This window comes from Magallana gigas, chromosome 1 (genome assembly GCF_963853765.1).
Source record: "Magallana gigas chromosome 1, xbMagGiga1.1, whole genome shotgun sequence".
NCBI classification, from domain to species: Eukaryota; Metazoa; Mollusca; class Bivalvia; order Ostreida; family Ostreidae; genus Magallana; species Magallana gigas.
Window position 1 is genome coordinate 57,093,173 of NC_088853.1, and position 53,532 is coordinate 57,146,704.

General features: G+C 34.0%; 1 long non-coding RNA gene across 4 annotated transcripts; it reads left to right on the plus strand.

Annotated features, from left to right (window-relative positions):
• The first annotated feature begins 21,529 nt into the window (after positions 1-21,529).
• LOC136272729 (uncharacterized) lies at positions 21,530-36,451 on the plus strand. 4 transcript variants are annotated; one of them, XR_010710774.1, is made up of 4 exons: positions 21,530-21,994; positions 23,574-23,736; positions 25,877-25,972; positions 33,320-36,451. It is a non-coding gene; the product is annotated as an uncharacterized lncRNA (long non-coding RNA). The 4 variants fall into 4 exon arrangements; XR_010710777.1 differs by lacking the exon at positions 23,574-23,736 and having other exon boundaries at positions 21,575-21,994; XR_010710770.1 differs by lacking the exons at positions 21,530-21,994; positions 23,574-23,736 and adding an exon at positions 24,881-24,900.
• Positions 36,452-53,532: the final 17,081 nt, after the last annotated feature.

Below are 53,532 nucleotides of genomic sequence, written 5' to 3' on the forward strand. Positions count from 1 at the left end.
TTTTCAAGATAGGATGTTGTTCTTTTGCAGATCAATTGTACATATATCAGAGGTGTGCATATTGCAAGGATTTTGATTTCTGATAATTTATCGAAAAAATACCAGGTTTTGAACTTAGTCATTTTTTGGCAAAATATTGCATATAGGGTACCCTCATTGTACGGATGACTCCTCCTACAGTTCTCAAGATAGGAAGCTGTTCTTTTGCAGATTAATTGTACATATATCAGATGTGTGCATATTGCAAGGATTTTGATTTCTGATAATTTATCGAAAAAATACCAGGTTTTGAACTTGGTCATTTTTTTGCAAAATTTTGCATATAGGGTACCCTCATTGTACGGATAACTCCTCCTACAGTTTTTAAGATAGGAAATTGTTCTTTTGCTGATCAATTGTACATATATCAGAGGTGTGCATATTGCTAGGATTTTGATTTCTGATAATTTATGAAAAATATACCAGCTATTGAACTTGGTCATTTTTTTGGCAAATTATTGCATATAGGGTACCCTCATTGTACGGATAACTCCTCCTACAGTTCTCAAGATAGAAAGTTGTTCTTTTGCAGATCAATTGTACATATATCAGAGGTGTGCATATTGCTAGGATTTTGATTTTTGATTATTTATGAAAAAATACCAGCTTTTGAACTTGGTCATTTTTTTGCAAAATGTTGTATATAGGGTACTCCATTTCACTGGATACGTGTTGACATGGATTATGGATACAATTCACATAAAAAAAACCCGGTTTGCTGTCACATTGACAGCTTTTCTCTTGTTAATGCTTACAAAGGTACATAATACAATACATACTTTTTATATTTTTTTTTAAATAAAAGTTTAGTTCTTTAATCAGATTACATAAATATCAGTAGCTAAATTATTGCTAACTGTTTCAAGTATTGCTTGTACTTCTAATTTTAATTCATGAAATAACCTTGCAGATCGGAGACGTTGCCAAGATAACTAAATCTTGCAGTGAGATTCAGATTTCCTCAGAAAACCGGACCGCGAACCTAACACTCTGGGGAACGATCGCAGAAGACTCATGTATCGAAGCAGAATCAACTTATAACATCATTGCCATTAAAGGTCATATGAAACAATATCCTGACCATATTGAGTTATATACGGGAATGAGTTCATAAGTGCCTATTTAATAAGACTGACATTGTTTTTTGGATATTTTATGCAAAATGTGAGCGCCACAGTCGATCAAAACTACTTAATCGGGATAAGGAACATTGACTTACGCGGCTTACCTCCCTTGCTTATGACGTCAGTAACACCCAATCGCCTTATAAAGCTATGCTGTGAATACAAATATCCATGTCATTTTGCAGCATTTTAAAAGAAAAAAAATACTATTTTATATAAAAACTTGTATAATTATACAATAATCAACCACGTCAGTATTTTTTCTCTCCAGAAATGAAATCGTGTGCGTTTTCATTTACATGTAATAGTACATAATGTACATGTACATAATGATATTCAGTTTCTAGACTGCAGGGAGAATAAATGATTTTCTTCATAGATCCACATGCAAGTATAATATAATTTTAATATAAGCATATTTATATGTTTTATTTCGATCTTTTTAATGAAATTGACAAATTCAAAAATAAGTCTGCTCGTTTTTTCCCATTTGCACGTCCATGCAAATTCATTAATTTTTTTTTTCTAAACAACTTGTAGGCCTCATTGTGCCTCATTCGCTTCACGATTATATTGTTTGTTACACTTTCAAATTCACAAATATGTTACCATTTAATTATTTTTAGTCTAAGAGAAATTTCGTCAAATGTTTTGTTTTTGAAACGTGTACTTGAATGTGCGGTGTTTTGATTTTAAAACGTGTATGTGCGGTGTTTACTCACAGATTCCTTTTATCTCACTTTCTTCCGCAATGTTTTCTATCGTTTTTTTTATCATTATTGATGCTTGTTCTTAATAAAATCTGTTGATTATCTTCACATTCGTTCACAACTATTTTTATCTAACAACCGATTTATTTTACCTATACATTTCTAAATCCTGAAATGCCATATTTCCGCGATCTAATTTAATAAAACGTTAATACACGTGTACACAAAGTATTTTCTAAAGATATTGCTACATGTATATATCAATAAGTCAGAAATTTATATTATTTCGAAATAAAATTTAAGAATAATTTTGCGGCATTTTATAGCAGCTCTTAAATACAAACTATGTACACAATGCCTCAAACATTTTCATTGGCCTGCCTTATATACTTTTTCATGTGACAAAATAAATCAAATCAATTTAAATGCTTTAATTCCCTTTAAATGTAGCTCAATCATTATACGTACCGAAGAAGAAAATGATGTTTCTATTTCAAAAGGATAAGGATAATTCATTAATCAGCTGTAAATGTTGGAGCATTTCTTTCGTTAAATTTCCACTCCAGTACGGGATCTTCATCATGATTTTACTTTTGTGAGAAGCTGATATTAGATTTATTCATTAACGACCAATTAAAACTAAGTCATCTGTAGGCTACTACGAAATCAAATGATCTCATTTGAAAAGAAAGACACGTTCATATATGCAAAAATTACTAAAATTTAATCAATAAACTACTGTAAAATTACACTAGTTTTAATGCATTGTTTACATCGGTGGGTCTTTGTGACGTCATAAATCCACAAAATCAAGAACGATAAGCGGGTAAGAATTTTTTCAGGTGCTCAGTTTTCTCGGTTATTTCTCAGTAATGCAAAGGCAAAGAAATCTTACATCATGTATTTTAACATTTGTTTATACCAAGCTTTATATTCATGAAAGAAAACCATAGTGTTAAAAATCGTTTCATATGACCTTTAAGGCAGAAAATGAATTCCGAGGTCAACTGGCCTTCAACTCCACCCCTTCTACTTTATTTGAAGTAATTGTTCTTCTAACATTATATATATATATATATATATATATATATATATATATATATATATATATATATATGAATACTTTATGGAGGCTTTGAATACTTAAAAGTAGTCATAACTACTTAACTAATATTTCTTTTGATAAATCTAAAATACGTCAAAGAATATAGTAAAGATATTTCATTAAAAAAAAACCTTAGTGTTATAGCATTGCTTCTTTTTCTTTATCTTTTTTAGAATCTTCCGTTTTTAACGGAAGGCTCTTATTTTTTTTTTATTATTATTATTACTATTATCATAATTATTATTTTCATAAGTACTTTTCTGCGGTTTCTTTTTATTCATATTCTTATTATTCTTTTTTTATTTTTTTCCAACTCAAATATTTCAAATACGCTTGCATCGATTGCTTTGAAATTTACAGGTTTTATGTGTATCTAAAAGATCTCTATGAATTGAAAACATTATTTGATGCCATCATCAAATTCGTCAGATATTGACGTTTTTCACGTTTTAAAAAGTGATTTTGTCCGGAGCTATTCTCATTTTTGACTTGAGATAAAGCTATGAAATTAATAGAAAAGGTAGAACTATCATTTAACTTATGACATAAGACTGGAAACTAAATTCGGACACTTCCGGTCGAAACCGGAAGCAAAATCATTTTTTTAAATTTTCATGTTTTTTAATTTTAAAAATTAAACAAACGTATCTTACGGTAATTTTCATGCTGATTACGAAACTGAAAACCGTTTTTAAATCGGACAATGCACTACAGCGATATTAGACTTTAAAAATTGATTTTCCGGAAATTTTAATTCCGCGTTTTTGGTTAAGAAAGTAGTGTTAAGTTGTTGGTTAACTCGTAAATTAAGTCGTACCTTAAATTTTAAAATATGTTTATCTTGTTGATAAATAATCTTTATCTTAATTGCCGATCTCGTTTTTCTTTATAATCTTATCAATCAAATATAAAAAATTAAATTTATCGTTATATAGTACCCCCTGACTCATATATTTAAATTTGTACTATTGTAGAAAATAGAAAACGCCCCCGAAAAAGAGGAGGAATTTCGAGGAGGTGTGGAATCCGTCTCTTTCGAAAGGTATATGTTATGCATAATTAATATTAATATATGATTTAAAATTTATTTCCACTTATACCCATTCTTATTGTTGTTAGGTTTACATTTTTGTTTACCAACTGGTATTTATAGATACAATTGAAAGGTTATTGAAATTGTTTTCGTATAATTTAAGATTTATATATCACCATAATCATAAAGCATCAAAATCTAACGCAGTAATGTATTTGCTTAATAAGAAAGTAAATGAAATAAAATTTAAGTTGTAAATAATTCACTAAAACAAAATAGCATTCAAGTTTTGAAAGGAATTTCTTCTTTTTTTCAATTTAATATCAGAAATCATTTCATGTAATTTCAAATTCTTATTTTAGCAATCTCATCGAAGTTAATGGCACAATCTTAAATGTGTCAACATCGCAACTTAAACAAATATTCCCCACCAATACTTTTGAAAAGGTACAGAGAGAGGGGAAGAGAAAACAAAACAATGTGTCAGAAATGTGAGTAACTTTTAAAAAATATACAAAAATAATATTGCACCCACTGCTCAAACATAAATTGTACTAATGCACCTTGTTTCTGATAAATGACATTATAAAAATGTTTAATTACTCTTTCTTTTTATTGCAGACAACTGATCAACAAACCAAAATCAGAATAAATAAATAAATAAAGGTCACATAAAAAGAGACCTCAGAGAGAGACACACACAGAGAGAGAGAGACACACACACAGAGAGAGAAAGCATGGTCACCAATAACTGTCACAATTCTGCATGTTTGTTTTTTAGGTATTGTTATTTGAGATTGAATTGTAACAGTGTGTTTTGTTATTGTCAGTTTTCTTACCATTTGAGCATAATCCAATACAGGAAATCACCTTTACTTTGATGCCTTTGGGGTTGTTACTAGCGGTATAAATCTCCAGATTAAAGACTGCATAGTAAGTGTATTTATATATATTTTAAATATTTCCCTCTATAATGTCGAATGGAAATCTCCGGAAAGGAGATCAACCGCGTGATCAAAGGGCCAATTAGAAAAAATAAAGTAACTATTAACTTCTACAGGGAAGATATTTATATACACCGAATTAGATGGATAACGCCTATGCATCATTCAAACAGAACATATGCGATTTTTGCTCCAATATATTTGATTTCACCGTGAGAAAATGTGAATAAGATTAAGTCACGTGACTTTTAACGTCATAAGATTGGCCAATCGGGTCAATTATACTTTTTTTCTACTATGAAATGTGAAGTAGAGTTACATGTAGGAGTTATAACTCTTACTGGCATTGTATAATAAAAAGTCTCAAGCTGCTGCGAGAAACATGTTGGGTTTTTTGAAGGAAAACCCCGCAGTGTTATCTAATTAATGACAAAACTGTCGAGTCTAAGGGTATATATGACATTTAAAAAAGTAAATTATTTCTTGAATATAATGTATATATTATTCACTATCTTTATCATTAAATATTCATAAAAAAATTAATAAAATAAAATAATTATAAACCTTTTAGGAATTCAAAAATCTTGATATATCATTATTGTTTTATTTTTTAGAGGTAACTTACAGTACCATGGAAACAACAAAAGAAACCACCAGTGCTACCAATCCTCCTCTGAGACATCAGATTAACACTAGAGATACCAAAGCCCATTTAACAGTAAACACGACATCCCCATATACTACTTTGTCCAAGAAAATTGGTAAGTTTTTAAATGTTAATTAAATGTACATAAGGATGTAAAGAAATAATTCTTAAAATTGATTGAACATTTGGAAAGCACAACAAAATTTATTTTGGGCTGCATAAACGTTTTATTCGTCCTAACAACACATCTAAAACAGATTTTGACCTTGAAATTCTTAACCGCAAAATAACATCAACTCTCACCTTGATTCATTTAACTTGTCTAAATAAACATTTTTCTTGTTTATAACTGATGTATATTTATAGCATACTTTATGGTTTTGGTGATGATTTTGTTTCAGGTCTCTGATGTCTTCAAATCGAAAACCTCCACGCACAGAGTAATTAGTCTGTCGCTGAACCAGGCTCCTAGCGCTGCACATCTTCAGTTGGATCATGGTCCACGGCCTCGTCCTCATCGATCATTTTTGCTTCCAACGACCGCCTCTCCATATTAATACTGGAATCCTCCGAGACTTTTCCATTTACTTTCTCCTCTTCACCACAAATCCCCTCAAATAGGGTGTCATTCCAGGTTCCATCCAGGATATCAAAATCCAATGTTTCCTGCTCATCTTCTGTAACATCAACTTGGAGAATGTCTTCCATTCTTCCTTCTTTTTCTGATACTAGCGGACATTGATATTCTCCATGTCCATCATTCTTTTCTTTTGGTATGCCCTAACTTTAGCATTGTTGTTCCAACTTCCTCTGAGTTTTGTAATCGAAGTTTTGGCCAATTTCTTTGCATCGTCGTGTTTCTTCTCGTGAAATCTTTTGAGATGTGACATTAGATATTCTAATCTAAATGTATATATTCCACAGTTTTCCAAATGGCACTTTCTGACTTTCACGATGTTCTTGTGTCTTTGATTCTCATGTCGTTTCAGGTTATTCACGCTCGCCAAGATTTTTGCGCAATGTCTACATATTACTGACTCCTGATCGTCCATCCTTAAGTTCTCTATGTAATTTTTCAGTTTTTCTGGTTTTGATTGATCCTTCCAAATCTCTTTCAATAATGATTGCAGATTTTGTACCCGATCTCAATTCGGCATCCTTACCCGATCGTAATTCGGCGTCCTTACGCGATCGTAATTCGGCGCCCGACTCCGATTCTGTGTCTGACGTAGATCCTGGTTCAGTATCTTCACGTTCTTCTCTATCTTGATTGTCAGTATTTGTTTTAAAAAAATCTAAATTTGGTAGTTCTGTAAGCAATTTGTGTCCTAAAATCCTCCATTAAACCAATTATTTTTCTTTTCCCTTTTAATAATCAAATTATCTCCGTGGACAACAACTCCAGGTAAGCTATTATGCTCGATTTTGTAGAGTACCTCACTAATCTTCTTGTTATTACCCAAGGGCCATTCCAATTCCTACATATTTTCTGTTTTCTCCCTGGCGTATCATCTTCGCTAGCCAAGGGTTTTCGGTCCACTTTGCTCCCCATAAACCCTTGGCGGATTTCATTACAAAAACTCGGTGACAAGATCTGTTTTATGATTGGCTGCAGCTGCGAGTAGCTGATCCAATCGCAGTGCTTGTAAATATAAACTTTGAAAGAAAACACATGTGTGATCTTTGGCAAAACATTCGGTGCTTTTAACAAATTGAGACACAAGTTCTCGAGTACAGTGCCTCCCCAACGATGATCTAACCAGATCGTTTTAAAAACCTATATATTTTACTTGGATTGACCATAGTTCTACAAACTTGTCAAGGCTCGCGTGATAGCATGGGAAGTAAACATGGCGAATGTAGAAGTTGCCTATTCCGTTAGTTTATACGTCCCTGCTTATGGTTATTACTTTTAACAGTTTAAAGGTTCAGTGAGCTCTGTTTTATTATATTTCTTTGGTCCGCAATATTCACGACAACCATACCTGATTTTATGGCATGAAAGCTTTCATATAAATCGGCGACTTTTTCACTCCTGGTACAGGTCCTTACAAAACACTATGAATAAAACATTCCGTGCTTTCCCTAGGTTATAACTTAATTCGTATTTAATAGCATCGTTAATTATGTTCCGATATTCGGTAGTCAACATGTTTTCAAGTTGTATTAATGCCGTAGTGTGTATATTACCTGTTGTTTAATTCGATTATAATGTAAATATGCAAGGGGCGCAACTCAAAGTGCTCGCTAGATAGCGCCACCACATCACCGAGTTTTCGTAATGAAATCCGCCAAGGGTTTATAGGGAGCAAAGTGGACCGAAAACCCTTGGCTAGCGAAGATGTGGCGTATCTATTTTCTGGTTTCTCCAAACTAATTGACCTATTTCATTGTTGATTAATTGTAATATGTCGAATTATGTTGTGTACCTGTTACCATACTTGTATCAGTTTCATGTGTAGTGTGCATGTGTAGTTCTAGATAAATCTTTGTTACGCAGTTAACGCCGTGTCCTGTTGTGTATGCTATATAACTAATTCTGGCACGTATCAACATGGTGTCAGCGGTGAAAACTCATCTATAGACTCTCGAACACTGGTATATATATATGATTTCTAATGCACAAGTTTGTATTTTTTCTAAAATTCTGCTAAAATAAACACTCCACGTGCGACTATCGTGAAAGTATGGCGCCCCCTGAGGAGAATGCTGAAGCGCCAGTGATTGTGCTTTGATAAATCAAAAGTTACGTTCACCGTCTGAATTAAACATTCTCTCTGTTAATGTATCGGAAAACTATAAGACATGGAAGCGTCTGAATTAAACATTCTCTCTGTTAATGTATCGGAAAACTATAAGACATGGAAGCGTCAGATTGAAATATACTTCATAGCATGCGACACAGCGAAATTTCCCGAGGAAATTCAAACTGCAACAATTATCAACTGGTGGTGAGCGACTTCTGAAAATTTATGATCTCTTTGAATGGGCACATGGCAAAGATAAGAACCACCCTCAAGATGTTTTCAGAAAGATTGAACATTATTGTAATCCTCGTAAAAACGAAGTGGCTGAATCACATAAATTTTGGAGCACCAAATACTTCGAACCATTTGACCAATTCCTCACCGAATTACGTATAAAGGTATATCCATGCAACTTCAAAGAAGAGGACCGAATGATTAGAGATAAAATAGTGTTTGCTTGGTTTAGTCCTTTAATTGGACAGAAGACCCACTCCTTGCCCGCAACGAGATCGCATCGTGTTAGTGTCTATCATTTATTTCAATTCTAAATGTGTTAAAAATTCAAAATTATGGTAAAAAATAGTCTCTCTTCCCAAAGCAAAAAACAATTTATGTTGGACTAATTTCAAAATAAAGTATATATTCCTTTTTTAGGTTTGCAGAGTACATTCAATGCTTTTCCAGCCATACGCGATCCACAGGTACAACTCTTGGTTGTATATGAGAATCACGGGGGTCTGTCAATAAACAAGCCATTCAAAGGGAAAGATACTGATACAGTAAAGATATGTCAAATAGAGGGGAAGGGGTTAAAGCTAATACACATCACACTTTGTTACATGTTTGGTTGAAGATCCGCATATGGAATCTTCTAGTTCGACAAACTGTTATCACTAGTGTTTAGTATGACAAGTTTTATTTAGTTTGCACAATAAATACCACATAATATATATTGTTTTTTATTTTCACTTCAATACACATTGATAAGCAATGCCTATTAAGAATGAAAAGTTTAATTATTACTAAAACACTAATAAACAGCTTAAAATTGAATGTTGGGGAGCTGCCAAAGATATTATACCTGCGTGAAGAGTAGAATGATTTGCAAAACATGTACATTTTTCGATGAAAAATTACACTTTTTTGAAAATTTAATTTAGTAAACATGAACAAAAGCTCCAGGCTGATTCGAACTCATGATCTGCGGATCAGAGGCCCAATACTTTAACCACTGAGATACAACGATATACAACCAAATCGAACGATATAAATAGTTTAACACAACGTTTAAATTGCCTTCTTGTGATGTAGTGTCTTGAAAAGTATAAGTCTGGTTGAAGTGAGGTACTTTAAAAGATTTACTCTATAAATTCCTCGCATTGTGACCCCATTCTATCCAAGATGTCATGATTTTAACAACTTTGAATATACGTTTCAAGAGGATGCTTAAATCCAAATTTAAGCTTTCCTGGCTGATTAGTTTCTAAGAAGGTTTTTAAAAGATTTACTCTAAATATTGAATAATTCCTATGTAAAAATTCGACTTCCCATTGTGGTCTCATCCTACCCAAGGGGGTCATGATTTGCACAAAATTGAATCTACACTACCCTTTCCTAAGGTTGCCTTGTGCCAAGTGTGGTAGAAATTGGTCCAGTATTGCTGGAGAAGATGTGGAAAATGTGAAAAGTTTACAGACAGACGGACGACAGACAAATTGTTATCAGAAAAGCTCATTTGAGCTTTCAGCTCAGGTAAGCCAAAACCTTAATGTTTTAACACATCCATAAACATGAGAAAGTTCCTAGCTTTAACGTTGCATTGTGTGCACTACATACAGTTATTTCATGCATATCTTTTACAATTCTATGTTATGCAATGGTATGCGATTTAAATGATATGTAATGAAATTTTAATGCGATGCTATGAGATTTGTATGCTATGATATGATAAAAAAAAAATGAATGGTTTATTGATAAAAAAAATGAATAGTTTATTTATATGGTATGGAATGGTATGGTATGCTAAGAAATTTAAACAAAAGCGTCTCCGTTTACAAAAGAATTCCAAACATTTCACAGTTGAATGATATGTAAAAGTATAGTACTCATTTGCAATGTAAATATTCAATTTTTAAAATAAACACATTAAAATCATGTATGATATGCTAGAAGTAATGTTAGAAGAGAAGTCTTGATGAAAATGAGAGAACTCAGCAGTAACATTTTCTTTTGTTTAAAGTCCATTGCAGAACAAAGAGGTTTCTTTTGAAGACATGTATGAAAGAAATCATCTTTCAACTATATAGGAAACTTTCTCACCTTTATGCACAGGAAAAAAGGCGAGAATTCTGGTCTTTGAACAGCATTTTTCATGGACACATAACGATTATTGTGGGACATTATTTAGACACAAAGTTAGATATTAAGTTAAGGAATTGTAAAGGTTCGGAAAAGCATACAATTTCAACCCTTCTGATATTATTAGTAAAGCCAGATATCACACAGAGAAGAACTCTTTAAAGCTACTTTGTCCGATTTATATCAGATTTTGTGTACGATGTACTTAAGTAAAATAAATTAAACCAGCTATTTTTGTGACAAGAATTCCAAGATCATTAGATAAAATCACCCATTGAGGAATTTTTTGTTGTACTGGGGTATACCTGATCTTGATGGAATTTTGACAGATGCATATTTTGTTCATTTTTGTTTACTGGCAAGCTCTATATGTATTCTTTAAAAAGAGGGCATAACTCTTAAAGAATTACAAATTGCTGATCAAGCTCTTTTGCTATCTGTTAAAGAATTTCAAAAACTGTATGGATATCAATGGCTTACTTTAAATCAGCATCAGTTAGTTCATCTTGTTGATTGTGTTCGTAATACTGGACCTTTGTTTGTCAAAGATTGTTTTATTTTTGAAGATTTGAATCGTTTCATAGTTCAACACATTCATGGCACACAAGAGGTAGATGCACAACTAATTAATATTATTTGTTGAAAGTTCCACCAATCATGTACAGTAATTTTTTAAAAGATAGTACAGACACTGATCTTTTATTACTTTATAATGAACTCGCTGACAGTGTCACGGGGAGACACAGATATGAAACAATGATATTGAGGATGAAATTAGATCAATAGGAAAGGTCATTACTAGAATTTTTACACAAGATGTACAAAATTTGTACAAAAGTTTGGTGTTACAGAAAATAAAGTTATATATTTTAATAGAGTGAATATGTATAGAAAAGGGTTTTATATATATTGTAAAGAATATGAAAAACGCAAGAAAAGACAACAATGTGTTGTAACTTGTTCGATGTGAAAAATGTTACATTTCTGCATGGTGTTAACATTTTATCAATGTTCTGGAAGAAATCATGGCCTTGGTGAAATATTTTGACAAAGTGCAGTTTATTGGTTGTGTATGGAAAGTGTCTTGTCCTGCAAAGTTAGATTTAATTCCCATAAGCTGCATCATGAATTTAAATAATGTTGTTGAAATCAATGGAAAAACATTTATTTTTCCACCATCAAAAAGATATGTCAGAGATTACTGTATATGAGAGATGGACAAAATGTATGATGCATTCTTAATTGTCCAGCAATAAATATATTGCTTCAAAAAATGATTATTATATTATATAAAAAAAATACATGTATGCAAGAACAATAAATCATGGTAAAATTTTATTATTTATGAATATATAATTTGTTTTATTGTTGTATGTTTCTAAAATTTCGTTTAACGTGTAAAATTAAGGAACCTTAATAACGATATTTCTATCATGATGACTTCAGTCTTAAAAAGCTATTACTATTAGACTGCAACATATTAGGAATTTCAGTCGATAAAAATGGAAGAAAAATGGTGAAATTTGTGAAGGCAAACCAGTTTCAATACCATTTTATAAATTAAAATTCTCTCTTAACCCACGCATGCCGAAACCACTGACCTATGATAATATTTAACCAAACCGATTGATACAAATACTTTAAACATTTTAAATTTCTATTTTTTGACGTTTTGTCTTTAAAAAATACAACACTTGGAGAAGAGTGCAGAAACGATTACAAAGTCAAATTATTTCCGGTTTTATTCGAGCTTACTATTTTCGATTTGAATGTATCAGTTATGTGTTTAAAAGATGAAACACCAGATATTGAAATTGATATTCATGAAGATTGATAATTATTTTTCAAGTAATTCAGTTTCATTCCGTTAATATCGTTAATTTAAATTTTCAGAGAATAGCGAAAATGTCGTTTAAACTGAAGCCGTACTCTTGTGTAACCTGTCGTAAGCGCATCAAAAAAAGTGAGCGGAGACTTGTTTCTGGCAATGCGAACAAATCCCTGCGAAAATTTTTGTCAAAGACATTTGTTACCGATTTGTGTGATTCTGATGTTGTGTGCAATAAATGCAGACAGTTATATTACACATCAATAACATCAAAAACTGATGTCAGTGGTGAATTCGAAAGTAGTGAAATAAGAAAGGAAAATGCCGATGCACCTCGAGATCCATATGCATGTATCCCACTGCCAATTCCTTCCATCGGATATAGACATGATGCCTGTGCTATCAATAACATCAAAAACTGATGTCAGTGGTGAATTCGAAAGTTGTGAAATAAGAAAGGAAAATGCCGATGCACCTCGAGATCCATATGCATGTATCCCACTGCCAATTCCTTCCACCGGATATAGACATGATGCCTGTGCTATCTGTAATAAGAAACCTCGAAAACTTGTTGTAGTGCAACGTGCAAAGGGGTCACTGCCTGTGATCCCCGCGGGCCCGACCCGAGATAGAATCGGATAGCCCTGATTGCTGCCAATATTTACAAGTGCAGACTTAAATCACCTCTCCTGCACATATATAGGGACTCAACGTTACGCAGGCAGGGATGACCGCACACCTACGCAACTGAACAGGTACCAACGTTAACGCAAGCAGGGATGACCGCACACTTGCGCCAACAACGCAACCTAACGCAAGCAGGGAGTGCCGAACACTTGCGCTAGAAAGGCCAGAACACCAGCAGGGATGACCACACACTAGTGCTCCGCCGCAACCACCACCAATACAAGCAGGGTTGACCGCACACTTGTATTAATGCGATACAGAGCAGGAATGACCGCACACTCTGTATCGTAGGTAATATCACACGAAGATTAGAAAGAGCAGGGAAGTCCACACACAAAGAAATGCCGCCATCTCAATGACTGTATGCACACAACATTTAGCAATGCACCAACGTTATTCTACATGGCTTTAAAAGGAGGACTGATTAGTATTTGTTCACATACATAGATACACGCTTGCATGTATGCATGCGTTTATTGACATACGTTGCTGATATACTGATTCCATAAACACTACAAAAAACTAGATGAATTATTAACAGAGTTATGAAGTTTTTGGCATTCGAGTATCAATTGTCGTGTTTGACATGTACTATAAAAACAATTCTAACTCCCAAGCCCTTCACTCAATCCTAATGAAAATTCGTGAAAATGAACCTCGGACCCCATTCGTATTGTCTGTGAAATATGCAGCGGATTGGACAATTAAGACGAAATTCCTGAGATTAAACGGCGCTTATTGCCTATATACGTGGAAATTAAATTTACACAGTACACCCACCGACCCCCCCCCCCCCCCCCTTCCTATTCACAAAATCATTTAGTTTTACTCGATCTTTCATCTTGAACCTTTATTTTCAACCTAGTTCAAGTCTACATTACTGTACTAATGACCAGACCTATTCGTTCATTTTTAAGAGAGATATGAATTTTTGGGCATTCGAGTTCCTATTGGCGTGCTTGACATGTACTGTAGAAAAAAATTTTAACTCCCGAGCCCATTACTCAATCCTAACGAATTTTTTTGTAAATGTACCTCGGACCCAATTCTTATTGTCTGCCAAATATGCAGCGGATTGAACAATTAAGAAGAAATTCCTGAGATCAAACGGCGAGTATAGCCTGTACGGGGACTTAAAATTTACACAGTACAAGGGATGTAAGCAGCCGCGTAATATTTCCGTTGCATGTATATTTCTTGTTTTCCATTTTGTCTGTATCAACGATAGCGTGGGAACTACTTATGAATTTTAGAACTGAGATTGAACGGCCGCAGTGCCCTTCGCACATCCGAACGTCCGCCGTCACTTCCGGTCGTCACCGGAAGGATATGAAAAACCTTAATTTTTCAATTTTTTGGATTTGAATTTTTTCATTAGATAGAGACGCTCTAAAAACTTCTGAATATTAAATTCGTTTTAAAATGGATCCACGCATTCTTGTGATTTTGGACTCCAAAATTCTGAAGCGAGAATCCGCGTAGCTCAGTCGTTAGAGTGGTGGACTTGTGCCCAGGCGACCCGGATTCAGTCCCAGAGTGCCGAATCTTTTTTCTCTCTTATTTGTGTTTTGATTAATGGTTTTATCTTTAAAATGCTGGATTTGAATGTGTTCCGTTATATTTTTGTCATAAATAAAAAAAAAACAAGAATAGAATCCCTGGGTCCCCCGCGGTTCAAGCAGTATACTAGTATACTGTACTGTGGAATCATTAAATTTCGTGGGGGCCAATTTTCGTGGATTGCTTAAATTTTACAGGTTCGTGGGGACGTAATTTCGTGTATTCTCTAAAACCTACTAAGGAAATATGATTTCATTACCCTTACTTATTAATTCGTGTAGGATGTTAAATCGTGGATGAGAGGTACCCACGAAGTCCACGAAAATTGAACCACCACGAAATCAAATGATTTCACAGTATATGAAATTGCAATATTTTCAAACATTCAGGGCTGTTCCAGAATTAAATGTGTGGGGAGGTTGGGAGGAACATTTTTTTACCCCGACCTCCCATTTTTTCCCCTATTTTTCCTGTCGCAAATATATCCAAATACTACAATCTAAAATCAAACAAATAACTATAAACATATATAACTTTATTTAAAATGTACGAGACAATATCACTGTACAGTTTTTGTTTGAAATCATATTCAAGTTTCATACTCTTGTTTACATACTGTATAAAATCACATACCTTATTGCAGAGATATACATGTAAGAAAATGGTCAGAATAGGGGACAGGAAAAACACAAGATGATGCCTTGTCATCTGTTGTCAATATCTGGTCCAGATTGTTCCCATGAAAATGAGTTGCCTGATTGATCATAACATTGAGTTTATATAGTTTGCACATTTTTTGTAGGTTCTCATCTTCAGGACCAAGATTAAAGTCACCTCCTAACACTAATGTGAATGTTTTTGGCACAGTCCTCACAAAATCTGAGATCTGACTCACAAATGTCCCTTTACTCATACTGTGTAGTCTATATGTTACAGCTACAAGTAAAGGATTTTCATAAGTTTTCAACAGTCTAGCCATTTATTGTAGGTCATTTCCATTAGACACTTGTAAACTAAATTCTTTTGATGATTCTTTATGATACTGAGCTAAGCCATGCTGTGTTTTTTGATGAAAGGAATGGTATCCAGGGATTTCATGACTTAGTGAGGTGTGAGTTTCTGTGAGACAAATTGTAGTTAGATTTTGCAGAACAGTATTTGCTTTCAAGTCATCTAAATGCAGGTTTAACGATCGGATATTGAGGAAGCCGATGTGTATTTTGTTTTCTGATGGAAGTTGATCTAATGGATGAATCCAATCAAATGTAGCTTGATTTCGCATTCTGTCCATTTCCTGTAAAGCTTGTTGATTAACCTTGATTTTCTGTGGTGAAAACTCTATCAATTTGAATCTAGTCCTATGTGTTGCTCTACTTAAGACAGTGTACAATTGTCCAGGCATGACTGTATTCATGGATGGTGGTATTGTGAGGTCCCCAATGACAAATTCATACGTACTTCCCTGTGATTTGTGTGCCGTTATACCAAAGGCTGGAACAATAGGAAACATTGTTCTTTCCACCTGAACAGGAGATTTTGCTGTTAATAAGAAGTTCACTGTCAATGCCTTTATAGGAACACTTCCTTTCAGACGCGAAGTTGTTGTTTTCTTGGCTTCTCTGCCAATATCTGGACTCCCAAATTTCATGAATATAATATCAGCTGTAGGATTTCTGTGATCGACACAAATTTCCTGAACAGTTCCAATGACACCATTTACTAAATGGTCTGAAATATCGATGTTTTAGTTATCATTGCTTTACAGTCTTTTGCAATGGTTAGTGATGAGGGTAAGCCTCCCGTTTATATATATTTTCTTCCACTATTGTGATTGGAACTGTATTGGTTGTAGTATCCCTTTTGCTATCTTTAGCTCGAATGGTTATCCTTTCTGGGAGTTGATCCATTTTTTTGTCATTAAATGTAGCAACCTGTTTGTTTGTCAGAAATATTTTAACAGTGGAATCTGGGAAATTGTCAGTATTTGTATTTTCAAGATCTTTTAACAGTTTCATATCTTCATCTATAATGTTTCCTATACGAATGCGTGACAAAATATTTGCATATATGGGATCGTTCTTTTGTCTTACAATTTCATATAGTTCATGAAGTTTAAAATTCTGTGTTCATAATGAACCAGCTAATGCACTGTATCCTGAAGAAGGGTTTTTGAAGACGGGTAAATCGCCTACAGGATTCAATTGCAAAAGGTCTCCTACTGCCAGGACAGAAATTCCAGCGAATGGTTTGTCATAGATCTCGAAAATGTGCTGAAGTGTTAGATGCAAGAGCAATAGACTGGCTCCAAACATAGAAATTTCATCAGCTATTATGAGTTTGACATTGATGTAATTACTTCGTAACCTATTCAAATTTTCTGTGCCAGGTTTTTTATATTCAAATTTGTTTGATTTGTCCTTTATTGGTAGATTAAAAGCTGAATGAAGTGTTGTACCATTAAAGTTTACTGCAGCTTTTCCTGTAGAGGCTGTTAGCAATACTGTTGGTTGATCAGGACTGTGTGATGGGGTACGCAAGGCTCTTGTTACACCTTCATATATAGCATTGATCAAATGAGATTTGCCTACACCCCCTCCTCCACTCAGAAAGATATGAAATGGATCAGGTACATTTACAGACAATCTCATAGCTGTGGCCCAATAATAGATGAAGTCAAATAAAAGTCTCTGTTTGGAATTTAGGGATTGAATCAACTTGTAAAAATCAGTGTCTGGTAATGTTGATGTTTTTGTCAATGTGAATGATTTATTAGATGATGAACGACGTAAATTTGTTTCTAGAACATCATTTGGTAAGTTATCTGGATTGAGGAGTTCATAGTTTGGATCTTCTACAACTGTTCCTTCTTTTTCCTGCTCTATGTTTGCAATAAAATCTTCCCATGCTTCCGGAGCCATGTCATCCGGGTCAAAATTTTCTAAGACTGACTCAATATCGTCATGAAACGGTTCAAATGATTTGATTTTTGGCACAAGTTGTTCTTTTATAATTTCAAAAGAATCTTTGTATGTTGAGTGTGTTTTCAATTGATCTTCTGACCTCCATGGCTGGTATAGTAAGAGCAATCTATGGAAGTATGCCTCCTCATCTTTTTCTTGAGAGACATAATGATATCTAATTACTTGGGGTATTTTCCGCTTTTTCATCTGTCCTAAGCCATCTCTAAGAGTAATAACATTTTCAGAGACTTCCTCATCAACTTCATCCTGTTCTTCTTGGTTGTTATTTTCACTAGAAGTGGAAGACGTCAATCTGTAGTTTGAAATAAAATCGGCAAATGATATTTGTTCTAGGCTAGATGGTCGAGCAGCATATCTATCGTGAATGGTGGTCGTATATATATCGGTATCATCATCTTCCATTGTGTCAAGAGCTGATCTCTGTTTTATTATTCTAGTCCTATTTTCTTTGAAATCTGTTGCCACAAATGCTACAGGAATATTTGATATTCTAAATGGCATTGACAGACATCTCATTATGGCTTCATGATGTGACACCTCTCGTCCTTTCCTTGGCTGGTTGGCTATATGAAACAGTTTGTCAGTTACACCTTTATCGTTAGCCTCTTTACTTGCTTTTTGCATTATCTCAGACATAGTCTTCTCAGGTTTACAGATGTATGACGTGATGTAAGCTATACAGGCCCAAATTGATGTTATCATTTGGATGTCCATGTTCGATCTGGAAAAAACAGTACAAAATTACAGGACTTAACTACATGAATCAATATATTCAACCGATGATAAAATGTTGCAAAATATTTTTGTATATATATTATCGTTTAAACCAAGCCTTTTTTTTCACCATTTTGTCTTTTTGTACCTGTGTCTACATTAAGTACATAATAGACATAAATGAACGATTTTGATTGGATTGTTTGCCTTTTCTAAATTTGTAGCAGGCACTTTTCCCGGGGACTATTCCTGCGGCTGGCACTATTCCAATATCACGTGATTTACATGCGATTCATAAGTTGTATTATGTACTAAAATATTATGTACTTCTCCCTAAGGAACTGTTTTCCTATACTATAGGAAAACAGTTCTCTCTTGAGAAGTCCATAATAGATAAGTATACCAGTTCCATCTTTAAAATATTATGTCAATCTTAGTTCATAAATTCGGAAATGCAACATATTTGTTTTCATTGAAATTCACTTTTAGTTAGACATCCCTGAGCATTGCCTGAATTGGCACTGCATGTTGGGACATTCCACTAAAGTGTGCATGTAGTCTTGTTCTCTTTTTAGGTTGTGAATTTAATGTTCATTGTTAAAGACTCTCTTGTGACACCAAGATACAGAACAGGAATAGAAGCCATGTTCTTTTTCAAAATATCGTGTGAGCTGTTGTCACATTAGCCATACCCTTTTTTTAATGTATTTCTACAACTTCACATATTTATTACCTTAAGCATCTCAGCAACACAGGATTGTAGTTATTCACAAATAAATCTTCATGTGATCTTTCCATTACTAAGTGGGTTTCTGTGTATAGCTGTTCGAAGAGATTTTTTGTATTCTTCATCAGTGATGCCTGCTTTGTCTAGAAGTTTTTCATAAGGTGGCATTTTTTCCTCTTTTGAATATGACTGAACAGCATCAAACATCATGCCTATAATCTTCGTTGATTTCTGTTTTATCAATGAGCCATCTTCATCATTTGGCACATGTGCAAGAACTGAAATATAAATTGAAAATATACATGTACTTGTAGGTAATTAGCAATTTAAAAAAAAGAGATACAAAACCAACTATGCATATAGTAACTGAGATATGGCCTGGATGTAAACTTAAATGTCAAGTTGTTCAAGCAGAAAATGTTAGTCATCTTGATTTTCTTTTTTTAAATACTTATACAGTAATACGGAGATGTTTTATATATTTTACCTGTTTGAGGGATAGGTGGTCTTGGATAATGGAATCGGCAGGTTACAATATGTTTCTTTGTACAGGTCCTGGTGTGGTGGTGAACCTGACGTGTCAGTACCAGCTGTCAGTGTCAGTACCAGCTGATACAACTCGTAATCCTCATCCTTGTCTGGTAGAACACATTTAACAAACTTATCTGCAAATGCTACAAACTCTTCATCTTGGTCAACATTAAGTTGTGAAGCTCCTTTTACATGTACTGCTGCATGAAAATGAGCAGTTCCTCTGCCCTGCATTTCTTTCCTCAGGTCATAATTTAAAATTTGCCCTACTGGATGAGTTCCACTTAATATCACTTTCTCCCATAGTTGTTCAAATATGTAGTCAATATGACGAGCAGCAGTCACTGGGTTCCTCTGCAGCCACATTCGTTTATCCTGCCAAGTCATCTTGTTAATGTCTTCTTCAGTAAATCTTTCTCCATACTGTCTACCTATAATTCTTATCACTTTTGGCCAATGAAATTCAGCTGCTGAACCTGATATAAAGAATGTATAAGGACCATATTGTCGTAATTTGGCTAACATATCCAAGTGCATCTGTTTGAAGTATTGAGGTGTTCCACGGATGTTTTTAAAAGTGGCAAATATTTGATTTTCAATTAATAACCTTGAGATTCTCTGTGGATCTTTGAATTGGCCACATGTGATATCTTCTTGAAAGCATTTTCTGCTGGTAATTGATATACTTTGTTTTATAGCATCTCGTTCTAGCCAGTCCAACGCCATGAAAGTATACTCTGGACTTTCTGCAAATCTGCCATCTTTGGAAAGTAGTCTGGAATTTATAAACTTTTTTGGTGTTAATTTAATTTTCCTTGGGTTCTTCATAATGTATGTATGCTTACCATCAGGAAACAATTTCGGGAAAGACATCTGTTCCCACTCAGTTTCTTTTTTTGTAATGGGTATTTGATCTTCTCCTGGAGCTATGTTCAAAATCTGATTAGTATGCACATCAGGCACTGCACGAAAAGACGCGTTTAATATAATTTTATAGATTCGTTTACCAAATTATATTTCTTGTTTTTAATATAATTTGTGTATAACGTTATATTATATGTAAAATATAATGTCATTTACTTGATTGGATTTTATAATAAAGTATAATTAGATTTAATGCGATATACAACAAGAATTATGTAGTTTAATAGAAAAAATTATATGTTTCGTTTAAGAAAATTGACATTCATACGTAAATACATTTATACATAAAGTTTAATAATGTTTCTGGTATTCAGGAAATATATATGATAATTGATGTGTCAATAATATGTTATTTTATACAAAATAAAATGTTGTTTACGTACTCATTATTGCAAATACACAAAATCGTCTATATGTATCAAACTACCTGATCATTATGTTCTGATTTAATCATGGGAGGGGTTCGAGACGGTAAACACAAAACATCCTAATGATTATTTTTTCAGACACGTATAAGTAGATTAGATACAATATACAAAAAAGAATAATAAAGTCTAATAGAAAAAATATATAACTATGATAATTTTAGTTTGATCTTTATATGTAAATTTGCTTATACTTGAAGTTTAACTAAGTTTGATTTGCATTAAATATACGTGATAATTAATGTGCCATTAATACATCTTTCATTTAGAATAAAATATTGTTTATACACTGATACAAACAGACAAAATATCATAAAGCATCCAATATTATTATATGCTGCAGCTCTGAACTTACATGTACGTGGAAGGGGTTTGGGACGAAAAAAAAAACCCACTAAATTAATCACTTCAAGGAAATATTTGATTTGTAGTAAAAAAAAACAACTCACAAAGCAAATAAAAAATATTTCACTATAACAATTGATTCAGGATGAGAGAGAGAGAGAGAGAGAGAGAGAGAGAGAGTTTGTTTAACCTCTACGCGCATGCGAATCAAATTAAGCCAATCAAAAATCGAGAGAATTCTGAACCCGCCAAGCTGCGATGGAGATAACATGTCGGATTTGATTTAAGTAGCGAAGTAGATCTATCAGAATTTAGTGCTCTTGGACTGATGAATCATCAGATTCGTACAACGACGAAATCTTTAGGAAAACATCCATTGTCAAGACTATTGTCAAGTGCCGAAAGGGAAGAAAAAGTCACCACCATGTCAAGCAGGTAGAGCGCTCGTGAGAAACAAGATGGCGAAACAGTCCCACAACGTCAGTCCTTTGCCTCAACTTCTGTTCTTACATGTAGCAGCACCTTGGAGATAGGTTCGCCGGCCAGTGGTACCAGTTGTTTAATAGGTATGGTGGTGATTACGGTATCGATAAACAAGCGTCCCATTAACACATGCTCTTGTAATTTTATAGTTACTTCCCCTTGTGAACATGATTATTTCCCTTGTAAGAAGTATAGTAAATTTGTAACCAAACTGATTTGTAATCAAATAGTCGGATAGTCCTAGTGAAAAATAACTTCAAATTACATGATTATGCCCACAGTCATAACTTTTTAATATTGATATTCATTTCAATAAATATTGTCGGGTATGTCATATTATCAAATTACCATATTATCTACTGGTATAAGTATTTGTACTCACAGATGCTTGGGGACGGGACCCCCGACCCCCATATTCACCCCCCCCCCACATTCACAAGTTATTTTTTCACCATTTGACACCTTATGAAATTAAAGAGACCATCATTTCCGGCCGGTCAGTACTTTTTCAGTTATGAGTCCGTCCTATGATATCGCGGTAGTTATATTATTTTATTAAAAAATCTATCAATACGAAAATATATCCAGAAACTAATGTTTTGTGAGTTTATATACCTCAGTAATGTTTAACATGTCTGTTTTCAATGTCTAAAAATATTCCGACATAAAATGTCAATTTCAGTGCGTGCTACTATAAGTAAACAGAAATACCGCGATACCATAGAACCAGTGATATAATAGAAACAAGTATAAATAATTTAAGGATTTCCTAGCGAGGTGTCAAATTTTACAAGATGGTGTCTGCTGACATTGCAAATTCTTTGCTTTTTATACCAGGGGTATATATTTTATTTCTACATAGCTTTTGCGTTAATTGTGTTTTTTAAATGTAGCATAAATCAACATATAGTTAAAAATAAATGATAAAAAAATAACCCGAGAATGGAGGGGGGGGGGAGCAATGATTAAACACACAAGTTTCAAATTTAATCAATGTTGATTATAATTTGTCCCAAGTTATTGCTTCCATCACTTTTTGATGATTTTTTATAAAAATACACTTACACTCAAATAGAAGTACAGTTGAAATCGATGAAATGGAAAATATATCCAAGATATCTCCATTCAATGACACATAATTTTTCACTCATAAAAGTTCACAGGAAGGTAAATAAATTTCTTGCGGAAATTTATAATAGGAAATGTCTACATCTTTTCACCATCTAGAAATCACTTGGAATGTATACCTTGCACAAATTTTCGTTATCCAGGCTATTTCATGGCTGGTGCAATGAAAAATCCCCATAGACTATTTTGAGTTGTATATTGAGATCTGAAGGGGCAAAAGCCAAAGGGGTGTTTCAAAACAGATAATCTGAAGATATTTCATATCTATTTTGAGGATGAACATAATTTGAGCACATAGGTATTTATGATTATCAAAATATCAAGAAAAAGTGAACGAAGAAAAAACTCGGGACAGAGTGTAGCTATTAACCAAGAATTGCTACCCATTATAGTCACAATCTGTGACCTATTGATTAAGAGTCGGCTTGGGTATACGAGTCGGTTTGGGTACGACTTGACTTGATTCCCGTTAGAGGCCTAGAATAACTCTTCAATGCCTGTATTTTGATTTATTTTCACTATTTTGATGAATAGGACCAGCATCTTGGCCACTTTTCAAGTTGAGAAAGATTGAGTTTCAGCAGGAAAAAATCTTGGAGGGGCAGAAGGAAATCATCGCTAAATACTCTCTGAAAGTAATCCATCGCAAAAGAAAGGAAATAAGAAAGTTAAAATATGTGTACCCAGCCAAGTACATGTAAGTATATTTGATGTCAATAAAATATTGGTCTAATTTGCTATATTTAACATATAACCGCAAAAAAATATAGGGATGGGACAATACACCAGTGCATCACAGTATATACTTTGACAATATTTGGATCACTACATTTACCATTAATACAACGATACCGTAGTGAACTTTTTTTATATTTTCATAAAATATCCGAGCTTCATATACCAGCTATTTTAAGTCCGCGCGCCTAATATGAAAGTACAAAGATGGCAGAAAACCTCATAAAGTTGTCAAATCGATTCAAGCTAAATCTGGAGTGTGGAAAACTTTCGGATTACTTGTTTATGAAAAGTAGTGAATACAAGACGAAAGTAATTTGTAAATTGTTCAACGTTCATTTTAAATATAATGAAATCACTTTGGACATGTGGTAATACATAGATTGATTCAATAAATTTTAAGCCCTTATTCATGTTTTCATTAAGTTGCAATGTATCGTGATATGTATCATATCGCATCTCATGTATCGTGATTTGTACCAAATCTGCTAAGTAAAGTATCGTTCCAGCCCTGAAAAAATTCATGACTGAATTGAAGCTGCAGAATTTCTTTTTCAGTGATTAATCTATTGTAGCTTTTTGTTTAAATGTTTTTTGAATTAGGTTTTGCTGGAATCTTGTGGGGGTGGGGGGCTAAGAATTAGAGGATTATGTGGTACATTCTCTGACAAAAAACAGGAATTAAAACAGTAGGCTTCATCTGAACACAACATTTTACAAAGCTTTGGCTAAAATAAATAAAAGAATTGGGTGATCAAGCCTTTCATTTTTGTTGTACACCTGATTTCCACACCTAAAACTCATGATGTTCTGTATACCTTACTGATTTTTTTTCTTTGCATGTTTGAATGTAATATTGCTGAGACATAACATACATATATTTGATAAGCATAAATGTTGTGTCTGGCTTGTATATTAATATATATTCAATCATTTGTACACATCCAAAATTTTTGTTAATTGTATTATACAGGCTTATACTGTAATGTACATGTGGAGCGTATTGAGAGGAGTTATCTCAATATCAGCAACTATATAATTGTATGGCCTTGGTATGATATTTTGTGAATGCATACTTTCAGATTGCTGTGCATGATGGATACTCCCATGGAAACCAAATATTGAAGTAAAACTTTTTAAAGAATTAATAACTTAGACCACACCAATAAAAATTTTTGTTTGCAGGGTTCGACACTAACCTTAGTCCGTTAGTCACAGACTAATAGATTTTCTTACGGATTAACAAAATGTCTGTCTAGTCAGTCCGGTCAAACTAATAAAAAGTTTTGCTTAAAAAATGTGTAAATTAACGATGTGTGATTGTCGACATTTTAATGGAAAACCCTGACTGTATTTTTATTATCTAGCATATGATACATTGCAGTGATTATAGAGTTACCGAGCAAAACAACAGAGGTATGCAGGATATTATGGGTGACTTGATTATTTCTTTGCCATAAGGGGATGTCCGAGAAAATTAATAGGTTACAAGCACACGTGTTCACAACAACAGCTTCGAAAGGGACGCTTATGTGTTTTTAAAAAATATAGGTGAAACGAATCTCCTGTGAGTTGTTTAATTTAAATGAATTGTTTTACGTTAAATAATTTGTGATAAATTGCTTATTATTTTAAACAGATTTTTAAAGAACTTAGACAATGAAAAGAACAAGGTAGCTCATGCAGCCTGGATCTAATATGCATAGATCTATTTATAACATCTGTAATGGCGGCATACACCTAGTACACAGAGATAGTGAATACGCAGCTCATTGCTATGTACTGCATAGCACAATACAACTAAACATGTGCAACACCTGTAAGAAAAACATTATAGTGTATATTATGCACCCCTTTCTTACAAATGCTATTTAAAAACTCCATACTATATATAAGGCAAATACGGTAATGCTTTTTAATTTATTTCTGACGGGCACATAAAATTGCCTGCGGACTAGTTAAAATGAACAGGCACTAGTCCAGCTGGACTAATGCATCAAACAGTTAGTGTCGAACCCTGTGTTTGTCAGATCCCGCGCTCTTGTATTTAAATAAAACTTTACAAATAATATTCTAATTTTTGTTGCAATGTTATATTTTAGATGCAATAAACAGATATTTCCTGTCTATGCAAGATAAAGGAAGGAGAGAGTAGATTCTTTCAAGAAAGGAATGGATCTGTATCAAAGGAAACAAGGGTATGCCCAATTATATGCACTGCATGTTTTGAGAGTCTAGACCATACATATGTTCAAATGTCCCTGTTTACAACTGCCAAAATCATGAACTTGTATTGAAGTTCTAATTTATGCTGTATTATATACAGTGACTGTTCTATTGATTTAACTTATCTTTTAAGAATAATAAAGAGTTTTGATGTATAAATCGCATTTGCAGATAAGGCAAGAATTAACAGAAATGTAAATACTTGTTATTATGCCCCCTTCAGACAAGGGAGGGAATACTACATTGCTGTTGTTGATCGGCCGGTCCATCAACAATTTCCTTTAACGCAGAGGTTGCTCCTATTGATATGAAATTTGACACACACAGGGGTGTGCAATTACAAAATTTGGCCACTAGTCCAGGGGCTAGTGGGAGTACCAAAGTTACTAGCCCAAGATTCAAAGTTACTAGCCAGACTATTTCGGACATGTCGACATTTCATTTTATTAAAAAAAAAACCTGTATGACACTAGTTAGTATTTAATTATTAATATACGAAATATTTATTACTTGCATGTTTTCTGTGGTAGACTAGTTCAAAAATATTCAACTTCATTGATCTCTCACATTTTAGTTACAAAATTGGTTTGGGTACCGTTTATATAATAAAACCCAAACATAACATTGTGAATGTGAACAGACTCTATAAAATCACTGCAACTATCTATGTGTGCATGCATTTTATCCTGTTTAATTTCCATTTACAAAATACAACTATGCAATTAATTACGTAATGGTAAATTTTAATTAAAAATAATGGAAAATGCACAAATAATAATATGCAAAATATGAATTTTTTTTAATTCACCAAGCAGGTCACTTTAAAATGTGTTCATGAGAATAGTTAGTGCAGAAATTTATAATATCTCTGTAATGCATCTCTCTCTCTCTCTCTCTCTCTGTAAAAAAATTATATTCAAACTAGAGCAGAGCTCGTGGTAAAGCCACGAGTAGGTCTTCCGTTGTTGCTGCGAGTTGAAAATATATGTGATATGGTGTCAAACGATTATAATTACTAAACTTTCAGTTCTGCTTTTGTTATAAAAACGTGTTGTGATTGAAAGCCTGCATATAAAACGTGTTTTGAAAAAGAAAATAAGAAAATGTTTTAGGAAAACTATTTGTCGCACACAGTTTATGTAATCGTAACAAACATTATTTAAAAAATGAGATATTTAATGGCGAGTTAAATTTTCAGAGGGTAGCAAGCATTGTAATAAACAGTATGTACTCATGTGTCATGTCAGGAATTGTGGTTTTTTTTAAACCGAACCCGTTTACAAAACACGTAACCTTTTCTCTAAGATAACTTCTTTATTTAAATATTTGTAAATTTTTGAAGACAATGTGCAATTTAGAATTGTTGCGTGCTGACAAAATTTACAGACCCTGAAACGTACTACTATACAACAACAAAAAAGCGTGCGACTTACGTGCGAAAAACGTTTCGTAATAACCGTTTAGCGTTTCGTGTGAATCGTGAAGCGTTTCGTGTAAACCGTTTAGCGTTTCGGACAAAGCGTGCAGAATTTCGGACAATGCGTTTAAATCATTTCGAGCAAAGCGTGCGAGAACCATGTGAAACGTTTATCAGATTTCATTCGGAACTCTCTGACAATTTGTTTCAAAATGGAGCCCGTGTTTTACATTACATGTACTTTAAACTGTTTGTGATTGGCAAAACTCTCTTGTAGGTATTTTCATGAAAAAAAAATCTAGAAGAAATGATATACTTATCTTTTAACAAAATTGAATTTATTTTTAACAAACAAAAGAAAGGTAAATGTATTAAAAGACGACTAGTTACAGAGTACATGTATATATAACGTTTTTATACGATGTTTCAGTACTGGTACAGTTTTACCGGTAACGAATATTTGCCAGTATCGAATAATTTTTAGAAAAATTATTGGTGGAAGACAAAGTTGAGGTTTTAAAAAATTCTAACTAGGTGATTATAACACAGAAATAAATATTATATCAGTACGTGAAGTTGTTTGCCATTTGCACGATTATTTACCGAATTGTTTACAAATTAAAAATGTGCCCCAGATATGAGCTACCGGATGTTCAAAGCAGAAAAAACGAAAGTGTGAAAACAATTAAGCCTAACTATGAAAATAAGTTTGTTATTGATCCCTATTTAGTGAATAATTAGTAAATATAATTCATTTAAAAAGATAATACATCATATCAAATAATAATGGAGCTTTGAATGAAATTACGACTTCAAATAGAACCACGTGTAGTTTTCCTAGTTACGGTTCATTGCGACAGCAGTATTATTTGGCTGCAAAAATTGATAGATATACGGGAAAAACAAAGGAAAATGGCAACTACTTATCATCAATTACTATTATAAAGTGTTTTTATGAAAATTCAATATTATAAAGTAACGGAAATGAAAACTGTTCAAGTCCAGTTTCAATTTGACCGGAAAACGGTATGATAAAAATAACGATCATATAATTTGTTTAAATGACATATTCCCACAATCGTTTTTCCTTGTTCATTTATAAGTCCATTAACATGTACCTCTAGAATATTTTTGAAATTAATTCGCCTCAAAATATTCGGTCAGAAGTGATAAAGGGCGCTTAATTCGATACTGGGAAACGAATTCGAAACTATGAAACTGGAGGGGGTGTTGAAATTACTGTCTCCGTAATTCATCCTTTATATTTTCGGAAGTTTGATACAGTTTAGAAGGACAAAGAAACGCGATTTAAACAAAAAATAAAAACATTTGGAATTTTGATAATAATAGTTGCATGCACGAGAAACCGCATACTGATTCGTTACCGGTAAAATGACTGTACAATATTAAAATTCGCTATACATAAAAAATATTAAATACAGTTAGCAAAACATGATTTCTGTTGGAACAAGCCTTAATCAACTTTAACTTACACGAGCATGTTTTGATAAGCATGTATCTTTTTTTAATTTATTTACATCGATAACTCTTATTGAGACCACTCGCGGCACACATAACCTCGGACATCGGGTGAGACCTGCACCTGGCTGAACCTGTCAATCAAACTCTGTGTATTTGTTTTCATTGGATGGTCAAGCGTCTCTTTTTTTGTCAATAGCCAATGGAAAAATTAATCACTTCAAGGTAATTGGAATCAGTATCTGATGAAGCACACAATTTAAATGATAGAAAATTTATTAATTATTTGAACAAAATTAAATGTAAACATAGAAAGAAAACATACTGATCATTTCTATGAATTGCGGGAAGTAAGTTCTTTGGAATCCCGATTATAGATATTTTTACAAGTAATTATTTTAATTACTTAAACCACTGTTAACGGAAAACAAGACGTAATTAACGCACAGGGATTTGCCTACAATGTACACAGTCATGCAATAAATTATTAAGGGAATCTTTACGAATGGAACTTAATTCAAATAGATCATGATAATCTATATACACTGAACGCCGTTATACATGTAAGGAGCGCCGGTAATATATACGAAGATTGAGTCAAAAATTTAAATCATTTTTATTTCTTGTTCTTTTCAATACAATGTTAAATTACTTTGAAAAAAATTCGAAATAGTAATTACAACTTTCTTTTTTGTTTAATCTTTTGAATTTTTTCTGAGGTACATGGATATGTACAGAACATATTTATTTACGCGAATGATACGACATAGGAAAAAAATTATCGGATGTTTGTATAACATTGTTTTCTAACGAATGTGACTAATTTAATTTTAAATATTTTTCAACATTATCAATGTAAATAATATCAGATTTATTTCCTGTTTGTATTTTTACATCGTATTCTCTGAAACCAATAAAAATACTAATGTTAGAAGAAAAAATCAAATCCCGCCGAATACTGAAAAACCGATTTCAGTTTGTAATCATACGGATTTTTATTTTTGGTATTGACTATTGAGTTACGGTAACATTTTTTCTGGATTATTTTATGTAGTAAAAGCACCATTCCAACTGTTACTCAATTACATAACAATTGATGACCCGGGGCTATATATGTTCTGAGCTGTGTGCGCTGAAGCGACACAAGATTCTCGGTCGCACGTGGCGATTGAATTAACACAGACTGACCGAATAAACAAACGGTTGGGAAAGTGAAACAAAATGTTACACATAAGAAGAAGCCACCAAAAATGATTTTCGACAGATCTTGATATCGTTTCGCCCCCCCCCCCAAAAAAAAAATACAGCGCGAGCTCCTGTCAGCGGGGCGGGAGGAGGGGGGCGGGGGGGGGGGGGGGCAGCAATGAGTTCGCTTCCATAATGAAACGAACATGTAGAAAAACTACAGAAGTGATTAATATGTGACCGACAGAATCTAATCTAAAGTTGTTTAAAACTCATGTGAATATTCTTTTAAATAATCATCGAATGCCTCAACTCAGGACATTCTTTTATCGTGCTAGCACCTACCGCAAACATGTAACATGGAACTTTGATTATAATTTGATTTGATTTTTAAACTACCTTGTACGCTATCGTATACACCAATGCTTAATCAACTGTACAAGTAAAATAAGTTTATCTTTTCATCTTAAACCAAAATAATTGTTGAAAACATAATAAAATATAGTTTTGTCCGTGCAAAATGCCAAAATATGAAACATGAACGCGTGATAAGGTACAAGATCACGAACCGACCGCGGATCACTTGTCCAATCGTGCCGGATCTCCTCAGCCATGGGCGATGGATGATCATCATTTAAATGTTCAATATTTAGGGGGGGTTGTTGTTGTTGATTTAAAACATTATTTGTACAGTTTATAAAATATTTTATATAAACAAACTAACCATTAATTTATGTCTGACGATGTTTCCGATTTGGGTTAATATCGTTCATTAATATTCATTTACACTCAAATTTAATTAAATAAATACAAAATGGACAATCTTTTATAACATAAAATTAAAACAGTTCTTGTATTTACGACTATATTAACTCAAACACGTTCATATGCATGGAAGTGTGCGTCTCGGTGTGCGAATCTTGTGTATAAATAACCGCTATGTAGTGCAGCCGTGGCTGAGATCCTCGGCCGTGGGCGAACGATAGATTACGTAAATGTACAACGCACAGACCCACACAGCTCAGAACCCAGTAAGCCTTGAAAATTGCAGTATAATGACCTTACTCTATCAAATAGAAGTTATTTATTTTAAACTTAAAACCCACAATTTATCTATATCTATTATTGCTTTAGATTGAGAATGACATTGCTTTTATTAATTAACTGAACGATTTCTTAATTGACACCCAATCGTTTAATCCATAAAAAAACATGTATAATCAAAACGAAAACAATTCTTGGGTTTGCGGATAAATAAAATCATATATGAGAGACGCAACTCTCGTGTATTAGATAACCCCTGACCGCTAGGTAGTCCAGCCGCGACCATGGTGACCGATTTTCCCGGCCGCGGGCGAGGGAGAGCTTACGTAATGGTACACACCAGCTCTGATTCAAGGTAGATTTTAAATGTATGGAGTTAATAACTAAAATGTAATGCATAGATTTTTTTTAATTCCATATTTTGTGGTTTACTAGAAAAGAAAAACAATGATTTGTTTTCCAAATCCCGTTTTTAAGGGTTGAGCATTATAAGAACTTAACAACAATGACTTAAACTCCTAAAAAAAAGCACGTATATTCTAAAAAAACAATTCTTATGAATTAATGCCTTTTGTATAAACCAGCATACTTTCTGCGGTGACTTTATGCCAGTTGTACGCGCAAAGACTTTCGTTAACTTGTCAAATGAAAACAGGTACATGTTAACATGTAAAGCTTTTTACACTCATACTACACAAATCACATACAAAATAACATTGTAGCGACCTTTATGAGATCCCAACAAACAACTTTTCCAGCGACGGCCATATCAAAATCCTAACCGTTTTTGAGTTATTAAGCAAACTTTTTTAGGGGCCACTGGCCCTTAATTTAAGGGGCCAGCCCTTTTTTTTTGGTGTCAAATGAAAGCCCTCTATATTTTGCACAACTTTTATTCTACATGTCTTAACAAAATATTTTTCGTTTAAAAGATATAAAGGAAAATATGTCTAAATTTTCGCACTTTTTTGAATCCTGTTTTTTGACCCCCTACCTTTTCCTAAATAAAAAACGTAATCTAAAAACAAAAACAGATGTGCACAACTACAATGTCTCTGTTATTCAAATTCGTTGGATTCCCATTCCCTGCTATCATAGTCTCGGAGCCTTTGTCTGGAAACAAAAGGCCCTAAATATTTTTAAAAGGGGAATAACTCTTTAACGGAAAGGGAATTCTTAATTTTATGAATTGCTTAAGATAGTGTTTTGTAAAGTACATTAGCCCTGAAAATTTGAGCAAAAACCGTTCAGAAATAAGCAAGATATGAAGCCTCAAAGTTCGCGTCTAGGAAGAAAAAAAAAAAAAAGAAAAATAATCTTTCCCGCACAATAATAGAAAGGTCTTCCGTTGGAAACGGAAGACCTTAAAAAGCCAATGAATACATATTACAGAAAAAGGAATCATTTTACAGTGATGTCACTTGAAACAGCCGCACAGGTAACTGCGGAAGCTATGTGCAGTGAGGCGTGACTATCTCGTCTAGCCACTGGTCAGGTCAACACTGTCAGTAAAACTTCAAAGTGTGAAACTTACAGCCGAGTGTTTTTTCTCAGAAGAATGTAGCAATAGAAAAAATGCTTAAGAAATTTTTAGGCTATCATGACTTAAAAGGAGCAGATATTATGCCTCTGTGATAACAATGACGATACACTTTTCCTACTAGGACACTGCAAATTTACCGGCATATTTTGCCAACTCTGGTTATGATTTACTAGCCCGACGGGCTACCACAGTTAATGTTTTTGCTAGCCCGACCTCTAAAATCGATAGGCCCGGGCGTCGGGCGATGGTAATTGCACACCCCTGCACACAGATTCATCATAATAATATTTTGGTCAAGTTTGATTTAGAGTCTAATTGAGCAATTTTTGACAGAGTTATGCCCCTTGGATATGGGAAAATCCCAATTATTTGCTTTTTCGTTCATTTCTCCAAGGAAGAAGGGGACAATTGTGTTTCACAAATATCTCTTGTTTTTTGAAATATATAGTCTCATAACTGCAATAGTGTGTGCAGACAAATTTTCATGATGCACAAACGCCTGTTACTCCTCTTTCAAAAAACAATGATTTAATGCTTAAATAAATTGTCTGAGGAATTTAAAAGGAAAGCCTGAACATTTTACAATGTTGGCTTTTTAAAGACAATATGTGTGTATAAACATGTGTATTTATGTGTGTATATATGTTGTAGAAAACGGAAGTTATACTATAGACAGGCTGTCAGGCTGTATTTAAACAAAAGACCTCCTGGGATGAGGAGAAAAAGAAACAAGTAGAACCTGTATTTCTTGTCGAGTACTTGATGATGTCATCAGAATATGAAAATGATTGGGAAGATGACACAATATATGAAATCACATCTCTAAAGTGGCGCTCTGACGAATGTTTAATTGGACACCAAAAGTTCTGCTCTGAAATCCAAATGTTCAAAAAGGCAAAGTATAAGACGTATAAGGACCAACAATGAATCATCTAGAGACAAACCAGAAAATATATCAAATGAACAGAAATGGGCCATTTGAGATTTTTAAAAGAGTTGCAACTGTCATGTATAATTAGCTCACCTAAGCTGAAAGTTATTATATGGTTTTACTGATATGCAAGCATTTTGACATATACATTGTTGATTGTATAAAATTGTTAACTCCGTCCCATGGACAATTTTTGTTCCTCGCTAGAGGTTCATATTTTGATGTAGGTTTATTATCCATGTATAAAGAGTTGTTTAACACTTCTTGAGAACTGCAAAGCTCAATATGTGATATGACTATAAAATCATTGCAAAATAGCTTGATGTATTGTTGTAGTATGATGAACCTAAAAATATGCTGGGTATTTTTTTAAATACAGGATCTGATATTACTTGTTCAACTCATACTGTTATATAAAAGAATATTCATTGTGTATTTTTTTTATTGTTGAATTTTTTTTTATGCTGATCAATTACAGATTAAATTTGGCCATTATGATTTTAATTTTTGTCATGTTGGCATGTAACCAAGTCATACTTTTTTTATCTCAATTTATTTACAAATATGTTTAAGTTTATTTCCAGTAATTAGTGCATATATCTCTATAGCATAATAGAACTGAAGACAATAGGAAGTTATTTATTTTTAAAGGGAGCTCTGTTGGCAGTTAGTTGCAGATCTTGATACCCAAGTAAGAGAAAGGTGGCGTCTCTGACCGATCCTTTTGCTCATGCTTGTGGGCGAGTGAGGCTTCCCTGTCAAAGGCTTGTATAAGTTTAAAATCATATATCAAATTATAAACTAAACACATATAAGAGTGATATAAAGTGGTTATTTTAATGAATATTTTATCATAATTTGTTTCTTTTGTTCTAAGTAAAGAGTTAAAGACTAGATTTTTGATAATTTATTGAGTAAAGAGTAGTTTTTATGGACATCTAGGCAGTTATACAGGACTTTTTGTATGTATATCTTTCAGAGCTTGTTCCTGAAACTTGGACGTAGACTAGAAAATTTACGGAAAAAATACAATTTTTATCTCAAGTTATTTTAATCTACATATTTGTACAAGTTTCACTTATATAATTTATTAGCTTAATTAGCTCTATAGTGAACAAAATTTGTTGTTTAAAATATACAGGAGACAATGCAAGAGTATTTTGAAAGGGCTTTGCTGGCAGTAAGTTGCAGATCTTGATACCTAAGTAAGAGAAAGGTGGTGTCTCTGACCGATCCTTTTGCTCTTGCTTGTGGGCGAGTGAGGCTTCCCTGTCAGTTTCTTACAGATGCAAGGAATAAACAAACAAGACTTGATAAGACATTTCTGTGTAAAATAATGGGGAACTGTTTTCTTTTTATGATAAGTAAGATTGAGTTGAATATTTATAGTGTCATAACTATATTTTACATTCTGTACATGCATATGCCAGGTCTTATTTCAGACCTTAATAGGATAGACTAGAAGAATTTTTATTGAAAGTGAATTTTAAGCAGGAGACAATGAAAGAGTATTTTGAAAGGGCTTTGCTGGCAGTAAGTTGCAGATCTTGATACCCAAGTAAGAGAAAGGTGGTGTCTCTGACCGATCCTTTTGCTCTTGCTTGTGGGCGAGTGAGGCTTCCCTGTCAGTTTCTTACAGATGCAAGAAATAAACAATACTTGATAAGACATTTCTGAGTAAAATATTGGGGAAACTGTTTTCTTTTTATGATAAGTAAGATTGAGTTGAATTTTTATAGTGTCATAACTTTTTTAAATTTTGTACATGCATATGCTTGATCCTATTCCAGACCTTATTAGGATAGACTAGAAGAATTTTATTGAATTTCCATGATTTAAATTTACCATTTTGCCAAATTTTGATAATCAATTATTGTTTGCATTGGAAGTTTGTGTAAATTAAAATTACTTTATATACGTTCCAAAATGTTAACTGAATAGTCTGGTCATTAGAATATGTATTTTTCTTTTCTGTATAATAAATTTTCAATATTATAATGTAAAACCTAAGGAATTATTTTTAAAATCACATGAAGTGTTTAAAATTAGAGATGCACATGTACATCCTATTATTGAACAATTTGTTCATTCAATTTAGTATAATTTGGTATTTGTATGCATCATATACCGGTATATAAATATATAGGGTTTTTTCAATGCTATTACATATAATATGATTGTTAATATATATCTTCTCTGAAGTGGTTTTCATGGAAACTCTTATCTATTTGCAGTTATGAACTATAGAGTATGTATGTAGTATGTATGTTTCTATGAATACATGCTATTTTCAAAATACATGTACTAGGAAAGAGAATTTGTGTGTGCGTGTGTATGTATTTTAGTGACCAGTAAATAAGTAAAAAAAATTTGATTACTTCAGTATTGTCAACTTTCAACAATTGCTTTTCTTTATCTACATGCATTATATAGAAAAACTGACTTTGTGTTGTAATTTATGTTGTATATGAAAATACGCAAGTTAAGCTAGAATTTGTTATTTGCAGACCATGCAGCAATTTTTATGGGTCTGTTTCAGTTGTGTGTTTTTTTCCTACTAGTCCATATAGATTCCATTATTTCCATTTAATGTGTATTAGCCTGCATTTGCTTAAGTCAAATGTGCATTTCACAATTCCAAATTTGGACATTTTACCTAAGTATTTTTTAAGAACTATATCAGAAATTGTAATGGCATCCATTCCATTGTATCTGATCATGACGTACGTATTGTAATTTTCTAAATTGTGACTTTTATGCTTAAAACTTTCAAATGTTTTGCTCTGTAAGAATACATGTATTTATTTTTTTACATCATTGAGACTTTAACATGCAATAAAATCGAATCTTAAGTGGACTTGTGTGTGATTTTAATTTTCAAAAATGATAGCAAAAACAATTTCAAAGAAAACAACTGGATGTTTGAAGTTATATAAAGATGTATGCGGTGGTATAATTATTTAATTAAACGAAAATAATAATGACGTAAAATATATACAATTCCAGTTTATATTGGCAGGTTTAATCAAAACATTATCGTCGCATAAACAAGAGGTATAATGTAAGTTGATAAAAGCGTTTATTTGAATGTTTTAGGAAGTTTAAGATATCCGTATATAATTTAATTTTTGACAGTTTATAATGTAAAATGTAAATTAAACGAGAACAAATAATGAATTAAAATTCAACATTAAATTTTATTAACCAAACAAATTTAATATATCCATTAAACTTAATTTTTTCAGCATGTTTAATGAAAATTATATGTTTTATATACAAGAGGTATAATGTTAGTTTACGGAACACTTAAATCTGTACGTATGAGTAAGTTTACAATTTTTCCGACATTATTAAATTTGTTCTTTTACGGAATCCAGTAAACTCATATTAAATGCTAATTATTTTTAAACGTTTTCGGACACACAATATGTAATACTACATACTTAAATTTTAAATAATCGTAACGTTTAAATTGCATTTAAGGTGAAATTAAACGCGACTTTTCGTGCAGTGACTGGACCTTTGTTTGTCAAAGATTGTTTTATTTTTGAAGATTTGAATCGTTTCATAGTTCAACACATTCATGGCACACAAAGGGTTGATGCACAACTAACTAATATTATCAATATGTTGAAAGTTCCACCAATCATGTACGGTAATTTTTTAAAAGATAGTACAGACACTGATATTTTATTACTTTATAATGAACTCGCTGACAGTGTCACGGGGAGACACAGATATGAAACAATGATATTGAGAATGGAAATAGATCAATAGATAGGTCATTACTAGAATTTTGACACAAGATGAACAAAATTTGTACAAAAGTTTGGTGTTACAGAAAATGACGTTATATATTTTAATAGAGTTAGAAAAGGGTTTTATATATATTTTATATATATTGTAAAGAATATGAAAAACTCAAGAAAAGACAACAATGTGTTGTAATTTGTTCAATGTAAAAAATGTTACATTTCTGCATGGTGTTAACATTTTATCAATGTTCTGGAAGAAATCATGGCCTTGGTGAAATATTTTGACAAAGTGCAGTTTATTGATTGTGTATGGCAAGTGTCTTGTCCTGCAAAGTTAGATTTAATTCCCATAAGCTGCATCATGAATGTAAATAATGTTGTTGAAATAAATGGCAAAACATATATTTTTCCACCACCAAAAAGATATGTCATAGATTACTGTATATGAGAGATGGACAAAATGTATGATGCTTTCTTAATTGTCCAGCAATAAATATATTCAAAAAAATGATTATTATATTATTAAAAAAAATACATGTATACAATGACAATAAAACATGGTAAAATTTTATTATTTATGAATATATTAATTGTTTTATTGTTGTATGTTTCTAAAATTTCGTTTAACGTGTATAATTAAGGAACCTTAATAACGATGTTTTTATCGTGATGACTTGAGTCTAAAAAGCTATAACTATTAGACTACAACACATTAGGAATTTCAGTCGATAAGACTTTGAGTTTAACCATTTTATCAGAAAAAGTGGAAAAAAAATGGTGAAATTTGCGAAGGCAAACCAGTTTCAATGCCATTTTATAAATTTAATGCTGAATTATTGGAAACTAAAGGCCATTTTTAAAACATTTCATAGACAGTTGTTCTGTTGAGCGCTCTATTCTATACCCTGTAACTACATGCAGATTTTGAATAAAATTATTTAGTATATTGGTTGAAATATTTTCGGGGATATGTCAATGAAAGGATTTGTACTGCACCTGTCTGTCAGTGAGGAAGAATTGATGGAATTAGACCGGGATATACGTCCCCTCGTGAAGGAGGATGGAATGTCATGCGAAGTAGAAAGGTGTGAGGGATTCTTTCTCTTTCTCCAGAGTTAAAAGGACTGCAGGATGCACTGGAGAGAGTACCACCAAGCATGTGTCTCATTATACAGGTGTCCTATTGAAGGGTGCCCGTATTCCAGTGCCAGAACAGGTAACCCGTCATGGGAACTTCAGACACAAGGGTACGGTGGAGCCTCTACCGGTTCTGTTGGCTAACACCAAGTACAGGCCACCTGGAGACAGGTTAATGCCCTCGCTCCGGTGACACAAGCCAGAGACATCTACCAGAAAGAGGAAGCCAAAAAGAGAAGATTGCAGACAGACACCACTACAGGGGAAAAGCTAGAGCAGACCTTAGTAGTATCCAGGGATCAAGTGGTAGTGCTACAGGAAGAGGAAGCGATTATCATCACCGGAAGATTGTGGGGGAAGTTTAGTACAAAAACTGTTGAGGAATACAGACCTTGAACTATACAAGCTTATCTTTTAAAAAGATTGGTGAGCTAGCGCCGGCGCCATCCTAAAACACAGAAGCAGATTTATAAAACATTGGGTTGGATTCCTGAATCGATTAATTAACAAAAAGAAGGCATAGTGGTGTACTGGAATTGTGCTGAAGTGGGGTCTCAATTTAGAATCTAGAGTAGGCTTAACATCGGCAATGGCATAGCTCATTAACTGTGCCTTAATCATTATGTTTAAATTTCGATGTGAATATTTTAAAGAACCATTGGTACTGTTGTGTAGCAATCGTATTATCACCGTGCAAAATTCACTGTTTAATTATAACTTTATTTTGGACTTTACTTTTAAAATTCAACATCTGTTTCGTAATATTTTCTCACAGTTTATTTCTTACAAAGTTACTTAATTATTTAGTGATCGACACTTTTCGGACTCTTAATGTGATTTCAAAGAGACAGAGTGTCATGTCTCAAGGACTGTTAATCTCTTAAAACAACATTTTGCAATTATCTGTTTTTCATGTCTTGGACATCAAACACTCATTGAGTTTATTTAATTATTTGATAACTGTCAATATTTCACTCAGCTTACTTATGTCATCACCTGTCAATTTATAGTCAATCGGTAGTCTGGAATACGGCGGCCAGCCTCGGCCACGTCCGACTCGCCCATGCAGAGCCTTGAGTCCGGAGGCCACTACTGGCCATATCCGACTTGTTTGTAATATGTCTACCTGTTATATTATTGTAATGTTGCCATCGTTGAGTCTCGACCAATAAAAACGGAATCCTGCATCAATTGCCTGTTTATTTCTCTGGAACTGTATACTGGTGGACCTTCGGGAATACGGCAAACCTACCCTTCATTTTTACTTTACGGCCTACAGCGCGCCACAACCTTATACCCTTTACGCCAACATTCCCTCACCCGGTTCGTACTGCACACGACCGATGCAGACCCAGAAGAATTCTCTAGCACCGTAAAATCTACGCGGTCACAGTATCTTTTCGGGCCTTTTCGGCAAGCTCGGAAAACATATCCAAGGTTGTTTTCCGAGCTTGAATGATTAGCAATTTTTATAATATTTAAAATAACTTCGCATTTTAAGACCTAAGCTACTTTAACAATAAAACACAAAATTTCAAGTGAAGATGAAAAAACGGAATTCAAATGGTACAGTTTATCTACAGTATTCCATGAATCCCCTACTATGGAGTCGAACATGTGTATTCCAGTAAAAAAAAAGACTAAGGTGGCAGGGGATAGTTTTTTTGGTCGAGGAAATGTGAGGCAGATAGTGCTCATATATGTAATTAAATTTTTCGGTGGATTTTTAAATTTGCTAAAATTGGTTTGCATGCAGGGGACACATGGTCACAACTCTTGAGAATTTTTAAACATTTCAGAATAAAACAAGTACAACTTACATATAGCACTATAAAGAATAGCCAGGGACGGTCTCAAAATTTTCTGAACAATGGCCCTTTTTTCACATTTTCACGGGTCCAGAACCAGGCTCCAGTCCCGAGCAACTGCCATAAACTACCATAGGATTGGTAGCCTAATGTATACCCATGCAAATGATCACCAATTGATGGGGGGTCAATCACCTTCTTTTCGAGTGACATTTCGTGTTCTGAACCCACCCTACTTTTCTAGCACAAAACCGAAAGTGAAAATTTTGGCCACAGTTTCGCATTTTCATTCCATGTCTGATGAAAAGTGTTACCAGTAATAAAGTGTCATATATCAATGAAATTGACAGGAGCTCCTCTATCCACAAAATGAATGCAATAAATATTCTACCAATTTATACCCCTCAAATAACCAGCCAAACCCCAGGTTCTCCCTTTATTTCAAAATTTTGACCGGGTCTTTCCTTCGAAACTATCCCCTGCCACCTTTAACTTTTAGAGATTGTTTCTCTCTAACCAAAACACTTTAAAATCAGAAAGTTCATGCAATTCTGAGTAAAACCTTTCAAATTTGGTCTGATTTCATTGAAAAATAAAAAAGTAATGGCTGTTTAAGTATTACCCCCTTTCCCGGCTGAATCACCTTAACCTGTTTCTGTAAGGTTTTTAAGATACATCATGACTTCTTTCAATCCAAAAGACATTTTTTCTTTAAAAATCAGTTATAACAAGAAACCTTTATCCCTATCTGATGTAAAAAAAAACATTGAAATATTCACATTTAGTAACAACATATAGGAGAATTCAATTCATATGTATCACCTATCCCCCTGCAAATGGGAATAAGAAAAAACACATTATTACTCCTTGCAATCAACTTTTTTGTTTCTAAATGGTACCAACAGGTTTAAAAACTCTATTTGAACACAAAAGCAACCTATTTGGAACACAAAACCTTCCCTTTCATCTTTTCATAAGGGACAGGTACCTAGAAAATGGCAATCAGGCATCTTACCCGAGGAGTAATTTCCCAAATATGGTGAACGGATGATGATGAAACCTAATTTCTCTGTTTATTCTTTAACCAATACTAAAAGATCTAGATTTATTTGTTATAAAGATTGAAATACATGTTTTTCATACAAAGAAATACCAAATTTGAACATCCTGACCACATCCCCATAATGAGGTGGGAATACATGCAAATGACAAATGGTTAAAAAATGCACACAAATTCAATTTTTCTTGATATATTTTCAATAAGGAAGAAACCAAACATATGTGTTTTGTTTTAAATGAGAGATATTTTATGTATGCATGAGATTTTATGAAAAGAAATCCGAAATAAAGGCTATTTTTGGTTGGCGGTGAAGAAAATTGAAGGGGGGGGGGGGTGCTTTTTAGACAATCAGACATTTAAAAATGTTTATAATGACTTAAAATGCAGATATTAACTATTTAGAATTACATGTAAATTACATGTAGCACATGTAAAATATATATTTAGCACTAAAATCAACTTTTTGTCAGTTTTAGCTTGAGAAAGAACAATATTTTACAATTTCTTATCAAATCTAAGGGTTTAAAACTATATATCAATTAATTTCAAGAAAATTTCATGAAAATGCTACAATATTATTCAGTTAATCCAAATTCAACCCAACATCTTATTTCAATAGGAATAATAAGCCTATAAAGGGTTTTAATATAAGGACAAACCCAAAATACTAGAAAATTGCACTTTTTCTAAGGACCACCCCCTGCTACATTTTGGCCCCTAAATCTCATCACAGGGTTGAGCAATCATAACAATTCAGCCAGTTTCCCATTTTACACACATTGAACATCTTTTCTGTTCCCATGTTGTTAAACTTAAAGCATATTAAAAATTTGACATTTTCTTGAAGGTGGCAGGGGATAGTTTTTTTGGTCGAGGAAATGTGAGGCATATAGTGCTCATATATGTGATATAATTTTTCGGTGGATTTTTAAATTTGCTAAAATTGGTTTGCATGCAGGGGACACATGGTCCCGACTCTTGAGAATTTTTAAACATTTCAGAATAAAACAAGTACAACTTACATATAGCACTATAAAGAATAACCAGGGACGGTCTCAAAATTTTCTGAACAATGGCCCTTTTTTCACATTTTCACGGGTCCAGAACCAGGCTCCAGTCCCGAGCAACTGCCATAAACTACCATAGGATTGGTAGCTTAATGTATACCCATGCAAATGATCACCAATTGATTGGGAGTCAATCACCTTCTTTTCGAGTGACATTTCGTGTTCTGAACCCACCCTACTATTCAAGCACAAAACCGAAAGTGAAAATTTTGGCCACAGTTTCGCATTTGTATTCCATATCTGATGAAAAGTGCTACCAGTAATAAAGTGTCATTTATCAATGAAATTGACATGAGCTCCTCTATCCACAAACTGAATGCAATAAATATTCTACCAAATTATACCCCTCAAATAACCAGCCAAACCCCAGGTTCTCCCTTTATTTCAAAATTTTGACCGGATCTTTCCTTCGAACTTATCCCCTGCCACCTAACGTAGTTGGTAGTGCTCGAGAGCGCTAGCATTAAGATTCTGTCTATGGGTATCAGTAATCACCAGAACGAGTTAACAAACAGAAAAGAGAATATTAGTGGATGAGTTGTACGTCAATTGAGATGAAAGTGATAAAAAGAAACTGACGAGGTTCACTTCAATTTCAAATACCATAGCATACAAATCTCCTAGCATGGCATACAAATCTCATAGTATATCATTTAAATCGCATACCTTAGCATAGCAGAAAATTGTAAAAGATATGCATGAAATGATTCTATTGAACATCGATCTTTAAACCCCCTGAATGAAATATCACCGCGGATAACATCATGTAACAATTGATTCTTCACATTCTCGTTACTTTTAGTCCAGAAGATGAGATGTGTTTGTTTCAGATCTCCTTTCGGTTGTCTAAGAATGTTCCTGTTTTTCCACGCCTGGAAAAAAACTCGTCTATTCCCGCCTTTAAGTAGTAGCTTAGAGACCCACAGTGGAGGTGTGTCTTAAAGGAATTTTTCAATTTTTGCTTCTGCAAAAACAATTGTTACATTAAAAAAATATGTGTCAAGTAAATAATATACCAGATAAACATTGAATAGTTATGCCCCTATATTTTAAAATCGGTATCTTTACCTACATTTACACACATTTTTGAGGCAAATTTTTCCCTCCACATGGATTAACATTTTTAAGGTACTTTTTCATTCTTTCTACACTCATATAGTAGTTTTCTCAACAGTTGCACAAGTTCGACGAATGAGGTTTGTCGTGAACATTCATATATTCAGTTGTGTTTAAGTCCAAGAAATATAGCCTCAGGTGGCATACGATTTTTGTACAAATCTACGCAGACTTTCCTAACGACGCCTTTTTTTATTAGCCAAATTTCCCACACTGGGTCAATCGTATGCGAAAGTGTACTTATCTCGCTTCCTGGGTTTAAAAGTATCATTTAGGTGGCGGCGCACAAAAGCACCTTAGAGCAACTCTTTTCCTATGCAGTATAGGTATAGTGCATTGGCGTCGAGGCCAATAAATCTACCACAAGGCTTTTGTGGAGTAGCAGGATGAAAGATTTCGCTGTCTCGTTGTAGCGTTTGAATATGATACTAGGCCTTCATCAGCTTCTCGGAATACGGATACTTCTTCTTTTCCTTAACCCCATAGGTTGACCACCGCCCACTCTTTTTAATGCGCTAAGCATAGCTCAGCGCTTTATTGTCGTTAGACTTCTATTTCCGGTGCAAGGAATAACTGCCCTCTATGAGCAGAAATATACATAATTTAAACTGGTTAGAGGTATAGGGAACCAGTTATCTGGGTGACGGAAATGGCCGAGTAGATACGATTGGTTTGCGGGGCTTACGTACATCAGCACGGGATGCTATGCAGTGATGAAAAAATATAGTGCGTATTCAGAAGCTAAAATATAGAAAAATAAAATCGATTTTTGCAAGAAAATGTCAAAAACTGTGATAAATTACTGTTCAAAAGGTATAATTTGTGATTTTAACATATCTTTTTTCAGGCAAGTATCCATATACAAGTCGTGTTCAGCTTTAATTCGCATCATCTTCAGAAAGTAACATATATTTAAAGAAATCTGGCCTTCGATACTTTAAATTGATATTCATTAAACATAAACCAAAATTTCAATAAGGCTCATTTCCGCCTACGCTTGCACACAGTAAATTTTCTTAGAACCAAGCTAGGTTAGCGCTTTTCAGTACTTTCAGTACTTTGATTGCTAGAGTATCGTTGATGTCTAAACAAGTTGAAAAAAAAAGTTTTGTAGTTTTTTGCTCTTTGGACTAATTTTAATTTTTGCTCTGGGATTAATTTGAAATTAAAACATTTTAACAAAGGCCATCCTTTTTTCTTGAAATATCTCTATCACAGTTTGAGTTGTGGTCTAGAGCAGCAATAAGGTTCCTAACATTGAAAACAGGTGGAGTGTATGAGTGCTGCTTTGATGTATATTTCAGGATCAAGTTCTGGAAATTTTCTATGGCAGCTGTGCTCCTGTTAAAAAGAAGTTAACCATAAATAATGATTAAGTATATAAGATGTATACATTCATTTCCAAAGACAAAATGATTACATGTATGCAAACATGTATTTTTTGAAGCCAGTACAAACCTGCAATTCAAGTTATATGGAATTTTCTTCACCAGTCTTTTGTCCCGAACTATATCTCTTAACGCAAAATTAGCAGGTGATCCTGGCTCTAGCCAGCTTTTGTCACGCTCCTCCATTAGAGGCCCATGCAAGCAAGAACTTCTAGCTCCTACTCTGTAATTACCTGAATTATTTTTTTCCCAAGATCCTTTGAACCATGCCATATATTTCAAACGAGTGTTTGATTTTGGGACAGTCTTTTCCTGAAAAATGAATGCATTGTTTCTTTAAAAAAAAACAGACCCATTTTTTGGAATATGAATAGTATTCACTTAATTGAGTACTATTGTAAACTTACTCATCAGAGCTTCTATTTGCACATGAGCATCTGTGACAATTTCCACAATTTTTAATGTTATGATGAAGGAGGAACTGGGGGGCTTTCTGAAAACATGCCTTCTCCAGCACTGCGCTTTTTCCTCCAGTCATCCGTTTGTCCAATGTTATGATGCACAGTATTTTATGGGTATCGTGCTTTCATTAAAGTATAGGTGCAGTACTGTGCACAATGTCCAGGGCTGTCCATACGCCCATCCCCTTGGATAAATATTATGAACATTTAACATTATTCTAAAATACATGTATATAATTTACTTACAGGTTAAAGCTATAAATTCTGATTTAAACTACTGTAAAATTTTAATAACCTAAAAGAACAAGATCCTTTCCTCGAAATTCATTCAAAACCTCATTTTGATGACTTTCCCATATTTCAACAATGCTGGGCACTACATAAATTCGCTGAATTTTCCAAAATGAAGATGATGAAAGGAAAGGCAATTTCAAAAAACTTGCAAACAATGCAAGCTTTTGAAAGTTGTTTCCAGTGGCAACCAGACTAGCTGAAATAGAGCATCCCCAATGTGGAGACCCCGGTTGAGGAGAGGCTGGGAACACCATTTGTGTGCAATGTGCTTATTGCTACAAATCTGAAATGAAAGCAACAACACATAAACTTTTGGTTGAAATTGTATGAACATGGATTTGCATATATTGATTTTTTTAAAGATTATCAATGATTTATCACAGGTCCATAATTGTCAATTCTTACCCATTTCAAGTATACAGCAGATGAGACTGTATCTAGTGTAACTCGCACATCCTCAGTACATCCATTCACTTTACATTTGTAATGCACCCTTGTTGTTGCCAATTCTAGTAGAGGTTGATGCTTCATCGGTTTCCATGGATTCAGGAGCCATTTCTTGATCTGTAATATGGTCCTCTTCCATAGGTACACATGTTGAATTGGGAATCAACGGAGACCATGGACCTTCCGCTGTAATCCACTTGATCAAAATCATGAGCTAATTCGTGAAACATCAGGCCCTGTTCATTGCACATTACTTTTTTCACAGTGGTGGCAATGATGCTTTTGATCCTACAAAACACGGTTTAAAATTTCATAATAAAATGTTTTTGTGAAATTGTTCTTGTCTTTATATGCAATGTATAAATCTGTATTGCAACGAATATAGGGTGAGTTCACCATGCACCGCACAAACTTAAACAGTAGAGGCTTAAAAAAATTCTTTTTTTCCTGCAAAAATTTAGAAGTTCGGAAAAATAAAATTTGAAGTGATTTCCGCGGTCAATAAACAAGTAACAGATCACTTAAGAGAAAAACAGTTATATTGTTATGATAACAAGTATAAAATAGATAAACACTTTGAACAAGACCTTCACGTGGCTTCTCTGTTGAGATCCCCGGGAAAAGAGGCTGAAAACCCGCAAAAGGACGCCGAGTCCGATATAAAATAAACGGAAGTTAACCCCCCCAAATACACTACATCCCCCCCCCCCCCATTTCGTGGAGGAATGTCCCAATTCCGACCAGAGAAACCACGGAAGTTACAAATATAAGCATTACACAATTTACACAGTACAATACATTTACAGTTTATCAACACGAGATACAAATCAATTATCACAGTTCATAAAACATGTAAAACACAAAAGAAAAACGTCCAGGATTGTTCCTTCCAGTCCCTCTGGCCTCGATCCTGGCTTTCCTCTGGATGGTCCCCGGAGGTACGGATGATCAACACCTTCCGGGTAATGGTTCCCCCGCAGCTGGTGACCGAACAACAGGTTGAAATTGGTCTTCACTTGGGCAACCAAATGCTGGAGTTCAACTTGGCGGATCTTCGCCACACGGCGATACGTCACCCCAATTTGCCCCGGAGTCATCTCCTGGGCCCTACTCTCAGGTGGGGGCTATCAGTCTCGAAGAATTTTTCATAAAAATATTTTTGATTTAATGTCATTATTCACTTGCGCCGATGCGCTTTTTATAGATTATTTACCGTGTTAGAATACACCCGTCACGTGCTTATGAAAAATATATGACGTCACTAAAATACATCAAATATAGTGTTGGATGTCACTGTTAACTTATGTAACAAAAGTTTAAAGAAACTCACTCGGTTAAAGCATTTTTCGATAATTAAAATAGTATCATTTTTCGATATATATTAAGCTTCGGACAGCCTTTACATAGCCGCGAACAAAATAAACTTGCTAAGCTACAAAAAAACCCTGTAAATATGTACTTGCATATCAGGCATTTTAACAAAATTGGTTGCATGGTTAATTAGTATTCAATCACTTTGGGACTACAACTTTCCTATATAATGGAAAAATATTTACATGTGAGGAATGAACATGCAGGTTTATAAGCAAATCGTTTATCTTTGAGGGTGAAAATATATAATGGGGAAAGCTACAAATATAGGCATTTTTAAGTGTAATGCACGTAGAAGTTTTAAATAACTGAGACATTTTAAAGCACTAATACTAATTGAATGTTATTTTGGCCAAAAAAAGATTGAAATTTGTCAGTTAAGAAAAAATACAGTTGCACAAATTTAAGCAATGTATTCCATAAAAAATATTGCTGCACCAATGTTTTAAAAGTTGTTAATTATATGATAAAAATTTTGATTATATATAATTTTGACCGTGTTATTAAGAATGGTACGGATTCATAAATTCTGCATTGTAATACCTGAGGTCATATAAATGGTAAGTAACAAGGATGAAGATTATGGCAACATCGTATCTTAGCACAATTGCATAGTTTATTATTTTTTCTTGGCACAATTTTTAGAAAATCAAAGTAGGAATAACTACTGGTAATGCTTTATAAATGTAAGCAGTGACAACACAAGCATATTTATAAAAAGTTTTGAAACTGAGTTGTAACAATAATATAAACTGTTGGTTGATGAGCATCTTCAAAACAGAGAGCACCAAATGAGACAAAGAAAAAGTAGATGTCAATAAAAAAATAGAAACTATTTTGTGTGACTTAAATGTTAAAATGGCAAAGGTTTTTAACAATCTAATTAAAATTAGATCCTTCACGCTCCCGTATTTGATATGTCGCTGTGAGAAAACAACATTCTGAAAAATAATGTTAGATTTTGTGAAGTTTCAAATCATTTACTACCCAATACTACAGTTTACTTGTTACACTTCAATATAAACAGAGCAAACTGATATTTTACCAATAACCTAGTTATATAAAACTATATTTATTTTCTTATCAGGGGTCTACAGTCAGACAAAGGAAAAGAAGCATTTAGAGGCTGGGTTGCCCAATTTGGAGAATTACGTACATTTTATCCAGATGCCCCACTTTTGGCCCTTAGTGCAACATGCTCTTTAAAAATAAGAAAGAAAACATTAAAACTTTTGAATCTGAATGATCCCGTCGAAATTACACTATCACCAAATAAATCAAACATTAAACTTGTTGTTAAAAAAGTGCACAATTCAGTCGAGATGGCATTACTGTGGCTTGTTGATGGACTTGAGTAACTAAAGGAAGAATTCCCAAAGTCTTTAGTGTATTGCAATTCTATAAAGGATGCTTCCATTATGTATCAATATATTTTATCAGAATGTCCAAATTTGATCAACTGTGTAGCAATGTTTCATTCAGAGTCTGCAGAAAAGACCAAAGACAAATAATTTCTGATTTGGGAAATCCACAGAGTGACTTACGGATAATTATTGCCACAAGTGCTCTTGGCATGGGAGTGGATATTCAAGGATTTCATTCACTTTTTCTCTATGGACCTCCACTAACAACAGTAGACCTAATCCAAGGTATCAGTCGTATTGGTAGAGATGGTAATCCATCCTGTGCTGTATTGCTGCACAATTCATACAACGTGCATAACATTGATACTGATGTGAAATGTGTTATTCGTGATCCCAGTTGCAGAAGATCTTTTCTAAAGGACTCAGAACTGCAGGAAATTCATAGTGACATGGAAAAACACACCTGTTGTGACATATGTGTGACCGCGTAGTTTTTACGGTGCTAGTTTATTCTTCTGGATCTGCATCGGTCGTGTGCAGTACAAACCGGGTGAGGGAATGTTGGCGTAAAAGGAACAAATTATAAGGTTGAGGCGCGCTGTGGGCCGTAAGTTAAAAACGAAGGTTATGTATGCCGTATTCCCAAGGGTCCACCAATATGCAATTCCAGAGAAGTAAAACCAAGTGATGAAGGATTCCGTATTTATTATCAATCGAATTTAAAAGATGAACAATAACAAACAAATAAGCGACACAGACGGAAGTGGCCGGTAATGCGTCAGGCCTCCGAACTGAAGATTGACAAATACAATTTAGTATATATAAGAATCTAAACAATGAGTAAAGGTGACAATTTGATGACATCAAATGAATTGAGTGAAAGATTCACAGGTTTTAGGTAATTAGATTAACTCAATGAGTCTTTGATGGCCAAGACATGAAAGGCATATAATTACGCAATGTTGTTTCAAGAGATTAGCAGTTCTTGGGAGAAACATATGTCTGATTTGTAATAACAATGAAATAAAAAGTCTGCCGAGTGTCAATGGCTAATTCACTTTGTAAACATTAAATTCTAAGAATATATGACAAAATAAATGTTGTATTTGAAAAGTAAAGTCCGAAATAAAGATAATTATAGAACAGTCAATTTTGCACTGTGATAATATCCCCCCGCTCCGGTAAAACACGTCCTCGTGTTTGAAAGGAACTGTCAGCGGTAGAAGTGTCCGTTCCCATAGTGTCCGTTGTAACCGCTGCTATGGTTGGGGTATAACTGGTTTCGCAAGTCACAGATTTCTTTGCGGTGTTGAGATATGACTTGTTCTAATTCAAAATTTGTTTGATGTAAATCTTCGATTTCTTCCATCTGATGTTGAATAGTTTGATCTTGGCGATAAATATCCTCACGAAGGTCATCTATGATGTACTGTTGCTCGGATAAAGAATATTCTAAATCGGAATTTCGAATGTTTAAGTCAGAGATGTCTTGTTCTTGGTCCTGAGAAATTTGAAGTTGGTGATGATTTTTCTGGATTAGCGCTTGAATTTCTTCGGATGCCATTTTGTTTATTTCTTTGGATGCGTCCAGTTTTGTCTGGAGCTGTCTTATTTCTTCTCGGGAATTCTCTTGAGTCGCGTGCATTTTGAGTCTGGTCGAATTTAACTCCTTTTTCATTTCACTAAACTGGGTAATCAATTCTAAAAAGTTGTCCTGTGAATCTTTCAGAGATTGTTTTGTTTGCGCAAGTTCGTGTTTGAGAACAGCCGAATAGTCCATCAAATTACGAAGGGCCGAATTTCTGACGTTGTAGAAGGGAAGTTCCTTCAGATGTTGTTTTTGTTCGGAATACTCTTGGATCCTGTATTTACCACGTACCTGGTTCGATTTTCATTTCTCTGCTCTGTGAAATGTGCAGGTCCTGGCGAAGTGTCCAGGCATGCGACATCTGAAGCAAGTGTTGTTGAACCAGGATCTATGTTGTTTGGAATTGCGGGGAAAGGTCCAAGACATCCCATCTTCGCTAGCCAAGGGTTTTCGGTCCACTTTGCTCCCCATAAACCCTTGGCGGATTTCATTACGAAAACTCGGTGACAAGCTACGTTTTATGATTGGCTGCAGCTGCGAGTAGCTGATCCAATCGCAGTGCGTGTAAATATAAACTTTAAAAGAAAACACATGTGTGATCTTTGGTGAAACATTCGGTGCTTTTAACATGTTGAGGCTCAAGTTCTCGAGTACAGTGCCTCCCCAACGATAGTCTAACCAGGTTGCTTTAAAAAACAATATATTTTACTGGGATTACACAAAGTACTACAAACTTGTCAAGGCTCGCGTGATAGCATGGGAAGTAAACAGGGCGAATGTAGAAGTTGCCTATCCCGTTAGTATATACGTTCCTGCTTATGGTTATTGCTTTTAAAGGTTAAATGAGCTCTGTTTTATTTAATTTCTTTGGTTCGCAATATTCACAACAACGATACCTGGTTTTTGTCATGAAAGTTTTCATATAAATCGGCGACTTTTTCGCTCCCGGTACAGGTCCTTACAATTTAAAACACTATGAATAAAACATTCTGTGCTTTCCCTAGGTTATAACTTAATTCGTATTTAATAGCATCATTAATATTGTTCCGATATTCGGTAGTCAACATGTTTTCAAGTTGTATTAATGCCGTAGTGTGTATATATCCCGTTGCTCAATTCGATTAAAATGTAAATATGCAAGGGGCGCAACTCAAGTTGCTCGCTAGATAGCGCCACCACATCACCGAGTTTTCGTAATGAAATCCGCCAAGGGTTTATGGGGAGCAAAGTGGACCGAAAACCCTTGGCTAGCGAAGATGAAGACATCCAAGCTGGCCGAAATCGATAAGTGTCCATCGTCGTAGGGGAACTCGCTTGCTGTTTAGGTACGGGATCTAGCTACTGCAAGGTATATGCAGCAGCCCCGGGCGTTGTAATTACCCTTAGGATTCATCCACCAATTGTGACCGCGTAGTTTTTACGGTGCTAGTTTATTCTTCTGGATCTGCATCGGTCGTGTGCAGTACAAACCGGGTGAGGGAATGTTGGCGTAAAAGGAACAAATTATAAGGTTGAGGCGCGCTGTGGGCCGTAAGTTAAAAACGAAGGTTATGTATGCCGTATTCCCAAGGGTCCACCAATATGCAATTCCAGAGAAGTAAAACCAAGTGATGAAGGATTCCGTATTTATTATCAATCGAATTTAAAAGATGAACAATAACAAACAAATAAGCGACACAGACGGAAGTGGCCGGTAATGCGTCAGGCCTCCGAACTGAAGATTGACAAATACAAATCAGTATATATATCACCGGGTGATTGGGGCTCTGGTGATAACTAATAATATTCAACTTAAAATACAGGACAGGAGACAATATAAAATTCACTTCTTTATTATTTGGAGTCCGTCGCAAAAGTGATCGGACAAAACCCTGTAGCGTCCCCTGTCCTTGCATTGAGTTGTTCTTGCCATTAATTGATACAAAGAATTGTAAAGAAAAATTCACTCATTGCTTACATCAAAGAGGCGGATTGACACGATGGTTTTGCGATACAATGCGTATTACGTAATTATAAAAACAGCGGATGTCTTCGAAGGATAAATCTAAAAGCATATATTTAATTAGCTCGGATGGCACTAATTGATTTAACAACTGTGCGTGTGAATTATCGACAGATGGCCTCAAGTTATTTATCTAAGTAAATCTTATGTAAAATTGATTAAAGTCAATAAATATAAAATATAAGTTTTCAAAATTAAAGATATAATAAATTATGTGGAACTTTTAATAAATTATAAGGAAATGGTCAAAAATAGAAAAATATATTTCAGGGTCAAAATGACACCATGATAATTCCCTCTTGGTCAGAAAAATCTTTGTCCTCAAAGATAAAAATGAAACATACACTGTTCAGGTAATGAGAAAAAAAAACATTTTGGAAAAAAAAATGAAGTAATATGTACAACAGAAGTTAATACAATAGTGCAACAAAAATAAGAATGCACATACCCAAAACATAGGTACAATGAACACTAAAATTCAAACACTGAAAAAAAAATGTGCAATTACTCACACACTTATCTACACAAGTAAGTCATGCCAAGATGTTGCAAGGAAGATTAGATGGCTGTTACAAAATTTGGAAATATTGGTGGTGCGACAACAGGAAATATGCTGTGTATGGATGCTGAAGGATGTTATGAATTTTTCTAGCAGTGAATGGTGAGATCAAGATGGTAGTTGGAACATCAATGGAGTGGTTGGTGTGCTTGTTAGTGATGGTAAAATCAGTGCATTGAATGTGCAGGTAATGAAGAATGTAATATGAGGTGGTAACATGAACTGATGAAATGTCTTCAGGAGTCTTAATGTTCCAATTGTGAGGGCAAAGTGGAAGGGTTAGTAGAGTGAAAAGTTCACAAGTAGGTCCAGTTGTTAGTTCTAAATGAAGTGAAGTTTTGTGTGAACGTTGAAATTTGTGTAATAGGTGAGTAATGCATGCAATAACAAGGATTGGTGTTAGCACAGAAAGGGAAACATAACGCCAAGGAGTGGAAAAAGTGGCATAAAAGTGTTCATTAACACTGGTCGCTGGTATGTCATCTTCAGCCTGATTATAGATGAAGGATAAAGTTG